The 72,089-nt window shown below is 45.5% G+C and overlaps 1 long non-coding RNA gene across 1 annotated transcript; it reads right to left on the bottom strand.

The window, feature by feature from the left end:
* Window positions 1-42,513: 42,513 nt before the first annotated feature.
* Window positions 42,514-50,225, bottom strand: LOC120979195. Its single transcript, XR_005774255.1, has 4 exons — window positions 50,103-50,225; window positions 49,691-49,750; window positions 47,285-47,445; window positions 42,514-42,841 (listed from the first exon to the last, which is right to left on the bottom strand). It is a non-coding gene; the product is annotated as an uncharacterized LOC120979195 (long non-coding RNA).
* Between the last annotated feature and the right edge of the window lie 21,864 nt (window positions 50,226-72,089).

Below are 72,089 nucleotides of genomic sequence, written 5' to 3'. Positions count from 1 at the left end.
CTATGACACCGGCTGACCTGCTACATGTGCACTTGGCAGCTGAAGGCATCTGTGTTGGTCCCATTCTTGATATGAATTGTATAGAGGTTTTATTTAGACACCATTATTTAGTCACTAGGCCACCAAGGCCCATATTTAGGCAACTGTATGAAAGCATTATTGAGTCCAGTATGGTGAGTGTTGGACTTTACCACCATGCAATTATTTTGGAGATCAGGCGGCCTCCCGCTGGCCACAAGCCACTGGGCATGCGCTGGGCATACCACCTGTGCACCCAATTCAGTGACACAGGGGCCCAGGGGAATGAGCCTAGGGCTGCATTACTAATGGGGCAGAGCTTAGCGATGTGATGGGTGGAGCTTACCTGTGGGGTGGGTTTAGTGGCATGAGGGGTGCCCTAGAAATGCCAAATGCACCTCTGAGTATGGCACAATTATTTGGGAATCATTTGGGCATCATTATTATAGACTATTTTAAGTACAGTATATAGGGCAGCACTAAAAAAAAGGGTGACATGCAGGGCATCATCAAGTGTAAATCCTGCTCGCTGACGCCCCTTGGAGGATTTTTAATGCGCCATATTGGTTATTCAGCTTTCCCAGAAGCAGAAATAACTCAGAAACAGAAGAAGACGCCGTTCGCGCTGTTCTATTTGCGGTAGGAAAGTGTTGGGCTATAGGGGTGCAGAGCAGAGAGCTGCCTGGTTTGTTTTCCTCCTCGGCAGCCCCTATATTTGACAGGTTAGTTGCCCTAGTAACAGAGTAATTACCCGAGCAGCGCCTCGTAGACTTTACACCGTGACCTCTCATGGCAGCAGCGCCGGTGTTACTCTAACCTCTGCCGGATACAATGTTGCAGATGTTCCTGAAGTTTCTCCCGACGTATTCACCAGGTGCAGAGAACACGGAGCTGTGCGCCATGTCTGCCAAAGGCGTCCTGTACCTTGCAGGGATCCTTTTTATATCCCTTTAGATTGGAAAGCATGGGCAAAAAAAAATGAAAAAATAACTTGACTGCTCCGGCCAGACGGGTGTCAGGAGGACAGTAGTTTGCATAGACTTTGATTGTAGCAGTAACATCTGTGCTTCCATTCCAGAGGATGGGGGAGTCTAGGAACAGGGGCGTAGCTAAAGGCTCATGGGCCCTGGTGCAAGAGCTCAGCTTGGGCCCCCGTCCCTCAGTGTTTTGTGACCAAGGGCAGGGAAGCATATAGCCTTCATATTGCCTGAGGCAAAAATTTAAACAGCATCCCCCCTCCCCTCCATTTTGACCTAACCCCTTCCCTCCAGCCAGAGGTGTAACTTGACCAGCATGCACTTTCTATAATACCAGTGTCTTCTAATGCAGCACAAGGGTCTTTGGGCCCCTCAGGCTCCTGGGCCCGGTAGCGACTGCTACCCCTGCACCCCCTATAGCTACACCCCTGTCTAGGAATCATGGGGATCCCAATGGTCCAGATCTGATAACTGTTTGGCGGTTTTTAGTTTCTTGTCCCTGACCATTCCCTGAGACCACAGCAAGGTCACAACAGTCCCAGCAAATCATCATATATACAATACACAGAGATAGATTTGGCTTTTCTGGAAACCTAAGCAATGGTAAGTCCAGGGGCCAATGTTGCACCACTAAACACCACCTCTTTGAACTGCAAAGTCCTGCCCCATCAGTGGACCCTGGTCCCTTCTGCCATTGCTGTACAGCTGGGAAGGGCCACCTTCTCCCCCGGGCCCGTGAGCAGCTGAACCAGCTGCCCAGGCAGTATGTCTGCCGCTGGTTTCGTTTTTTTTTTTTCGTTTTTTTTCAGCCAACCGCTTGTGACCTCTGGGGCTCCAAGCATTTAGTGTCCATGGTGGTAATGTCCGCCCCTGACAATACTCACGAGCCAACCGCTCGTGGCCCCCTGCAAAAAAATAATAATACAGAGGCAGACATACTGCCTGTTCAGCTGGTTCAGCTACTCAGGGGCCCGGTGGAGAAGGTGGCCTCTATGTGCAGCATAAAATATTCCCTTTAAATTTTATATGACCTAATACCGCCAGATGCTGCAGTATACCGCTGTTCCCAGTCATAGCAGTAAGACTGAAAGTATAACCCATGGATCAGTCTATAGAATAAGAGCAGCGTGAGCAGAGCTTCATCACGTCCTCCATATCCCAGGACTGATGGGCGGCCTGGGATCGCTGCATGCTGCAGTCAGACCTCTCCATGAGGCGCCGCGTTCTGCGCTCGTCATTGGGCTCCGTACGGAGGAAGCTGCTTGTTCTAATAAGGTTTCCGCCATGAGTCTGATGTTTGTTTAATAACTGCGCTGACACAAGGTCGCTCATCTCATAAATTATTGTGCAGATTAATCGTGTTACAGATAATGGGACACACAGGCTGAGTCACTGAGTTCTGTTCAATAAACTGCAACAAAATCGCAGCGGGCGAAGGAGCAGCGAGGGCGGCAAAAAACATTATCCCAGTGTATTGACCCTCGCAGAATGCAGTAACAGAATTTTAATGTGACATTGCTCCTTGATTTGTGTGTTTTGAGTTGTTTGTCTTTATAGCATCTTTCTGCGATACATTGTTGCCACTTTGTTATTCCATTTTACTTTATTACATTTTTTTATGACTATTTTTCCCCCATTAAAGGGGTTTTCTGTGACTTTTTTTATCAATATTAGGTCAGATGAAATCAACTTCCCCCACATCCCCATTAATCAGCTCTTTAAAGGGGCCACGAGTCGCAGTCTGAGCTGCAAGGAGCCGTAGTTCTAGGGACGGTCACTAGAAAATGTAGAGAGCTGTTCCTGGCAAACAGAAAGGGAATGGGAGGCGATGGTTGTGATTAGTGGAAAATTCAATTCGCTGCTAATCCGAATTTCCTTGTGCTTCGTGGTAACAAATCAATTTCCCCTAAAACGGCGGTAAAAAGAAAATTCATACTCAGCTCATCAAGAGACAGCAGCGGTCACCTTGATTGAAGATCCCGCGTGAAATCTTGTGTGCGGTGACCTATGACCTCATCACTCACTGTGATGGATCTTCAATTTTGCGAGCAAATGGATAAGGTGAGTATTTTTAATTCATTTTTAACAGATTAACCCCCGACAGCCCTCAATATTCATCTGGGATGCCGCGATCAGCAATGACCGCGGCATCAGAGGGGTTTAATGATGGGGGAGGGGGTGGCACCATTACCGTTCTCCGTTATTGGGCCCGCTACTCACAAAGAAATGCGCTTTGTGACAAAGCGATTCATCACGAAAGGGATTTTTTTTTGTGAAATTTGGTGAAGCACCCGAGAACTTCGCTCATCTCTAGCAGTGATGCCCTTTTGCATGCGGACTGTGATTTGGACCTGTTTGGATAGAAGGTCTTCCTCTTGTATCAAAGCAAGTGGCTTCAGCCTTGTGATTTCAGCCTGCAGCTCCAGGAAGATCAGCTCTGGAGCACAAGCTGCTGCTCTAAAAAGTTAAAATACAGTTCAGAGAAAAACAGAATAAATCGTGAATACATGGATGGGTTGTACTAAAAACTGCATACATAGGTTAATATGATAGGGGTTGTCCACTTGCTTTATATTAATGTCCTATGCTTAGGAAAGACCATTTAAATCTGATCAACAGGGAATAATACCCTGCACCCCCATCGATCAGCTGTTAAAGGGGTTGTCTCATCAGAGACAATGGGATATGCCCCGATTGTTTGATAGCTGCAGGTCCCACCGCTGAGACCCGCACCTAAATATCAAGAATGGAGTCGCGAAAGTGGTGGCACTGCACAGCCTCCCTCCATTCATTTTCTATAGAGCTGCCGGCTTGGCTATTTCTGTCGGGCCTGTAAAAGTGAATGGGAGCGGTAGCCGGTCATGCGCGGCGCGGTCTCATTCACTTCTATGGCGGGAGCGCTTGGTGGTGGCCGGACCGGAGTCCTCCAACCACCACCTTGCAGGGCTCCGTTCCCGATATAGCTGTGAGTCCCAGTGGTGGGACCCGCACCTATCAGACAATGGGGACATATCCTAGTGATACGCCCCCATTGGCTGAGATGAGACAATCCCTTTAAGGAGAAGCTTCAGTGCCGGAAATAGCCGCCATCACTAAAGCGCTCCATCAGTTGTGCAGTGAACAGAGCTGGTTACCATGCACTTTAATGGGAGCAGCACAGCAAAAATCAGCGTCGTCCACTACACAACGGACTGAGCTGTGTACTATCTGCAGTAATTTATAGTGCAGAAACTAGGATTGGCACGGCTGTGGTGCGTGGGATGTTGGATCCTGCCAATTACATATTGATGACCTATCCTGAGGATAGGCCATCAATTGTAAAAATCCTATAAAACCCCTTTAAGGCTACTGCAGGTTCCCACACAGTTTTCCCAGATGAAGATCTGTAAAGTGACAATGGAAGAAAATCTTTAACATTTTAATTCCAAAAGTAGAAGAGATAATGGTAATTTTTGCAAGGATTACCCGAGACTGCCACTTGCATTTCCATGATCTTCTACATCTATCGTTGTTAAATATAATTCTTCCTCTTGTTTTAAGTAATTTAATCGAAACAAAACATAAAACGACGAATGCATACTTAAATGTTCAGTGCGAGCCATTGTAGATAATAGAAACCCTTTATAATCATTGATTTATTAAAGGCAGACTCCGGCAATAATGCGAAGAGTATTTGTGATGAGACACAAAGAGAACTGTTTAATAAACCCAGAATTCACAAACTCAGTCACAAGTGGCAATTTATCAAAGGGAAAAACCTGCTCTCATCTTCTAGTGACAGTGTTTAAAAAAAAACTCGGAGCTATATACAGTTATACAGTTATATATTACATTATATATAACTTCTATAATGCTGCCCCTATGTACAAGAATATAACTACTATAATACTGCTCCTATGTACAAGAATATAACTACTATATTACTGCTCCTATGTACAAGAATATAACTACTATAATACTGCTCCTATGTACAAGAATATAACTACTATAATACTGCTCCAATATACAAGAATATAACTACTATAATACTGCTCCTATGTACAAGAATATAACTACTATAATACTGCCTCCTATGTACAGGAATATAACTACTATAATACTGCTCCTATGTACAAGAATATAACTACTATAATACTGCCTCCTATGTACAAGAATATAACTACTATAATACTGCTCATATGTACAAGAATATAACTACTATAATACTGCTCCTATGTACAAGAATATAACTACTATAATACTGCTCCTATGTACAAGAATATAACTACTATAATACTGCTTCCTATGTACAAGAATATAACTACTATAATACTGCCTCCTATGTACAAGAATATAACTACTATAATACTGCCTCCTATGTACAAGAATATAACTACTATAATACTGCTCCTATGTGCAAGAATATAACTACTATAATACTGCTTCCTATGTACAAGAATATAACTACTATAATACTGCTCCTATGTACAAGAATATAACTACTATAATACTGCTCATATGTACAAGAATATAACTACTATAATACTGCTCCTATGTACAAGAATATAACTACTATAATACTGCTCCTATGTACAAGAATATAACTACTATAATACTGCTTCCTATGTACAAGAATATAACTACTATAATACTGCCTCCTATGTACAAGAATATAACTACTATAATACTGCCTCCTATGTACAAGAATATAACTACTATAATACTGCTCCTATGTACAAGAATATAACTACTATAATACTGCTCCTATGTACAAGAATATAACTACTATAATACTGCTCCTATGTACAAGAATATAACTACTATAATACTGCTCCTATGTACAAGAATATAACTGCTATAATACTGCTCCTATGTACAAGAATATAACTACTATAATACTGCTCCTGTGTACAAGAATATAACTGCTATAATACTGCTCCTATGTACAAGAATATAACTACTATAATACTGCTCCTATGTACAAGAATATAACTACTATAATACTGCTCCTATATACAAGAATATAACTACTATGATACTGCCTCCTATGTACAAGAATATAACTACTGTAATACTGCTTCTATGTACAAGAATATAACTACTATAATACTGCTCCTGTGTACAAGAATATAACTACTATAATACTGCTCCTATGTACAAGAATATAACTACTATAATACTGCCTCCTATGTACAAGAATATAACTACTGTAATACTGCTCCTATGTACAAGAATATAACTACTATAATACTGCTCCTATGTACAAGAATATAACTACTATAATACTGCTCCTATGTACAAGAATATAACTACTATAATACTGCTCCTATGTACAAGAATATAACTACTATAATACTCCCTCCTATGTACAAGAATATAACTACTATAATACTGCCTCCTATGTACAAGAATATAACTACTATAATACTGCTCCTATGTACAAGAATATAACTACTATAATACTGCTCCTGTGTACAAGAATATAACTAATATAATACTGCTCCTGTGTACAAGAATATAACTGCTATAATACTGCCATTTATGTACAAGAATATAACTACTATAATACTGCCTGCTATGTACAAGAATATAACTACTATAATACTGCTCCTATGTACAAGAATATAACTACTATAATACTGCTCCTATGTACAATAATATAACTACTATAATACTGCTCCTATGTACAAGAATATAACTACTATAATACTGCCTCCTATGTACAAGAATATAACTACTATAATACTGCTCCTATGTACAAGAATATAACTACTATAATACTGCCTCCTATGTACAAGAATATAACTACTATAATACTGCTCCTATGTACAAGAATATAACTGCTATAATACTGCTCCTATGTGCAAGAATATAACTACTATAATACTGCCTCCTATGTACAATAATATAACTACTATAATACTGCTCTTATGTACAAGAATATAACTACTATAATACTGCTCCTATGTACAAGAATATAACTACTATAAAACTGCCTCCTATGTACAAGAATATAACTACTATAATACTGCTCCTATGTACAAGAATATAACTACTATAATACTGCTCCTATGTACAAGAATATAACTACTATAATACTGCTCCTATGTACAAGAATATAACTACTATAATACTGCCTCCTATGTACAAGAATATAACTACTATAATACTGCTCCTATGTACAAGAATATAACTACTATAATACTGCCTCCTATGTACAAGAATATAACTACTATAATACTGCTCCTATGTACAAGAATATAACTACTATAATACTGCCTCCTATGTACAAGAATATAACTAATATAATACTGCTCCTGTGTACAAGAATATAACTGCTATAATACTGCCATTTATGTACAAGAATATAACTACTATAATACTGCCTGCTATGTACAAGAATATAACTACTATAATACTGCTCCTGTGTACAAGAATATAACTAATATAATACTGCTCCTGTGTACAAGAATATAACTGCTATAATACTGCCATTTATGTACAAGAATATAACTACTATAATACTGCCTGCTATGTACAAGAATATAACTACTATAATACTGCTCCTATGTACAAGAATATAACTACTATAATACTGCTCCTATGTACAATAATATAACTACTATAATACTGCCTCCTATGTACAAGAATATAACTACTATAATACTGCTCCTATGTACAAGAATATAACTACTATAATACTGCCTCCTATGTACAAGAATATAACTACTATAATACTGCTCCTATGTACAAGAATATAACTGCTATAATACTGCTCCTATGTGCAAGAATATAACTGCTATAATACTGCCTCCTATGTACAATAATATAACTACTATAATACTGCTCTTATGTACAAGAATATAACTACTATAATACTGCTCCTATGTACAAGAATATAACTACTATAAAACTGCCTCCTATGTACAAGAATATAACTACTATAATACTGCCTCCTATGTACAAGAATATAACTACTATAATACTGCTCCTATGTACAAGAATATAACTACTATAATACTGCTCCTATGTACAAGAATATAACTACTATAATACTGCTCCTATGTGCAAGAATATAACTACTATAATACTGCTCCTTTTTACAAGAATATAACTGCTATAATACTGCTCCTATGTACAAGAATATAACTACTATAATACTGCTCCTATGTACAAGAATATAACTACTATAATACTGCTCCTATGTACAAGAATATAACTGCTATAATACTGCTCCTATGTACAAGACTATAACTACTATAATATTGTCTCCTATGTACAAGACTATAACTACTATAATACTGCTCCTATGTACAAGAATATAACTACTATAATACTGCTCCTATGTACAAGAATATAACTACTATAATGCTGCCCCTTTGGATAATAATATGGACCAGGGGGTAAGATTTACCTCAATTAGATGTTAAGAATCTCGTCTTCTCCTCTTTCGGTATTATACATGCACATAGTAAATGTCAGGAGATGAATATTTAGGACGCTGTAGAACATGCAGTTTGGAGAAGAATATCTGTTCAGACTTTAGCTTAGAATAAGTGAATGATGAGTCGGTGGAATAGGCCGTAGGTGAAACATCTTTAGTGTAATTACGTAGATCGAGTGTGAGCGCAGCGCTGCCATTTACGGCGGGGGAGCCGTTCCCGTTGTTTTCAGAGCTGCTTCTCTTCATTCTGTTTCCTCTGTTACTTACACAATTCCATATTTAAGAGCTAAATATTAATGATACTCGGGGAAGTTCCATCATCAGATTTGGAGGGATCTGTGCCATGGAGCAGAAAACGATTCCATATCTCTTAGCATCAACCAGATCACCTGAGACAGCTGAGAGCGGGTCTGTCAGGGTAGATAGACGTCTCTTAATGCTGCTATCTACCTGCTCATCACAAGGTAGCGAGTCCCCCTGTCCTTGTATTTATACTGCAGCACTTACATTCAGGACTAAAGGACTGATCCTCCTGTCTGAGTGTGTGACGTCTACCGAAAACTAATCGTAGTGCGATCTCAAGGCATCAGCTGGAGACAATGTAAAGTGCATGAATTTTGGGAAAGCAAAGTATTTTCGATCACATGTAGTACACATTCAAATACACCAAAAAAATTGAAATGACCCAACTCGAGTTTCACCAACATTGACCTGGGGAAGAGATGGCACCAAGAGGCACGATGTAAAGAAAACAAGCTAGCAATGTTCATGTATGCGTTGTATCTGTGTATATGCACGTATTGGGTGTACAGTATAGATATTTTTTATGCTTTTATGTTTTGGTTACTGTGATTTTAAATTTATTTTTATGCATTTGTGTATATGTATTGTGTAAGTATATCTGTTTATGTATCTATTGTGTGTATGTATCTTTATATATGTATGTAGATAGTATGTATTGTGTGCATATATTTATACAAGTATTTCATGTTTGTATCTGCATTATGCATTCTGTGTATACATTTTTACAAGTATGCATCCTGTCGCGCCCCCCCCCCCCCCCACGTCCGATCGTGTCCCAGGTTTATAGGAACGCTGAGTGGTGTGGTGCGGCCCAATAGTTTTCTGTGTGTGTCATGGTGCTGCAACCTGGATACCATCGCTCCCCAGGGTTAGACTCCGAAGTAATAAAGGGGAGATGTCACGGGGTTCCGAAGGTGCACTCGGTCCCCCATTGCCCGCAGAACTGTTGCTTAGCTTTTGGAATGAGGTTCTGTGTTTGACCTCATTCCCAGGGCGGCTTTACTAGCTGGGTGGCTCCTTGCTCCTAAGTCTGCCTTGAGCGCCGAGCTGATCACTCGGTGCTCGACTGGTTGGTCTGTCGGTCATGTGACGCTGGCCACGTCACATGACCCTCACTCCCCACTATAAATACAGGCAGCCTGCTGGCCACAGGTTGCCTGTTAATTTCTAGGTTCCTGGCTATTTGTTGGACTGCTGAATACTTACCTGATCCTGTTCCTTGACCATCCTTTTGCCTGATCCTCCTGTACTGCGCATCCGTCCTGGTATTGTGACCTCGGCTCCCACCTGACTACTCTCTTAGGACTCCTCTTGTACTTCTCTGCTCTCCTGGTATTTATGACCCCGGCTTCTCCTGACAATTCTCTGCTTGCTCCATTTGTACTTTGCAGCTTTCCTGGTATTGACTCGGTCCGTTCACGTCCTGTTGTTTGTCTGTCTGTCATCCCTGCACTTACTCCAAGTTAGGGATTGCCGTCCAGTTGTCCCCTGTCATTAGGACTCGCGAGGCAAGTAGGCAGGGCCAGGGGTAAGGGTGGAGCGCAGTGGTCACTTCCCTCCCCCCTGTGTGTGTGTGTACGCGACCGTTACAGGAGAGTAATGCGGGAGAAATAGTCGAGTCCAGACTTGAATAAACTTGCATCTTTTCAAGAAGTGGTGTTTCTCTTGGCTCCAGCAGGTTTTGCCATAAACTGGAAGGTAAACTTGAATATTCTGCTGTGCTAAACTTGGCTTTAGTCTGGTCTCTGGACTTTAGGACCATTCTGGTACCTTTTGGAGTGGGATGCCTTTGGCTGTTGACCCCCTCGCAATACTCTGTAAATCTGTAAAAAGTCAGGGTGATTCTCCTCTCCTTTCAACTCTAGACTAGACTGTACGCAGACTGAAAACTTCCTGCAGCCCCTGCCTTGGTAGGAAATAGTACTGGCCCACTTCTGCCCAAAAGGGGGAGAATGGAATGGTAAGTTCCATTCTATCTCTCTGCCACCTGCTGGTGAACCAGGCATATTACATGTAATACAACTAGGGGTGAGCAAACCGACTTCGCATACAACTTCGTTCCAATACTGTACGGATACCACAAGGTACCACTTGGAACTGAACCCGAGTTCCGGAAATGTTTTTTTACAGTACAAATTAATTTTGGAATATATTACCCGAAGTCTTTCGAGACTTCGCAAAGTAATAACTTCAGCTCAATACATTCTAGTACTGTATACTGGAAAAAAGTTTTATGCGAATCGACTTTGCATGTTTTATCCGAAGTCGATTTCTCATCCCTAAATAGAACAAATAATAGCTACATTGCAGAACAATTAATGCACAGTGTAAGAGGACCTGAGATAAATACACAGATGACATTATGGTTAGCCCATAAGAGGCAATAGCAGGGTGTAGAAATGGTAATACTACTCTGGGGTATTACATGTGTATCTGCATATATGTATTGTGTGTATGTATCTGTACTGTGGATATAAAAAGTCTACACACCCCTGTAAAAATGTCAGGTTTCTGTGATGTAAAAAAAATGAGACAAAGTGTGTTCAGAATTAAGCAATCACATTCAGAATCCTGTTAGATCGGAGTCGGCATACACCGGCCATCATGTAAAGTGCCTCTGATTAACCCCAAATAATGCTCAGCTGCTCTAGTTGGTCTTTCCTGAAATTTTCTTAGTCGCATCCCACAGCAGAAGCCGTGGTTCACAGAGAGCTTCCAAAGCATCAGAGGGATCTCATTGTTAGAACGTATCAGTCAGGAGAAGGGGACAAGAGAATTCCCAAGGCATTAGATCTACCATGGAGCACAGTGGAGACCGTCATCATCAAATGGAGGAAATATGGCCCAACAGTGACATTACCAAGAACTGGACGTCCCTCCAAAACTGATGAAAAGACAAGAAGAAAACTGGTCTGGGAGGCGACCAAGAGGCCTACAGCAACATTACAGGAGCTGCAGGAATATCTGGCAGGTACTGGCTGTGTGGTCCATGTGACAGAAATCTCCCGTATTCTTCATATGTCTGGGCTATGGGGCAGAGGGGCAAGACGAAAGCCTTTTCTTGCCAAGAAAAACATCCAAGCCAAGCTACATTCTGCAAAAACACATCTGAAGTCTCCCAAAAGTATGTGGGAAAAGGTGTTATGGTCTGATGAAACCAAGGTGGAACTTTTTGGCCATAATTCCAGAAGATATGTTTGGCGCAAAAACAACACTGCACGTCACCAGAAGAACCCCACCCCCACAGTGAAGCCTGGTGGTGGCAGCATCATGCCAAGGGGCTGTTCTTCTTCAGCTCGAACTGGGGCCTTAGTTAATCTAGAGGGAATTCTGAACAGTTCCAAATACCAGTCAATATTGGCCCAAAACCTTCAGGCTTCTGCTACTGAACATGAAGAGGAACTTCATCTTTCAGCATGACAACGACCCAAAGCATACATCCAAATCAACAGAGGAATGGCTTCACCGGAAGAAGATGAAAGTTTTGGAATGGCCCAGCCAGAGCCCAGACCTGAATCTGTAGGGTGATCTGAAGAGGGCTGTGCCCAGGAGATGCCCTCGTAATCTGACAGATTTGGAGTGTTTTTGCAAAGACGAGTAGGCAAATCTTGCCAAGTCAAAATGTTCCATGCTGATAGACTCATACCCAAAAAGACTGAGGGCTGGAATAAGATCAAAAGGTGCTTCAACAAAGTATTAGTTTAAGGGTGTGCACAGTTATGCAACCATATTATTTTATTTTTATATTTTTTTCTTCCCTCCACCTAAAAGATTTCAGATTGTTTTTCAATTGAGTTGTACAGTTTATAGGTCACATTAAAGGTGGAAAAAGTTCTGAAATGATTTATCTTTGTCTCATTTTTTTACATCACAGAAACCCGACATTTTAACAGGGGCGTGTAGACTTTTTATATCCACTGTGTATATGTATGTATTATGTGTATATACTGTATTTGTATTAGTATATATTCTGGGTATCTGTGTATATGTATGTATGTTGTGTACTGTGTACATATTTGTATAAGGTCTCATGCACATGACCATATGCCCTCCGAGATATACCGTCCATGAGCGGGCCATATGTCCCGGAGCGGCATACATTGTGTGCACAGGAGCGCACAGCATCATAGGTTACTATGATGCTGTGCGCAACGGGCCGCCCGCGGGACTATTGTTCTGCACTCATAATATCATACGAGTGCAGCATCATAGTAACCTATGATGCTGTGCGCTCCTGTGCACACGATGTATGCCGCTCCGGGACATATGGCCCGCACATGGACGGTATATCTCGGAGGGCATACGGTCGTGTGCATGAGCCCTAAGTATGTATTGTATATATCTGTGTATATGTATTTATTATGTGTATAAATTTGTATAAGTTGTATGCATTGTATGCATATATTGTGTACACATTTGCATAAGTATGAATTGTGTGCATGCCATGTTTGATACTGATCAAAATAATTTTCATAGTTGCCCTGATCCATTCCCGCCTCGATTACTGTAACTCCCTATTAATTGGCCTCCTCCTCACCAATCTATCCTGAACGCAGCAGCCGGGCTCATCAATCTGTCTAACTGCAACTCCGATGCCTCTGCCCTGTGCCAGTCACTACTCCGATGCCTCTGCCCTGTGCCAGTCACTACTCCGATGCCTCTTCCCTGTGCCAGTCACTACTCCGATGCCTCTGCCCTGTGCCAGTCACTACTCCGATGCCTCTGCCCTGTGCCAGTCACTACTCCGATGCCTCTGCCCTGTGCCAGTCACTACTCCGATGCCTCTGCCCTGTGCCAGTCACTACTCCGATGCCTCTGCCCTGTGCCAGTCACTACTCCGATGCCTCTGCCCTGTGCCAGTCACTACTCCGATGCCTCTGCCCTGTGCCAGTCACTACTCCGATGCCTCTGCCCTGTGCCAGTCACTACTCCGATGCCTCTGCCCTGTGCCAGGCACTGCACTGGTTGTCTATATAGTACATGATTCAATTGTATAAAACAAGCACTTTTTACCTATTGTGTCACCTTTTTGTTTTGCTGTGTTATTTATGACTCTATTTGTACTTGAACCCCCTGATTGTAAAGCGCTTCGAAATATGTTAGCGCTATATAAATACTGATTATTATTATGTATCTATATGTATGTATTGTGTATCTCCAATTACTGCGATTTATTTTTTAATCATGTTTTCATTTGTTTTGTGCTTCCAAAAACTAAATAGATTCATTGCCAATAGCGCACCCCACAGTTTCATCCATCCCCCCCCCCCCCCTCCCCCCCCCTCCCCCCCCCCTTCCCAGCTCCTGGGTGCCAGGCTGGAGATCTTTATCTACTTGATGCAGCTTCTCGATTTTAGAAGGCCCATCAGAATTAATTGTAGAATTATAGATTGGCACCAATCAGCGCAGGAACCGTTTTACTGCAGACGACAAGCAAAAAACAAAAATATTGATGATGTTCCGGCACGTCTTAACGCCAACTATTCTTCTCTGCCGCTGCCGATGTGCGCAGCATCATTCATTGCCACACAATAATTTTGCAATTTCCCAAACTCTCAATCCATGTGACTCCGGAGAGACAATCCGCAGGTAGATTAGCTGCTGCTTCTTTAATAGTATTTCATTGACTTTTCAATTACACAAGAAGCGAAGACCAGTGATAAAAGAGGAAGAGAAGGCGACAAAGTAACAATGCAACTATTATATCAAGAGAGGGGGAGCGCAGGAGGCGGCAGCGCCATTTATTAATACGAGACTGGAGAAAAAACAAAGGATAAAAAAACTGAAATAAGATTATTTCTGTACAGAAAACAACTAAATGTCCGCAGGTCAGGAGAGATGGATGGATAAACAAACAGAGAGATAGAAACATACATACAGTGGTGCTTGAAAGTTTGTAGCAATTGAGAATTTTTTATATTTCTACATAAATTTGACCTAAAACTACATTAGGTAAAAAAGTGGAGTAGACGGCTCTACTGCTCAGGCAAATGGTAGAGGTGCAAGGCTGCTTGGTCTGACTCACCCAGTCAGAAGCATAAAATAACAAGTAATAAGAGATAAGCAGGCACACTCTTAATTTGGGTACAAACGGTAATTTATTTATGGTCTGTTATAGTAGATAAAAGGGTAAAAATAATTAGGTGAAGGTAGGGGGTGTATAGAGTGATCACCAGTAGGTGAAAAGGTGATAGATGTCCTGGAGGAAGGTCCTACGAAAAATTGAGCGTGTATATAGGGTTGTGGTGAAAAAACCCGGGTATGGGTCTTGTTTAAAATCCTTCAAAAAAAGAGAGAATATATATATATATATATATGTATATATGTATATATAGACCAAGGAATGTGGGCAGCACCACTGTCTGAAAGGTACAGACGGAGTGCCAGCGGCTGAGTCGGCGATCCACCTCCAAACAATATACAATAAATGAACTCCGCAGCACATCCGAGTAGTGAAGAAGTAAAAGAAGCTTTAATCACCAAGCATGCGACGTTTCAATCCTCTCAATGGGATTTTTCTCAAGCAGTGACATTGTGGGCAGTGCACAGGACATATTTAAACACATTGACATAATTAAACAATCAATGAGTAAATTACAAGCATTTAAAGTGATATATTAAAAAACTGACAACAACAGTGTTATCATTACAAAATAGCATTTCATGAAATTACATACAGTGTTACAGTGCAAACGATACCTGTATCAAATCCAACGTACAGTGTACAGACAAAATACTTTACTAACAATCATGATTAATTCAGGTGTATGCCATTATAATAACCAAAAATGTGCAGGTGTACCTCAGTAGAATGATGAGTTAGATCACAGGAGTGTGCGATGGAGTCAGAACACATGGGTCACGGCGTCTCAGACCTGCCAATGCGCATGTCGCAGGACCTTCCTGGGGATTCCGATCACATGATCACCCATTCTGGTCATTCGATGTAGTGCGCATGTCGCAGGACCTGTGAGCATGTGATCACAGCATGTGATCACTCTTCCGGTCATGTGTTCAGGTAAATCATCAGGTCATGTGATTCAGTGTGTCACATGATCGGAATAAACAAACTTAAAGATTCAAGTGTTCAGTGGTATTCAAAACACATAGGAAAGCATGATTCCACAGCTATATTTCCAAAAATCATTATAGGGGACATATATATAACACCTATCCATTGGATCATGATGGGACCTATATATATACACCGCTTACTTTATTGCCATATACAATTTTATTTGTATTTTCCTTAGAAAGAAATGCCTTTATAACAAGATAGGTGGGATCATGTATCTGTGCACAGCGGGTTATACTGTCATGTCTTATGCATAGCATGACATATGATTGTTCACCGCACTGATGCACGGATATATTGATTTCCTAGACATTTCTTTCCCTTTTTTGAATTGTATGCGGGCATTTGATTATACACAGGTGGTGTTGGATTACCTGAGATGGTTTAGTTGCTATACCCATGTGCTCGGATTTACATTTGGACAGGCCTTTTGAGCCATCCGTCTCGAGGAGAAGATTGACATATTTTATGGATATATATTAATGTGCCCCCGGAATCTAGAGGATGATCCCGGGTCTGCCATGTTGGATTTCCAGGGATGGTATCCAACGGACAGGGGGGACTAGTCAGGTTGGGACTTTGTGATAACCACATAAGTCGCATATACTGAATTCCTCGTTTAGACTAGGGGGCTACTCAACAACTAATAAACTAAGTCCTTATATAGCAAGGAAAGCGGCGGTACTTCCGCACAGTACATATACTGTAGCTTTCCTGTACACAACAATGGTACTTCCAGTTGTATACAGTTATTTTTTCTCCCAGATTGATGGGTGACTCATAAATGGTACTGTCCATGTGATTCGCTGCGCCTGGGTCGGCAATGATCCTATACCGGGTGCCCACACTGCCATATGTACTCCGCTACTGCTTATGCCTGCATACATATTCTTATATTTGTAAGATGACATATTTCTTTATACTTTGCATATTTATAGCTTACTTTAGGTGTTATATATATGTCCCCTATAATGATTTTTGGAAATATAGCTGTGGAATCATGCTTTCCTATGTGTTTTGAATACCACTGAACACTTGAATCTTTAAGTTTGTTTATTCCGATCATGTGACACACTGAATCACATGACCTGATGATTTACCTGAACACATGACCGGAAGAGTGATCACATGCTGTGATCACATGCTCACAGGTCCTGCGACATGCGCACTACATCGAATGACCAGAGTGGGTGATCATGTGATCGGAATCCCCAGGAAGGTCCTGCGACATGCGCATTGGCATGTCTGAGACGCCGTGACCCATGTGTTCTGACTCCATCGCACACTCCTGTGATCTAACTCATCATTCTACTGAGGTACACCGGCACATTTTTGGTTATTATAATGGCATACACCTGAATTAATCATGATTGTTAGTAAAGTATTTTGTCTGTACACTGTACGTTAGATTTGATACAGGTATCGTTTGCACTGTAACACTGTATGTAATTTCATGAAATGCTATTTTGTAATGATAACACTGTTGTTGTCAGTTTTTTAATATATCACTTTAAATGCTTGTAATTTACTCATTGATTGTTTAATTATGTCAATGTGTTTAAATATGTACTGTGCACTGCCCACAATGTCACTGCTTGAGAAAAATCCCATTGAGAGGATTGAAACGTCGCATGCTTGGTGATTAAAGCTTCTTTTACTTCTTCACTACTCGGATGTGCTGCGGAGTTCATTTATTCTATATGTATATATATATAGTGTGCACAATGTCTTGTTTAGGATAGATGATAATATACGTGAGAAAACAATGGAAGAGGGGTAAAAACTTGTTAGGCTTGCTCGCAATGCTTCTCCTGCTCTGTAGAGAGAATTGGATTATCCGCCACTCTCTACAGAGCAGGAGAAGCATTGCGAGCAAGCCTAACAAGATTCCGCGATCACGTGACCACCTACGTCACTCCTCAGACGCGCGAACCACGCCCCCCGGCGTCCTAGGCAACACGAGGCTACGCCGCTGACTCTGGAGAGCAGGATCGGATCACTACAGCCGACTATCAGGAACCACCACCAGAGGACCAGAAGGATACAAGCCACAAGCGTCAAGAAGGGTAAGTGATCTCTGTAGCCAGAGACAGTGCGGGACGCCGCACTCAGGCACAGAACACCTCTGCCTTCGTACAGTATGTTATATGGATTCCAACCAATAACAACTATTACCCACATGTAATACTTGTATAGACGCACCATCCTCTGTTGCGCAGTACTCTGCATAAATTGCTACTTACCTGATACCCCATATACTGGTCCTACAAAGGGGCAATACAGGATAACATCCCCATTACAAGATCTTTGATAATAATCGATTCTATCCACCACACAGTGGTCACTTTATAAAAGACTGCAAGACAGTTTTATCATCCATATTTTTATGAAAGACTTTTTTTATTATCATTCTCAGTTTTATTTATTTTATATTTTTCCAAAATTTTATGAAGGACTATTTTTTCCAAGTTTTTACCCCTCTTCCATTGTTTTCTCACGTATATTATCATCTATCCTAAACAAGACATTGTGCACACTATATATATATATTCTCTCTTTTTTTGAAGGATTTTAAACAAGACCCATACCCGGGTTTTTTCACCACAACCCTATATACACGCTCAATTTTTCGTAGGACCTTCCTCCAGGACATCTATCACCTTTTCACCTACTGGTGATCACTCTATACACCCCCTACCTTCACCTAATTATTTTTACCCTTTTATCTACTATAACAGACCATAAATAAATTACCGTTTGTACCCAAATTAAGAGTGTGCCTGCTTATCTCTTAAAACTACATTAGGTTTTCAAACAAGTCCTAAAAGTAAATAAAGAATCAAACAAAAAAATAATGAGTCCACAAATCAGACTTGGTCATTTATTTATTAAGGACAATGATCCAATATCACAAGTCTCTGAGTGGCAAAAATGTGTGAACCTTCAAGATTATCAGATAATTCGAAGGTGAAAATAGAGGTAGGTGTTTCTAATCAATGGGGATGACAAGTGTGAGGAGGTGACTGATCTTCACAACACAGGTTTGTGAAAGTGTATGATGGCACAAACAAAGTCGATTTCTGAGGACCTCAGAAGAAGAGTTGTTGATGCTCATCAGGCTGGAAAAGGTTACAGAACCACATCTAAAGAGTTTGGACTCCACCAATCATACTGATCATGTACAAATGTAGGAAATTCAATACCACTATTACCTTCCCCAGAAGTGGTCAACGAACAAAGATCACACCAAGAGGAAGGCATGTAATAGTCAACAAGTAGGGTTGAGCGAACACCTGGAAGTTCGGGTTCGCTGGGTTCAGCCGAACTTCGCCGCATAGTTCGGGTTCAGGACCCAAACTTGACCCCGAACCCCATTGAAGTCAATGGGGACTCGAACTTTGGGGCACTAAAATGGCTCAAAAAAAGTCATAGAAAGGGCTGGAGGGCTGCAAAAGGAAGAAGAATAGGAGTAAGAGCAGGACAATTGCCCTGCAAACAAATGTGGATAGGGAAATGAATTAAAATAACAGAATAAAAAAAAAAGTAAAAAAATAAAAAGTAAAAAAATATTGATCTTGAACTAGGGGGCGGAGGTCAAAGTGGAGTAGGAGGTTGAGGAGGCGGTGCACGTGGTGGTGTAGGTGGAAGCGGTGGTGCAGGAGATAGCCAATACTATTTTTGTATTTATTTTAATTTTTTCATATAAATTTGGGAAGACCCCAAAACATTGTGAAATATAAAAAAGAAAACAAAGAGAAATTGCGCTGCAGTATAACAATGGCTGGGTGCGGCCGGTATACATGTCTGTTCTGCACAAGGTACGGACAAGTCCTGTGGGATCCATGCCTGGTTCATTTTAGTGAACGTGAGCTTGTCCACGTTGGCTGTGGACAGGCGGCTGCGCTTGTCTGTGATGACGCCTCCTGCCGTGCTAAACACACGTTCAGATAATACACTGGCTGCAGGGCAGGCCAGCACCTCCAAGGCGTAAAGGGCAAGCTCAGGCCATGTGCCCAATTTGGAGACCCAGAAGTTGAAGGGGGCAGACCCGTCAGTCAGTACGTGTAAGGGTGTGCACACATACTGCTCCACCATGTTGGTGAAATGCTGCCTCCTGCTAAGACGTTCCATATCAACTGGTGGTGCTGGTTGTTGTGGCGTGCTGACAAAGCTTTTCCACATTTTGGCCATGCTAACCCTGCCTTCTGAGGTGCTGGCGGTGCCCCAGCTGCGTTGGCGACCTCTTCCTCTGCCTTCGCCTTGTGCTTCCACTGTGCCCCCGCTGTCAGGTGGGAATGCCACCAGCAGCGCGTCTACCAGCGTGCGCTTGTACTCGCGCATCTTACGATCACGCTCCAGTTAGGGAATTAAGGACGGTACGTTGTCCTTGTAATGGGGATCCAGCAGCGTGGCCACCCATTAATCAGCACAAGTTAGAATGTGGGCGACTCGGCGGTCATTGCGGAGACACTGCAGCATGTAATCGCCCATGTGTGCCAGGCTGCCCAGAGGCAACGAAAAGCTGTCCTCTGTGGGAGGTGTATCGTCTGTGTCCTCTGTATCCCCCCAGCCATGCACCAGTGATGGCCATGAGCTGGTCTGGGTGCCACCCTGCTGTGAACATGGTTCTTCCTCCTCCATCTCCTCCTCCTCATCCTCCAGAACTGTGCCCTGGCTGGACAATTGTGTACCTTGGATTTGTGGGTGCAGGAACCTACCCTCGGAGTCACTTGGGAATAACTGTCCGGAAACCCTACGAAATGATCCCTCTTCCTCCTCCTCCTGTGCCACATCCTCTGCCATCATCCCCAGGAGCGTTTTTTCAAGGAGGCATAGAAGTGGGATAGTAACGCTGAGAACGGCGTTATCGGCACTGGCCATGTTGGTGGAGTACTCGAAACACCGCAACAAGGAACACAGGTCTTGCATGGAGGCCCAGTCATTGGTGGTGAAGTGGTGCTGTTCGGCAGTACGACTGACGCGAGCGTGCTGCAGCTGAAACTCCACTATGGCCTGCTGCTGCTCGCACAGTCTGTCCAGCATGTGCAAGGTGGAGTTCCACCTGGTGGGCACGTCGCATATGAGGCGGTGAGCGGGAAGGCCGAAGTTACGCTGTAGAGCAGACAGCCGAGCAGCAGCAGGGTGTGAACGCCGAAAGCGCGCACAGACGGCCCGCACTTTATGCAGCAGCTCTGACATGTCGGGGTCATTTTTAAGGAATCTCTGCACCACCAAATTCAGCACATGCGCCAGGCAAGGGATGTGCGTCAAACCGGCTAGTCCCAGAGCTGATATGAGATTTCGCCCATTATCGCACACCACCAGGCCGGGCTTGAGGCTGACTGGCACAAACCACTCATCGGTCTGTTGTTCAAGGCCCGTCCACAGCTCCTGTGCGGTGTGGGGTTTGTCCCCCAAACAGATGAGTTTTAAAACTGCCTGCTGTCGTTTACCCCTGGCTGTGCTGAAGTTGGTGGTGAAGGGGTTACGCTGACCGGATGAGGAGCCGGTAGAGGATGAGGAAGCGGAGTAGGAGGAGGAAGCAACAGGAGGCAAACTGAAGCGCCCTGCAATCCTCGGTGGTGGAAGGACATGTGCCAAACTGCTATCCGCCTCAGGCCCAGCCGCCACTGCATTTACCCAGTGTGCTGTTATATAACGGCCCTCACCGTGCTTACTGGTCCACGTATCCGTAGTCAGGTGCACCTTGCCACAGATGGCGTTGCGCAGTGCACACCTGATTTTGTCCCTCACTTGGTTGTGAATGGAAGGGATGGCTCTCCTGGAAAAGTAGTGGCGGTTGGGCACGACTTACTGTGGGACAGCCACTGTCATAAGGCCTTTAAAACTATCCGTCTCCACCAGACGGAATGACAGCATTTCAAAGGCCAGTAATTTAGAAATGCTGGCATTTAGGGCCAGGGATCGCGGGTGGGTAGGGGGGTACTTCCTCTTCCTCTCCAGCGTTTGGGGGATGGAGAGCTGAACGCTTCCGTGGTACATTAAGGAGATGCTTGGTGACCCAGGTGTTGGTGTTGCCTGCAGATCCTCTGTTTGTGGGGTGGCAGGTGGCACTGTCACTCCAGAGGTGGATGAAGAGGCCGAGACTGCAGCAGAAGAGGAAGCAGGAGGAGCCAGAGACCTGTCTTGGTTTTTGAGGTGTCTTCTCCACTGCAGCTCGTGCTTTGCACTTCAATGCCTGGTAATGCAGGTTGTGCTCAGGTTGAGAACGTTTATGCCTCGCTTCAGGCCCTGATTGCACAGCGTGCAAACCACTCGTGTCTTGTCGTCAGCACATTGTCTGAAGAACTGCCATGCCAGGGAACTCCTTGGAGCTGGCTTTGGTGTGCTCGGTCCCTTGCTGCGGTGGGCAGTAGCAGGTGTACTGTCTAGGGGACGGCCGCTCCGCTTTTGCACCCTGCTCCCTCTTCTGCTGTGCTGGTTACTCTGTGCGACCACCGCCTCTTCCTCCAAACTACATAGGTCACTCGCAGACCGTGATTCCATGTGAGGTCAAGGACCTCATCGTCCTCCACATCATCTTCCACCCAGTCTTCACCCCTGCCTTCCTTGTCGGTCTGCACACTTTCGAAAGCCGCAGCAGTTGGCACCTGTGTTCCGTCATCATCTGAGACGTGCTGCGATGGTCCTCCCATGTACTCATCTTGAAAGATAAGTGGTTGGGCATCGGTGCACTCAATCTCTTCCACTTCTGGGGCAGGTCTAGGTGGATGGCCCTGGGAAACCCTGCTAACAGAGTCATCAAAAAGCAGAAGAGACTGCTGCATGACTTGGGGCTCAGACTGCATGGCTGATTTGCAAGGAGGTGAGGTGAAAGACTGATGAACATCGGCTGCAGGTGCCAACTGTGGTCTTTCAGCAGGAGACTGGATGGAAGACAATGTGAAGGAACTGGATCCACTGTCAGCAACCCAATCTACTATCGCCTGTACTTGTTCAGGCCTCACCATTCGTAGAGCAGCATTAGGCCCGACCAAATACCGCTGCAGGTTCTGTCGCCTACTCGCACCTGAGGAAGGGGTTTCACTTGTGCATGTAGCTGGCACAGATCGACCACGTCCTCTCCCTGCAACAGGAGCTCCACCAGCAGCACCACGACCTGGGCCGGGTACCAAAAATCGTAAAGTTCGGTACGGACGCAAACTTTACAGTTTGGGTTCGCTCAACACTATCCACAAGGTTACGAAGGAGCCCAAGGTAAGCTCTAAGCAACTAAAGGCCTTTATCACATTAGCTAATGTTAATGTTCCACCATCAGGAGGACATTGAACAACAATGGTGTGCATGTCAGGACTGCAAGGAGAAAGCCGCTGCACTCCAAAAAGAACATTGCTGCCCATCTGCAGTTTGCTAAGGATCAGATGGGTATTGGGACAATGTTCTGTGGACGGATGAGACCAAAATAGAAGTTGTTGGTGTAAATGAAAAGCATTATATTTCGAGAAAGGAAAACCCTGCATCCAGTATAAAGATCGCGCCCCATCTGTGACACAAGGTGGTGGTAAGATCGTGGTTTGGGTCTCTTCTTCTGCATCTGGGTCAGGATGGCTTATCATCATTGCTGGAATAATGAATTCTGAATTATATCAGCAAACTGTAAAGGAAAAGGTCAGGACATCTGTCCGTGAGCTGAATCTCAAGAGAATGTGGGTCATGCAGCAAGACAACGACTCGAAGTCCTTCTACCAAAGAAAGGTTAAAGAAGAAGAAAGGCAAAGTTCTGCAAAGGCCGAGTCACGGTCCTGACCTTAATCCAATAGAAATGTTGTGAGAGGACCTGAAGTGAGCAGTTCATGGGAGGAAACCACCAACACAGCAGAGCCGGAGCTGTTCTGTACGGATGAATAGGCTTAAATTCCTTCAAGAAAATCTGCAAGACTTGTGCAAGGGTTCACATACTTTTGCCATTCACAGACCTGTGATACTGAGGCATTTACCTCAATAAATAAGTGACCAAATCTAATATTTTTGACTAATTTCTTTGATTTGGTTCTTTATCTACTTTTAGGACTTATGTGATAATCTGATGTAGTTTTTGATCAAATGTATGCAGAAATATAGAAAATTCCCAAACATCCAATCACCACTGTAGACAGACATTGTGCGCAGGTAGATAGATATGAGATGCTGGGGGTCAGTGACACTAGTGCCGGGCACCAGGGCCACAGGCACGGCACAATGCAGAACCAGGCTCCAACACAGGTCACCAAGTGGAATAAAACAAGTCAGACATGATTGCACAACCAGGGCAGGTCAAAGCAAACTGACACAGAACTCAGGAACATGTACAGCAGACTTAACAAAACCATTAGTCAAGCATAGGCAGACACACACACAGCAAGGGGAGGAGGAACCCTAGCAAAACAGCACTGAGGAGGGGCACCAGGGTACCCGGAGCAGGGGCAACAGGAACCGCCAGACCAGATAATCCTGCTGAGGATGGGGTTACACATCAAGAAACAAAACTCCCAGTATGCCAGCTTTGGCCTTTGCATAATGCCAGGAGTGTAGATGTGTCCTGGAGGATGGAACGAGATGTCATGAATGTATCCTTCTTTGCAACAAAGAGTTAATAATTGCAGCTGATCCTGGTCATTTAACCCTTTACAGGGTTTGACGGTGGTCAGGTCAACCTCTTGGCACCCCTGTAATGCAATTATGGGGAGCCAAGGGGTTGTCACGGTATCCTGGAGCCTAATAAAGGCTTCCAGACCTGATATCTTTGCATCCAAAAGCAGAGCCTAAGGCCCCTTTCACACGAGCGAGTTTTCCGTGCGGGTGCGATAAGTGACGTGAATGCATAGCACCCGCACTGAATCCTGACCCATTCATTTCAATGAGCGTTTTTTTTTTTTCACTCATCAGTTCTGCGTTGCATGCCCTGGCCCCATAGAAGTGAATGGGGCTTCAGTGAAAAACGCATTGCATCCAGAAGCAAGTGCGGGTGCGATGCGCTTTTCACTGATGGTTGCTAAGAGATGTATTGGTAAACCTTTAGGCCCCTTTCACACGGGCGAGTATTCCGCGCGGATGCGATGCGTGAGTTGAACGCATTGCACCCGCACTGAATACCGACCCATTCATTTCTATGGGGCTGGTCACATGAGCGGTGATTTTCACGCATCACTTGTGCGTTGCGTGAAAATCGCAGCATGCTCTATATTGTGCGTTTTGCATGCAACGCAGGCACCATAGAAGTGAATGGGGTTGCGTGAAAATCGCAAGCATCCGCAAGCAAGTGCGGATGCAGTGCGATTTTCACGCACGGTTGCTAGGAGACGATCGGGATGGGGACCCGATCATTATTATTTCCCCTTATAACATGGTTATAAGGGAAAATAGTAGCATTCTGAATACAGAATGCATAGTAAAATAGCGCTGGAGGGGTTAAAAAAATAAATAAAAAAATTTAACTCACCTTTATCCACTTGATCGTGCAGCCCGGCTTCTCTTCTGTCTTCATCTTAGCTGTGCGCAGGAAAAAGACCTGTGGTGACGTCACTCCGGTCATCACATGGTCCATCACATGATCTTTTACCATGGTGATGGATCATGTGATGGACCATGTGATGACCGGAGTGACGTCACCACAGGTCCTGTTCCTACAATCCGCAAAGAAGGAGACAGACGAGATGCCGGGCTGCGCGATCAAGTGGACTAAGGTGAGTTAAATTTTTATTTTATTTTTTAACCCCTCCAGCCCTATTGTATTCAGAATGCTATTATTTTCCCTTATAACCATGTTATAAGGGGAAATAATACAATCTACAGAACACCGATTCCAAGCCCGAACTTCTGTGAAGAAGTTCGGATTTGGATACCGAACATGCGCAATTTTTCTCACGCGAGTGCAAAACGCATTACAATGTTTTGCACTCGCGTCGGAAAAATCGCGCGTGTTCCCACAACGCACCCGCATATTTTCCCGCAACGCCCGTGTGAAAGAGGCCTTCGTTTTTTATCACGCACATGAAAAACTCATCAAAACGCATTGCACCTGCGTGGAAAAAAATGAACGACTGAACGCAATCGGAGACAAAACTGACTGAACTTGCTTGCAAAACGGTGCGAGTTTCACTGAACGCATCCGGAGTCAAGCTCGTGTGAAAGAAGCCTTATATCATCCGAACATTGCCTGGTTCAGTTCCTGACTGAGACAGAAAAATATGTAAAACAAATCAAAATAAAATGTTAAAAAATATAAAAAAATCCAAAAAACACAAACCCACATAAACCCATAAAGTACACAGAATTGCTGCCACTAGGTCCATAATGAGCCGAACTATAATTTTTTTTAATCTTTTTATCCGAAATGGTGAACGGCATCCACAAAAAAACAAAAACAATAGAAATTATGTTGTTGGGGCACCTCGCCTCCAAGATTTTTCTTTTATAAAAACTGGACAAAATATTGTACATACAGAATGGTAGCCAAAAATAAACTACCTCTCGGGCAGATCTATGAACAGGAAAATAAAAAAATATTTTTGTGCAAAAGTCAAAAGTGAATATATGAACAAAAATAAAAAAATATATATATTAATATTTTACAATATGTGAAAATTAATAAAAATAAATAGATGTAATTGCAATGACTAACTATCAAGTAGAATTCATGCAGCAATATAAATGGCACAAAACAATAAAGAAGGCAGAATTGAGTTTTTTCCATTCTCCCTAGAAAAGGTTAATAAAAGTTAATCAATAAATTACAACTACCCAAAGATAGTGAAATGAAAAATTTATAACTCGCTCTGCAAAAAAAATGCAAGCCTTCATGCAGCTTTATCTGCGGATATATTAAAAATGCTGCATCCTATCCTGCTTTGACCAAGATCTTTACACAGGTTTGTTACAATGTATCACTCCACACTGTGGTCATGATTAAGACGTACAGTCGAAACGTGTAGACCTTGCCTGTCTGGTCAGCCTATGAAGAAATAAAGAAACTGGATTTTACCCTGAGCCTGCTGCTGGATTTTTTCTACTGTTTTGATTGATTCCTGGTCCGGGATCCATGCACAGCGAAGGAGGACGGTGGGTGAGCGGAAATCCCTTTTTTTTATATTATTCCACACTCCAAAATAAAATGCAGTAAGATATAACCAGTGGCGTACCCGCAGTGGTGACTGCTATGGGGCGGGGGGGAGCAGAGGCCCTGCAGAAACTTGTTCTTGTCTTCCCTGCGTGAAAAAGTGCTTTTTCAATGTAACCACCACTAGAGGGAGCTGAATGTAAAGTGACTATTACAGCTCCCTTGGTAGTAGATGTATACATTCCTATGCACTGAGCTCCCTCTAGTGGAGGCTGCAGGCAGCTAGTTTTGTAACAGAGGCAGAACATTATCCCTGTACTTGTGCCAGTTTTCTAGTGTGAATATATTGAGAAATATGGAGTTCAGAATGAGCGACATAAAAGACAGATAAAGTAGGTGAGGTCAAAAGCAACTTTACTATTGCAATATGTATTTAATAAAAATTTGTTACACTTGATTTAAAAAATATATATTTTTCAGAAATCTGGGGCATTGTGCATGTTCTGCATTGCTTGAGAGTGACTGATGCATGTGAACTGGGAAAATAGGGGCAGGTGCCCATAATAACAGTTTTGTTATGGGAACCTATGAGATCTGTGTACGACCCTGGACACAGCTATTGTTGCAGTTTTTTATGACTTTTTCTGATGTGTTACTTTTTTCCTGCTTGCTCTGAGCGATTTTGCATCTGGCTCGCTGTCACCTGTCACAGTGAGGATGTCAGTGACGTCCCGGCGATCATACACTGCACATATTAATCTGTGACTATGACCTTTCCAGCTTGTCTCAAGGCTAATTAACTGAATGTGCGAGTGAGTTTAACGTGAACTTCTATTCACAAGCAGCAAATCCATCACACCTACTTATGGCATCTGTGCCAGGAAATTTCCCAACAGAGCCGCCACTGACTTCCTGGCATGAAGCGCCGAGGTCCTGCTTGTGCCTGAGTGTTGTCCTAAACTTGATTTGACAGGGATGTTAATTAAAAGGTGATGCTTGGTTTACAGGCGTCTCCCTGGGGACGCATTCACACCATCAGCATCCTAAATGCTGCGCCTCCAAATCAGCACAAAATCCACACAACAAATTACACATAGATTTTGCTGGCAACAACTCACATCTGGTCTATAGACTTAACTTATACTAAATTACCAGCTGTACATAAATAGTTATATACAGAAGATACCCAGGTTATACCAGCATGGTCAATATTACTATATACAAGAAGAATGGTGAGTGCAGCTCTGGAGAATAATACAGGATATATCTCAGGATCAGTACAGGATAAGTAATGTATGTACACAGTGACTACACCAGCAGAATAGTGAGTGCAGCTCTGGAGTATAATACAGGATGTAACTCAGGATCAGTACAGGATAAGTAATGTATGTACACAGTGACTGCACCAGCAGAATAGTGAGTGCAGCTCTGGAGGATAATACAGGATGTAACTCAGGATCAGTACAGGATAAGTAATGTATGTACACAGTGACTGCACCAGCAGAATAGTGAGTGCAGCTCTGGAGTATAATGCAGGATGTAACTCAAGATCAGTACAGGATAAGTAATGTAATGTATGTACACAGTGACTGCACCAGCAGAATAGTGAGTGCAGCTCTGGAGTATAATACAGGATGTAACTCAGGATCAGTACAGGATAAGTAATGTATGTACACAGTGACTCCACCAGCAGAATAGTGAGTGCAGCTCTGGAGTATATTACAGGATGTATCTCAGGATCAGTACAGGATAAGTAATGTATGTACACAGTGACTGCACCAGCAGAATAGTGAGTGCAGCTCTGGAGTATAATACAGGATGTAACTCAGGATCAGTACAGGATAAGTAATGTATGTACACAGTGACTGCACCAGCAGAATAGTGAGTGCAGCTCTGGAGTATAATACAGGATGTAACTCAGGATCAGTACAGGATAAGTAATGTATGTACACAGTGACTGCACCAGCAGAATAGTGAGTGCAGCTCTGGAGTATAATGCAGGATGTAACTCAGGATCAGTACAGGATAAGTAATGTAATGTATGTACACAGTGACTGCACCAGCAGAATAGTGAGTGCAGCTCTGGAGTATAATACAGGATGTAACTCATGATCAGTACAGAATAAGTAATGTATGTACACAGTGACTGCACCAGCAGAATAGTGAGTTCAGCTCTGGAGTATAAAGCAGGATGTAAATGTACACAGTGGAGAATACATTTTTATTTATTTTTTTGTTCTTATTTTATAAAAACTGTTTTGACCTGAATAAAAAACCCTCAAATCCTTATTTTCGGACTCCCTGAATGTATCGCTCTTCTTTATAAGGGGTGTTATGCTTGTGCTGTGTACAGGAGGGGCACTGTGATGTCTGTCTGTGGGGGACATCCTGATAAAACAGTTTTCGGGGGGCAGTCTTCTAGACCTGTTTATGGGGGCGCTCTGCTGGTGCTGCTTATGGGAGAACTCTGTATCAATGATTACTAGGGGGCGCTCTGCTGGTACTGTTTTTGGGGTCATTTGTGGGCAAGAAAAAAAAAAAGGTCAAATCTCCTTGAAGTGGGTTTTAATTAGGCGGCTATGTTTTAACCCCTTATGTAACGCTGACCATCCTGGAGCCTCATTATAACCTGTGGCCGTTTTCTGCGTTTATCCAGGACAATTATGCGTCCTGCCAATTAGTGAGTGGAGATAAAGGCGACTTCCACGGGGACTGAGCTGGTAATTAGCATTTGGTGTCCTGAAGTTTGCAGATATTCTGGACACGTCATGTAGATAACTGCAGACAGTAAAGAGGGGGATGGGGCGGAATCATTAATAGGTTTCCTTACGGGGTGGACAATGTTAATTGCTGGTAGAGGACAGGACCGATGACCCGTCTGCTCACCTCACATACGTTTTGGGCAATAAGCCCCTATCCACAGGCCTGTGCTGCAGGATGAAGAGCCCCCGCGTTGGCGCAGCATCACCCACGAGTCACGGTAAAATCACCATATGACCTAAAAAAAAAAGCACGCAAGGGCACGGCTATCACAAAAAACATGGAAAACCGTTAAGGATGGAGTGATCTTGCAAGTTTACCATTACTTGGGGTGGCGGCTTGTCGCTGTGGGTGGACCCTACTCTTAGGCCTCTTGCACATGAACGTTGTGTGCCCGTGGCCGTATTGCGGCCCGTGTGCACCCCGCATCACGGATGTGGACCCATTAACTTGAATGGGTCCGCAATCACAGAGATGCGGAACGGAAGCACGGATCAGAACCCCACGGAAGCACTACGGAGTGCTTCCATGGTGTTTCTGTCTGTGCCTCCGCACCGCAAAAACATAGAACTTGTTCTATGTTTTTGCGGTGCGGACGGATCACGGACCCATTCAAGTCTATGCACGGGACGGATGCACAATGTTCGTATGCAAGAGGTCTTAACAGTAGAATGGGTTGAAGTTTTTGGACACCCACATCAATATATTGATCTAACTGAGCAAATACTTTGCTGCTCTTGAGTGATATCATGTCTTATACTCCAGTCACAGCCAAATCTGCATTCACAATTTAGCTCAGAATCCATCAGAGTTGTATTGAAACACATGGCCCTGAGGCTGGGTTCACACTTGAGCGTTTTACAGCGCGTTCAAACGCGCTGTAAAACGCTCAACACATGAAAACCAATGCTTCCCTATGGCCCTGGTTCTCACTTGAGTGTTTTACAGCGCGTTTGAACGCGCTGAAAAACGCCCTACGCTCAAACAAGTTCTTGAGCTTCTTTGGGGCGTTTTGACGCGCGTTTGTGGCCATAGGACACTGCAGTCAATCACATAAACGCGCGTCAAACGCGCGTTTACTATTGCAAAAAACGTGCATAAAAACGTGCGACAGAAACGCGCATTAAACGCGCATATCAAATACGCTCCGGTCTGAACCCAGCCTAACAGCTTAGATGAAATCCCATAACGCACTTCTTTCTGGAGCGGAAAATGCACTATACGCCATATAAGACGGTGTCACGCCCTCCCCTCCCCCCCCCCCAGGTTCCAGCCCTTATCCTTTACGTTTCGCCTTCGTCCTGCAGATTTCGTTCTTCTCTGAAAAGCTGCTTTGCTCCAAATAATAAAACATCAAAAACCAGATGAGAATTTTCAAGAAAAAAAAACCCAGGCTGAGCCCATGGCCTCTGGCGGTTAAGAATGCGGCAAGGTCCTTCGACGCCACCCCGATCCCCCCCCCCCGAGGGCCCCGGAATGAGTTGCCTTTGATCTATTCAATTAAAGGAGGGGGCATAATGCATTCGCAGCTTGTCCTAGTAATGAGCGAGGCTGCGAAAAACTGGGGTAAAATAGAAACATATTCAGGGCCGGCAGGTCCTCGCCTGTTCTGAATTTTCCAGTTTAGGTCTCATGGTGAATGCAGACTCACGTCCGTCCCTGTCCCCGGTGGGACGCACACGCTGTCCTTCCTCTCTCACAGAAAATCTCCCAGGAAGCCAGTTAAAGGAACACTCCGGAAAACGTATACACTGTGTTATGTCCAGAAAATCTAAAGGTGCATCTTTAAGGGCTCCTTTTGTGGTTCCATTCCGTGCATTGGGGATCGCAATTTGCGGTCCCCAATGCGCGGGCAACGTCCGTGCGGCGGCCGGGACAGATCCAGACCCATTCAACTTGAAAGGGTCTGTGATCCGTCCGTTCCGCAAAAAGATAGAACAAGTTCTATTTTTTGCGGAACGGAAGCACGGATTGGAACCCCACGGAAGCACTCCGTAGTGCATGGTGAATGGGTCCACATCCGTGATGCGGAATGCACACGGCCGATGCCCCGTGTATTGCGGAACTGCCGTATGCGGCCCACAATATGGCCACGGGAGCACAACGGCCGTGTGCAAGAGGCCTAAGGCCTCATGCACATGACCGTTCAGTTCTCTGCCGTCTGCAAATTGCGGATCCGCAAAACACTGAAGCCGCCCGTGTGACTTCTGCAATTTACGGAACAGGCGGCCCATTGTAGAAATACCTATTCTTGTCCGCAAAACGGACAAGAATAGGACATGTTATTTTTTTTTTTGCGGGGCCATGGAACGGAGCAACGGATGCGGACAGCACACGAAGTGCTGTCCACATCTTTTGCGGTCCCATTAAAGTAAATGGGTCCGCACCAGAGCAGCAAAAACTGCGGTTCAGATGCGGACCAGAACAACGGTCGTGTGCATGAGGCCTAAGTCTGAGTTCACATGAGCGTTCAGGACAGATTCGGCACATAACTGAGCCAAATGGACCCCACGGCCCCCATAGACTATAATCGGGTCCGTTAGGTTTCCGCTCGGAGGGAGATTTTTGAAGCGGAGACAAAATTCGTGCACGCAGGAGAATGGAGAGGCTGAACGCTAATGTGATCTCAGTCTAACGGCTCATGCACACGAACGTGTTTTCATTCCGTGTACGTTCTTTTTTTTTGCGGACCCATTCATTTCAACGAATTCTGTGTGTATTCCGTTTCCGTATTATTGTCCGCATTACGGACAAGGGTAGTACGGTTCTATTAGGGGCCAGCTGTTCCGTTCTGCAAAATGCGGAATGCACACTGACTTCATCCGTGTTTTTTTGAGGATCCGTTTTTTGCGGACCGCAAAATACATACGGTCGTGTGCATGATCCCAAAGATGCATTTTCCGCAACAGAAAGTCAGTTCCATTTATTTGAAAGGGGTGGAAAGAACATGGATTTCTACAAGCCCCATTCAGGCATTTATAGATCATACAAGTGTATTACTGTAGTGCAGCGGCGGCATGAAGTGCACAGCATCATAGCAACCAATGACGCTGTGCGCTCCTGCTGTCAGCAGGAATCCAGGCCGGAATACCACGGACCGTTCACAGCCGCGGAACACGGACGTGTGCATTCGGCCTAAGTCACAGAAAAATCTGCAGCTAAAACTCCAGAGTGTGAAAGCGGCTTAATACATTGTATTATGTCCAAGAAAAAATGATACATTGTGTTATTTCAAAAAATTCTGATACACTGATAAATAAAACTATACACTGTGTTATATCCAAGAAAAAATGACACAATGGGGGAGATTTATCAAACTGGTGTAAAGTAGAACTGCATGATTTTCCTAGTCTACGACGTAAAGTCATGGTTTTATTAAAGACACGGAGGCTTCTATTGCTATCCCTTTCTTTACTGTCCACCAATAGCAGCAAAGAATACATTTTACAAAATTAATCAAGAACATGTAACCATGGTAACAAGGTCCCTCCCCTGACAGCCCCCTATAATAGGCAGCTCCTCCTCTGGACCTTCCTCTTTCTTTGTAATTCCGGCCTTGGTGTCAGATTCTCAAACAGGAACCAGGAACCGAATCCCGAACTGGAACGTACAACTGGAGGAAAAACCGCCTCAGCACCAGCAAAACTGCACGATGGGGCCAACCTGGCCCAACTTGTGGAAAAGCGAACCAAAGACGTAGTAAGTCGCAATCGGTAGGAACTTCAACCTGAAAAGGAGAAAGAACAGAGAATATAGGGAAATAAATAGAGCGTAAACCCCAGACTCGCTGGGCAATCAAAATCATCTAGATGCATGAAGAATAAATAACACTAATAAATAAATAATACAAATATAAAGGTATATTATAATAAACAAGGGAGGGAAAGGGTGGGCAATACTCGCCTCCGTGTCTTTAATAAAACCATGACTTTACGTCATAGACTAGGAAAATCATGCAGTTTTACATCAAGACACGGAGGCTCCTATTGCAAGTTCAAAGCTGTTCAATTATGGCTGAAAAAACATGCGGAGGAGGACGAAAATAAAATTCCCTGAATGTCGTTACCCTAGACCAATCAGCTAGGCGTAAGATGTCCTCCAAACGAGCTAAAGAAGTAGCAGCTGCACTTCTCACCGAATGCGCGGTGAAAATAGAAGTATCCACTCCCGCCAGGGACATAACCCACTTCATCCAACGAGCTAAAGTTGGGCTGGAGACTGGGCCTAAAGGATGGCGAATGGAAAGAAAAAGCTGAGGAACCGTAGAAGACCGATGAGGCCTGGTCCGCGATTCGTACTCCCGTAAACAGGCAACCGGACAAAGAGCCGGCGCAGACGGGAAACTGGGATATGATACCGATCTGATGTTGGTCTTAGTGCGTCTGGAAATGTTGAAGGAGACGCCTTCAGGAGTAAAGGATCTGGCATCATGATCAAGAGCCCGGACGTCAGAGACCCGTTTGCACGAAATAAGACAAAAGAGAGTCACCAACTTGGCCGACAACTGCCGCAAAGATAGGTCCGGATTATTGGGCCATGAAGAAAAGAACGCCAATATGGAAGAAACATCCCAAGTCGTAGTAAAACGAGGATGGGGAGGACGAGCCAGGCGAGACCTACGCAATAAACGACAAACCGAAGGATGCTGCCCGGCAGGGGTACCATCAAAACTCTGATGCATGGAAGAAATGGCAGATCTAAAGAGGTTAATCGTCCGATAAGCCTTACCTGCCTCAAATAAGGAAGTGAGGAACTGTAACAGGTGTCTCACAGGTGCCGAAACAGGATCCAGGTCCCGTTCCAGGCACCAGCCAGACCAAGTTCTCCAGGCTGCCCTATAAGATTTTCTGGTGCCGGGAGCCCATGCATTGTCCAGGAGGCGTCTAGTTGCGTCCGAAATACCCTCGACTTCTCCAGGCGTCCTGAGATCCGGCAAGCCAACCACTGAAGAGATCCGTCCAGCAGGAGCGGGTGGTGTTGCCCCTGCGGATTGCTGAGAAGCTGTACTTGACTCGGCAGAAGAGGAGGCACGTCCACGACGAGTTCCAGAAGAGCCAGGAACCAGGCCTGAGCCCCCCAGAATGGGACCACCACTACCACATCAGCTGACTGGCGACGTGTTTGAAGTAGCATCCTCGGGATCATAGCGAAAGGTGGAAATGCATAGAGAAGCGACTCGGACCAGTCCTGCAGGAAAGCGTCCACTGCTTCCGCCTCCAGATCCGGGCGCCAGCTGAAGAAGCGAGGGAGCTGAGTGTTGAGTCGCGAGGCAAACAGGTCTATGACGAGAGGACCCCAAACGAGTGATATTGCGGAGAAGATCGTCGGATCCAGGTTCCAATCGCTGCCGTCCAAGAAGTATCGGGAACTCCAATCCGCCCGACTGTTGTGGAAGCCCGGAATGTACTCCGCCTGGACCATGATATCCTTGGATAGGCAGTAAGACCAGAATTCCTTCGCCAAACGTGCTAGAGTCGCAGAGTGGGTTCCGCCCAGACGGTTGACGTAACGTATGGCAGAGACATTGTCCATACGAAGTCTGATGCACGCGTGGGCAATCCCATTGGTGAAACTCCGAATGGCAAAAGAGCCGGCCAGAAGCTCCAAGGCATTGATGTGAAGAAGTGTTTCGTCCTCTGACCAACGGCCGCCTGTAGAGATCCCGTCGCAGTGAGCCCCCCAGCCCTGGAGGCTCGCATCCGACTCCACGGTGAATTCAGGCTGGAAACCGAAAATCGCTCTGCCGTTCCACGCTTCCAGATTGTTGATCTTCCGAATCCAGGACCACCGTATATGCAAACGCAGCCCCGGAACGAAGGTGTGCTATCTTCAGACGCTGAAGTGCACGGTAATGCAATGGTGCCAGGAAAACGGCTTGAATAGAGGAGGCCAACAGGCCGATGATACGGGCTAGCTGGCGCAGCGACAGGTGGGGAGCCGACAGAGCATGTCGGAGTTCCTTGCGTATAGAGTGTAGCTTCGTCGTCAGGAGGCTGAGTGACTCTGCAATCGAGTCCACGGTGAATCCCAAAAACTCAATTCGTTGTGACGGGGCTCAGGCATGACTTCTCCAGATTGAGGAGGAAGCCGAGGCGAGAGAGGAGATCCGAAGTCCAATGAAGGTGTTCCAGCAAGGTTCTAGACTGATGCATGAGGAAGATATCGTCCAGATTTATAATCAGCCGCACTCCCCAACTGCGTAGCCATGACATGGCGGGACGCATCAGTTTGGTGAAACACCAAGGAGCCGACGACAGGCCGAAGGGAAGGCATGTGAAACGCCAGACTTCCCCTCTCCAGCGGGAGCGCAGGAGATCCCTGGATGGCGCTGAAACTGGAACCGTCAAGTAGGCGTCTTTGAGGTCCAGTTTCACCATCCAATCCCCAGGAAGGAGAAGATCCCGGAGCAGGTGACCCGCCTCCCTCTTGAAGTGGCGATAACGAACTACTGAATTCAGAACCCGAAGATTTATGACCGGGCGCATCTGACCACCTTTCTTCTGCACTAAGAAAATATTGCTGAGGACTCCCTCGGGGAGAGGGGGAGGCCCTCTCGATCGCTCGCATGCAAAATAGAGACATCAGTTCCTCGTCTACGAGTGCACCGTGGGGTCGCGACAGTAGAATAGGCGGTGGAGGGGGAACTAGGTCTGGGAAGTCTACCAGCTCGATGTGGCACCCTTTTACCGTGGCCAAGACCCAGGGGTCTGATGTGATGGCTGACCAAGCATGGAAAAAATGATGGAGTCTGCCTCCGATGTAATGTTCCGAAAAAACCCTGTCTAGGGGAGGACTTACCGTAGGGTCTCCTGGAGTTGGGATTTCCTCTGAACGACCTGGAGCGCCACTGGCCGCCTCTGGCTGGGAAGAAGGGTGATGGGTTCCTCTGCTCCTGGAATGGAGGTCTTTGGTTGAAGGAGCCTCTGCCCGCGCTACGGGCGTGGAAACTGGAACGGCCGGACAGGCAGCCCCTGCTACTGCTGGGCCTAGTGGAGACCCGTCCCTGAAAAACTTTCCTCATAGAGGACTGGGCCTTATCGAGGGCCGTAAAGCGTAGAGCGGAATCCAACCTTTTACGGGGGTTCCAGCTGGATTTGGAGAGGAACTGCGTGACTTTGGGGTCAACGACCGAAGTCTCGCACACTCTATTGGGAACTAAAGGTCTAGGGCATTCCGCCCTGAGCTTACTACGTGCAGTGGCGTAGGGATCGCCATAGCAACCATAGCAGTGGCTATGGGGCCCTACACCACTGGGGGCCCGTCCGGACCGCATTCATTTTTTTTATTTTATTTTTTTATTAACACACACAGACAGCGGCGTAACTACCAGGAAAGCAGCTGCTTCGGGGACAGTTTATTTTCAAGTTAGTTAAATATCGATTCTTGTCTTAATGTTCAGGGCCCCTTCGCTAATGTGATCTAATCTTACTGTCTCCTAAAGTCTCCTGATGTGTCTGGGATTCGAACCCACAACCTCCAATGCATCAGTGGCAAAGCATTTACCCTCACAGCCATAAAGGAGGCATTGCAACTGATTGAAAAAATATGAGACTTCTACTGTTATAGCTGGCTAAGTGTACATCTATACACATGACAGCTGCCCCAACACACCCAGCACTGCTATATCTCTATATGACAGCTGTCCCAGCACACTCAGCTCTGCTATATCTCTATATATGAGCATATGAGCAGCTGTCATGTGTATAGATGTAGACTTAGCCAGCTATAACAGTAGAAGTCTCATATTTTTTCAGTCAGCAGTCAAGGCATCTCTTATGGTCTTGTGGTTAGATGCTTTGCCTCTGATACAGAAGGTCGTGGGTTCGAATCCCAGCAGAAACTTTTCTGAAATACAAGCACTGACTCCATATATGGACATACAGGGCGGGACACAGGAAGAGGCTGCATCGCATCGCTGACATGGAGGTAAGTAGAAGTGTTTATTTTATTTTTTTAATACCCGACTGTTACTGCCATGGGGGGAGCGGGGGGCACTTGATACTGGCACATGGGGGAGGGAAGTTGGCACCTGATACTGGCACCTGGGGGGGGGGGGGAGTTGGCACCTGATACTGGCACATGGGGGGGGAGAGGCACCTGATATGGTGGATGGCACTGTTTAGGGGAGGGGGATCTGTGGATGGCACTGTTTAGGGGAGGGGATCTGTGGATGGCACTGTTTAGGGGAGGGGGATCTGTGGATGGCACTATTTAGGGGAGGGGGATCTGTGGATGGCACTATTTAGGGGAGGGGGATCTGTGGATGGCACTGTTTAGGGGAGGGGGATCTGTGGATGGCACTGTTTAGGGGAGGGGGATCTGTGGATGGCACTATTTAGGGGAGGGGGATCTGTGGATGGCACTATTTAGGGGAGGGGGATCTGTGGATGGCACTGTTTAGGGGAGGGGGATCTGTGGATGGCACTGTTTAGGGGAGGGGGATCTGTGGATGGCACTCTTTAGGGGAGGGGGATCTGTGGATGGCACTGTTTAGGGGAGGGGGATCTGTGGATGGCACTATTTAGGGGAGGGGGATCTGTGGATGGCACTATTTAGGGGAGGGGGATCTGTTGATGGCACTATTTAGGGGAGGGGGATCTGTGGATGGCACTATTTAGGGGAGGGGGGTCTGTTGATGGCACTATTTAGGGGAGGGGGATCTGTGGATGGCACAGGGGGGGGGGCATACATTTTTTTTGCTATGGGGCCCATGCATTTCTAGCTACGCCCCTGACTACGTGCCTACTTACTAAGGGGGCGACGTACCCAGTGCTCTAGGTATTTACCCACGTGATCGGCCGGAAGCCACTCCGCCGATCTTGGGTGATGGAGGGCATCTGGATCAAACATAGGCTCACCCGCTGGATCTACCAGGGGGGTGGCTACGTAAGTGACGGAGGAAGAAGCACCGTCCTTGACCAGCGTAGTGGAAGGAGTTGGGCAGGCCGGGGCCGAATGTTGTTAAGTGGTTCCCTCCTCCTCCGAATCATGTTGTGCATCCGCAAAAGCCTCCTCGTCTGAGCCCCTTTCGGAGCCAGGCTCACTGTCATGTTGCGCTCTAGCGCATTTCCATAGCCGCGCCCGTTCTGCCTGGCGTGGTAAGGCTCTCTTACGTGAACTTAGCACATTTTCAGGGGTGGCAGTATGCGCACCGGTCATTTTCTCCTGTAATACAGGAGGATCTAGATTGGTAGGCTGCGGAGCAATAGTAATGGGGGCGGCATGTAAATTCCCCCTAGGAGGGTGAGCAGACAAGGCCTGAGAAATGCTCTGGGATAGGATGGTAGACATAGAGCCCATGGCTGCCATGATGGCACTAGAGACAGAGTGCTGGAGCGCTAGCGCCTAATCATCACTCCCGGTGTGCAGGGTGCCCTCAGGGGATGAGGGGGGGCTGTTTGTATTGGGAGGGGGGTCAGACCGAGGCATAACTACTAATAGACAGCCCAAGGGGAAACCAAAAACAGGGCCAAAGTATCAAATATAGGGGCCGGAGGTCTAATAAACAACCAAGGGAAACAAATGGAGGGAAGAGGAAAACCTATATAGGGTTAATCACCCTAGATGGCGCAGCAGCAGCAGAGGGGATATCGAGCTCACCGAGTGAGAAGCCGGGGAAAATGGCGCAAGATCTCGGGTAATGGCGCCAGAATAGGCACGCAAGATGACCGCCGAGATCTCGTGAGTGGCGGCCGGATGAGAGGAGAAAGATGGCCGCCGAGATCTCGCGGCCGACCAGGAAAATGAAAGGAGAACCAGCGCAGAGAGACGGGGGATAAAGGACGACCAGAAAAAGCAGATAAGAGGGCGGGAAACGGGCAGCAGGGGTAGCGGGGGCTATAGGGTGGTAACAAAAGGAAACCAGGCAAAGGACCAACAATAATGCAGAATAAGAATCAGAGGCCCCAGAGAGGTATCATACAGAGGTTACTTATCGGGTGGCAGCAGCAAAGAAAGAGGAAGGTCCAGAGGAGGAGCTGCCTGTTATAGGGGCTGTCTGGGGAGGGACCTGGTTACTATGGTTACTTGTTCTTGATTCATTTTGTAAAATGTATTCTTTGCTGCTATTGGTGGACAGTAAAGAAAGCGATAGCAATAGGAGCCTCCGTGTCTTGATGTAAAACTGGTTTAGTTAGGCTACATGCACACAACCGTTGTGTGTTTTGCGGTCCGCAAATCGCGGATCCACAAAACAAAGATGGCGTCCGTGCACGTTCCGCAATTTGCCTTTAATATAACTGCCTATTCTTGTCCACAAAGCGCAGACAAGAATAGGACATGTTATTATTTTTTTTTGCGGGGCCACGGAACGGAGCAACGGATGCGGACAGCACACGGAGTGCTGTCCGCATCTTTTGCGGCCCCATTGAAGTGATTGGGTCCGCATCCGAGACGCCAAAACTGCGGCTCGGATGCGGACCAAAACAACGACCGTGTGCATGAGGCCTTAACCATACCAACCAATTAGATTCCACTTTTTATTTTGGACAGCTCCTTTGAAAAATGAAAGGTGGAATCTGATTGGTTGCTATGGGTAACTTAGCCAGTTCTACTGTACATCAGTTTGATAAATGACCCCCATTGTGCTATTTCCAGAAAAAAACATACATTGCGTTATTCCCAAAAAATCTAATGCATTGTCCAAAAAAATAAAACAATACATTGTTTTGTCCAAAAAAAAATATGTCTAGTGCACATCCTAGGGGGGTGGGGCATGACACAATCTAATGGGATTCCTATGTCATGCTCCGCCCACTTACTGGGTACTGGGCATAACACAGTCATGGAAATTGAATACTTCCGAATTCCATTTGCCGACACAACTAGTGTTGAGTGAATCGAAGTCCACAAAGTGGACTTCAATCCGAATTTCAGGGAAAATTTGATTCGCCGCAAAGTCGAATTTCCTCGTGCTTCGTGGTAACAAATCGTTTTTCCCAGAATGGCGGTAAAAAATTAAAAATAAATCATACTTACCTCATCTGTTTCAGCGTGAAGAGCCGGGTGCCACCATCTTGATTGAAGATCCTGTGCAAAATCCTGGACACAGGGAACTATGACATCACCATGCCAGCCGATGTGATGACGTCATCACGGGCTGGGCGAGATTTCGCACAAGATCTTCAATCAAGATGGTGGCGGCAAATGGACGAGGGTAAGTATGATTTTATATTTTTTTATTTTATTTTACACTGTAATATCAATGTTAGATCTGAGGGGGGCAATGATGGGGAACAGCGCAATCGCCGCACCCTGTCATTGCACCCACTACTTACAAAGAAATGCACTTCGTAACGTAATAATTCATCACAAAGCAAAAAAAATTGTAAAATTCGACGAAACAGCCAAATCGAATTTTCCAGTACTTCGCTCATCTCTAGCCAGGACCTCAGCTCGGTGATACCGCCGGAAAATGGTAACTTTCTGCGCCGATTACTTTGCCATCAGACTCAGCGTCGCTCCTCTAACCTATTCCTGAATGTTCCCATCAACATAATATATTCACTTGTCATCAACTTTTTGGCAGCGGCTCCCTCCAAGGTTCTGCTCCTGCCAAGGAGGTGACGTTTCTGCCGGGTGCCTTAATAACATGGAATTAGCGCGGTGATTGCCAAAAAAACGTTCCGGCTGGGTTTTGTGCTGATGCAAGCTCCGGGCCGGCTGACATTTGCTGGGTAAGGAGCTGGAGCGGCGCTGACCTTTCTGCTTCATCTCTGAGGCCTCGTAGTCCTAGTGGCTTCTTGTATTGCTGAAATTTCAGTGTCGCGCCCCCAGCCGCACCTGGTTCACCCCTTCAGCCTTCTCTATTAACAATGGCCCTGACGTCTCTGCCGTCACATACGGTGCTGCGCAGGAAGGCGTCTGACAACATTTCATTTTCCTTTCTTTCTCCTGTAAGTGTTTTTTTCCCTATTCTCCAGTCACAGCACAAGCTGCTTTATATTCTGGAAGCCTTGTCTCATACGACATAGATACATATGAATATCGACCTGCAGCCCGACTTATACTAATCAGTAACTTTGTAACTATTTTACTTCTATCATTGCTGGAACCTGTCATACCAGACACATGGGCTCGCGCAGCGGAATGTAATGATACCTTTCGCTTAGTGATCTGTTGCTTTATTCTGGAGCAAAAAGTTTTAATTCATATGCAAATGAACGTCGTAGTCGCAGCATGTCGCATGTTGCAGTGCGACACCGTAGACTGCCATTATAAAAATTGTCGCGCGACATTGGTGCAACAAAATGTTGCGCGACTAATGTTGCAGTGTAGTTGTGCCCTATCTGTCGCGCAACTTATTGTCGCGTAGACCTAGCCTTAATCTCACAGCGACTAGTTTGGTTAAAGGGGTGGTTCACCTGGGTCAGCATACTCCTGGGATTAGCTGATGGAGGCGGCGTCACACATGGCCGCCATCGAAATCAATCGTCCCCCAGAGCTAATAGGTGACCCTGGACTCTGGCTAACCTAATTAGGAGCCTTGAATTTTATTACTATTATATGCCCTAACATAGTGATTTCCAACGTGGGGTTCTCCAGTTATTGCAACACTACAACCCCCTGTCAGAGCATGCTGGGAGTTGTAGTTTTGCAACATGTGGGTAGGGGTATTCCAAAGAGTCCAGCCCTCTATAGCAGCTCTTATATGGCACAACCTCCAGCAATCGTTGCTGTCATGAAATCTTAAATCTGCTCAATGAGGCAAAACCAAATTAGGAAAATGTTCACACTCATCATTTCTGCAAAGTGATGCAGAAAATTAATCATTTCTTAATCTCATGAACCAATTTTGGTGAAAATAACCCCATTTTCATTTTTTGTTTTTTATTCTGCTATTTCAGCATCGACCATGCTAATGTAAATTTGGGTTTTGCAATAATTTTTTCCCTGTCTGGAGTCTCGTTTAAAACTTTTGAACACATTCCATACAAAAATATATACCATATATTTTTTTTACCATTACCCCATGATCTAACAAAACATGAAGAAATCTGTCCAAGAATTTACAAAAATAGATGTTTTTTTTTTATTCGGGATCTTCCTCGTATTCATCCAGCCGCAGGTTTCTCTGATGTGAGATGTTGCTTGGCAACTGTCTCCGTAGCGCAGCTGAAAATTCTGCCCCTCTGTGGCGTCGTGCACCAACATGCGTTAGCTGAAATATGGTTGATGCCATCTACAAAAGGGCAGGAGGGCAGAAAAGATAGATGGGCGACTTTAAAGCTCTGAGAAAAACAAGGAAATGGAAAAGGTTCGAAATCTATACAATAATTTATAGAATTATTTAAAAACAACTTAAAAACATGAGAAATAATACCACATTACATAAAATAATGCACTAATAAAAATGCAAATATAAAATAATAAATAATTTAAAAAAAATAGCAAAAAAGATAATACATAAAATAATTGATAAACAATTCAAGGCAAGAATAAATAAAATATAAATAAATACTATTAAAGTAAATATAATTTTAAACATTTTACAATCAACAATATAACAGATAATCGACAATTCTTCCTGAGCCTTAGGGATCATTCACACGAAGGTGTGCTGCCCGTTGCCGTATTGCGGATCCGCAATACATGGGCACCGTTCCATATGCATTCCGCATCATGGATGCGGACCCATTCACTCCAATGGGTCTGCAAATCCGGAGATGCGGAATTGAAGCACGGAACGGAACACTACGGAGTGCTTCCTGGTGTTCTGTTCCGTGCCTCTGCACCGCAAAAAGATAGAACGTGCTTTATCTTTTTGCGGAACAGAGGGATCGTACACCCATTCAAGTGAATGGGTCCACGGTCCCATGCGGCTGGGCCACGGTCGGTGCCCATGCATTGCGGACCGCAATTTGCAGTCCACAGCACGGGCACGGGCTTCACACGGTCATGTGAACGAGCCCTTAAAGGGGCACATTCATCTTATAGAATGAAGGTACAACACTAGGATATGCCATTTCGTAATCAGTGGGGGTCTGACGTTTGAAACTCTCTGTGATTGTTTTACTTGTATGTTATGAAGGATACCACATTTGATTTAGCCGACCATCGACTCTGTAGTCAGATTTATACCATAGTCACATCCAGATCTGCATTCACAATTCTGCTTCTTTTTTTTTTTTTTTTGGTTTGCAACTTACATCTCTCTGCTGCCCCCTGCTGGAGCAATGAATATAGCATGCATTGTGATTGAGAGTTCAAACGGTATGTACAAGTCAGATGAGAAATATAGAAACAACTACTCCCATGATGAAGTAGCCAAATGATAAAAATGGAAACAACCACTCCCATGATGCACTCGTCATTTGAGGAAAGTAGAAACAACAACTCCCATAATGCACTAGTAAGATGAAGAAAATTTGAACAACAACCCCCATAATGTGTTGGTCAGATGAGGAAAATAGAGACAACTACTACTCTCAGGATGCACCAGAGCATTATAGGAATCCAGATAAGGGAGCAGCCCCTTCATTATGGAGACCACCTGTTTAGCACAGACCTGTTCTTGGATCTATGCTCATCATTATCGTCTGATGATTTCATTTCACGACCCGTTACATTTCAAAGCCACTTGAAACGCGTGGAGTCAGCCACCTACAAGGCGACGCACTGTGCCGCCATGTGCTGCTCTTATCCGGCCTCCAGTGCGATTTCTGTGATATTTCCAAATACTAAACCAATTACTCCTGCTGCAATCCCGCCTGATCACAGGGTGAACCCTGATCTACAGCGCCCCCCCCCCCCCCCCCCCCCGGAACGTTACGCAATCGGCTGTTATTTATCTCTGCCCCCTCTGTCAGCGAGACGAGCTCACAACCCAGGCAGCGGCTTAATTGTATCTTCAAACTCTGAGGGGAATCTTGCTTTGGAAACAGAAGATGTTTGATGACGTCCCGAGGGGCCCCATTTGCTGGAGATTTCTATGGGTAGGAAGTGTTTGATTCCTCTTGGTTCAGACCCCGGTATTTGCCTCATAGGAGGCGCATTAGGCTCTCACAGGCGATCAAGGCTTGAAATGGAAGCAAGAAGATTATACTAGACTCTGCTATATTATTATGATCATTTATTAATAACCTGATATATTCTGCAGCTGCGAACATCTGGGCACAGAGAAGCAAAGGGGCACTATAGGAAATACTGATACATTGTAACGCAAAAGGAGCAGGGGGCTGTGGGCTGCCGATTTTGGGAAGATCAGTCCATTCTTAGATTATTGGTCACTGCTGATATATAGAGAGAGCAAAAGGGCATTTGCCCCATGACCTCTGACCTCAAGGGGCCTCTACATCCTCTGTGTCAGGGTATATAATAGACCTGATAGTGAATCCTCTGTGCCATAATCAATAATAAAAAATCTCCTATTACTTTGTGTATACAGCTCCTAGGCAGACCTATGTGACTCCATGGTAATAGACTACAAACAAACCCAGTGTAGTCTGATCCTGCAGCCCTGTGTTACTCTATATATAACAGGCCTGGTAGTGAATCCTGAGTCCCATGATCCATAATATAAATCTCCTATTACTTTGTGTATATAGCTCCTAGGCAGACCTATGTGTCTCCATGGTAACAGACTACAAACAAACCCAGTGTAGTCTGATCCTGCAGCCCTGTGTTACTCTATATATAACAGGCCTGGTAGTGAATCCTGAGTCCCATGATCAATAATATAAATCTCCTATTACTTTGTGTATATAGCTCCTAGGCAGACCTATGTGTCTCCATGGTAACAGACTACAAACAAACCCAGTGTAGTCTGATCCTGCAGCCCTGTGTTACTTTATATATAACAGGCCTGGTAGTGAATCCTGAGTCCCATGATCCATAATATAAATCTCCTATGTGTCTCCATGGTAACAAACTACAAACCAAGCCTGTGTAGTCTGTTCCTGCAGTCAAGTGTTATGTTCTTGCCTCTTCGGTATTAGAGTACACTACAGACCTGGTAGTCAATCCCATCTGTGCCATAATCGATCAGCCAAATGCTAAACTAGTCCTGAGTAAATATCTTTTGCCACTGCGTATATGCAGCTCCTGTGCAGAACCATATGTCTCCATGGTTACAGACTACAAACAAATCCCTGTGTAGTCTGATCCTGCAGTAACGAGTCCTCTGAATCAGAGAATATAATAGACCTGGTCATGAATCCTCTGTGCCAGGATCAGTTTGTCAAATACTAAACTAGTCTTGAATACAAATCTACTGCTTTGTGTATAAAATCCTGTGTCTCCATGGTAACAGACTACAAACAAACCCTGTGTAGTCTGATCCTGCAGCCCTGTGTTACTCTATATATAACAGACCTGGTAGTGAATCCTGAGTCCCATGATCAATAATAAAAATCTCCTATTACTTTGTGTATACAGCTCCTAGGCAGACCTATGCATTTCCATAGTTACAGACTACAAACAAACCCTACGTAGTCTGGTCCTGCAGTCATGTGTTACGTTCTTCCACTTGCTTTTTCTGTATTAGAGTACATGAAAGACCTGTCAGTGAATCCCGTCTGTGCAACAATCGATCTGCCAAATGCTAAACTAGTCTTGAGTAAATACAGTATCTTTTACAACCTTGTGTATACAGCCCCTGTGCAGAACCATATGTCTCCATGGTTACAGACTACAAACAAACCCCTGTGTAGTCTGATCCTGCAGTAACAAGTCCTCTGAATCAGAGAATATAACAGACCTGGTCATGAATCCTCTGTGCCAGGATCAGTTTGTCAAATACTAAACTAGTCTTGAATTTAAATCTACTGCTTTGTGTATAACATCCTATGTGTCTCCATGGTAACAGACTACAAACAAACCCTGTGTAGTCAGATCCTGCAGTAATGAGTCCTCTGAATCAGAGAATATAACAGACCTGGTCATGAATCCTCTGTGCCAGGATCAGTTTTTTCAAATACTAAACTAGTCTTGAATTTAAATCTACTGCTTTGTGTATACAATCCTATGTGTCTCCATGGTAACAGACTGCAAACAAACCCTGTGTAGACTGATCCTGCAGCCCTGTATTACTCTATATATAACAGACCTGGTAGTGAATCCTGAGTCCCATGATCAATAATAAAAATCTACTATTACTTTGTGTATACAGCTCCTAGGCAGACCTATGTGTCTCCATGGTAACAGACTACAAACAAAGCCTGTGTAGTCTGTTCCTGCAGTCAAGTGTTATGTTCTTGCCTCTTCTGTATTAGAGTACATGAAAGACCTGTCAGTGAATCCCGTCTGTGCCATAATCGATCTGCCAAATGCTAAACTAGTCCTGAGTAAATATCTTTTACAACCTTGTGTATACAGCCCCTAGTCTGATCCTGCAGTAACAAGTCCTCTGAATCAGAGAATATAATAGACCTGGTCATGAATCCTCTGTGCCAGGATAGGTTTGTCAAATACTAAACTAGTCTTGAATATAAATCTACTGCTTTGTGTATACAATCCTATGTGTCTCCATGGTAACAGACTGCAAACAAACCCTGTGTAGTCTGATCCTGCAGCCCTGTGTTACTCTGTATGTAACAGACCTGGTCGTGAATGTTCTGTGCTATGGTCAATTTGCCAAACGCTAAACTAGTCTTAATTTCAATTCTTCTACCGCTTTGTGTACACAGCTCCTATGGAAATCTATACGTCTCTATGGTTACAGACTGCAAATAAACCCAGTGTAGTCAGATCCTGTGGTCCTGTGTTACTCTCTTCAAATTTCCTCCTCTATGACAACCAGCCCCTCTCCTGTGTCAGTTGGACATGCACAGAACTCTGGGTGCGACTGAGCAAGAATGTTTCCATTCACTGAAAGCAAGCAGAACTTGGCGAGGAACTGAAAGACAAAGTACAGTAGAAGTTGGCTAAACTTTACTTACATAAAAATGTTTCAAAAATGAAGTAATCAGGCTCAGGCCATGCCTATTGCAAAGTTAGGGTCATATTCACATGAAAGTAACCTCCAGGTGGTGCTAGAGAGAGGATCTGTCCTATACACATATACACTGCTCAAAAAAATAAAGGGAACACTTAAACAACACAATGTAACTCCAAGTCAATCACACTTCTGTGAAATCAAACTGTCCACTTAGGAAGCAACACCGAGTGACAATCAATTTCACATTCTGTTGTGCAAATGGGATAGACAACAGGTGGAAATTATAGGCAATTAGCAAGACACCCCCAATAAAGGAGTGGTTCTGCAGGTGGTGACCACAGACCACTTCTCAGTTCCTATGCTTCTTGGCTGATGTGTTGGTCACTTTTGAATGCTGGCGGTGCTTTCACTCTAGTGGTAGCATGAGACGGAGTCTACAACCCACACAAGTGGCTCAGGTAGTGCAGCTTATCCAGGATGGCACATCAATGCGAGCTGTGGCAAGAAGGTTTGCTGTGTCTGTCAGCGTAGTGTCCAGAGCATGGAGGCGCTACCAGGAGACAGGCCAGTACATAAGGAGACGTGGAGGAGGCCGTAGGAGGGCAACAACCCAGCAGCAGGACCGCTACCTCCGCCTTTGTGCAAGGAGGAACAGGAGGAGCACTGCCAGAGCCCTGCAAAATGACCTCCAGCAGGCCACAAATGTGCATGTGTCTGCTCAAACGGTCAGAAACAGACTCCATGAGGGTGATATGAGGGCCCGACGTCCACAGGTGGGGGTTGTGCTTACAGCCCAACACCGTGCAGGACGTTTTGCATTTGTCAGAGAACACCAAGATTGGCAAATTCGCCACTGGCGCCCTGTGCTCTTCACACTGAGCACATGTGACAGACGTGACAGAGTCTGGAGGCGCCGTGGAGAATGTTCTGCTGCCTTCAACATCCTCCAGCATGACCGGTTTGGCATTGGGTCAGTAATGGTGTGGGGTGGCATTTCTTTGGAGGGCCGCACAGCCCTCCATGTGCTCGCCAGAGGTAGCCTGACTGCCATTAGGTACCGAGATGAGATCCTCAGACCCCTTGTGAGACCATATTCTGGTGTGGTTGGCCCTGGGTTCCTCCTAATGCAAGACAATGCTAGACCTCATGTGGCTGGAGTGTGTCAGCAGTTCCTGCAAGACAAAGGCATTGATGCTATGGACTGGCCCGCCCGTTCCCCAGACCTGAATACAATTGAGCACATCTGGGACATCATGTCTCGCTCTATCCACCAACGTCATGTTGCACCACAGACTGTCCAGGAGTTGGCAGATGCTTTAGTCCAGGTCTGGGAGGAGATCCCTCAGGAGACAGTCCGCCACCTCATCAGGAGCATGCACAGGCGTTGTAGGGAGGTCATACAGGCACGTGGAGGCCACACACACTACTGAGCCTCATTTTGACTTGTTTTAAGGACATTACATCAAAGTTGGATCAGCCTGTAGTGTGTTTTTCCACTTTAATTTTGAGTGTGACTCCAAATCCAGACCTCCATGGGTTGAAAAATTTGATTTCCATTTTTTTATTTTTGTGTGATTTTGTTGTCAGCACATTCAACTATGTAAAGAACAAAGTATTTCAGAAGAATATTTAATTAATTCAGATCTAGGATGTGTTATTTTTGTGTTCCCTTTATTTTTTTGAGCAGTGTATATAGCATGAAAGCGGAGGCCGCCTTAGGCACACATGCAGCTCCTGCAAGGGTTGCAACCCAGCTTTCTTAGGATCCTAAAAGGCAAAATTATGCAGTTCTATATTTTTTTTTACAACTGACCGATTTGTCATTCAGAACTACAGGAAAGCTTGGTGACAACCGTCCGGCGAGTCGGATGTATGTATGTTCATGGCACCACACGTGTCAGTCATGATGGGTCCCATAGTCTCATGTTCCTGTATCTGAGGTACTTGACTCTGCAGGTCTCGTATAATTGGCATTAACCCCGTGCTGATCGTATCCCTTCCGCCCTGGACACTGAATTCCGGAACTGGCAAGTGAACGGCTCCGAAGGCAGCGACATTCTGCGCCAGACACGAAATGGGATTTTGCCTTTGCAAAGTCTCCAGCGCACGAGGCCGGGTAAAATATGAGGCTCGTTTCATGCAGCCGCCATCTGGCTCCATCAGCTTTTATCGCGGTATAATGTGAGACTACAGCTGGACTCACTTGTAGGAGCAGGGATTAGACCGGCACCTATCGACATCTCCGCTCTTCCTCATCACTGAGCTGTAATTAAACTGCAAAAGTTATTCTGAACAGCAGCACATTGAATAACAGGGGAGGGGGGAAAAAGCCATAAAAGATAATAAAGCATCTACACAGGACGTGCGAACGGCTGCGGGGAAGGGATCCGCATGGGTTATTGGTCCACGGAGTCACAGGACACAAATGCGAAAGAAAGTACAAGAAATGTGTGAAAGTGACCCCAGGGTGTGGTGGTGGTGGGGGGGGGGGGACATGTTGCTTTACGATTTGATACTCATCCCATCAACATGTTTTGGGAAAGAAAGACGCGTTTTGTGATTTGGGATATTTCGTGTGTTGCAAAGTTTTCCAAATAAAAAAGGATAAAACTCACTGCTCCTGCAACGCAGCAGCCACAGAGATCTGGATACTGAAGATGACCCTTCACATCACTAAAGGTCGGACTGCTGCTATCCAGAAAATATATGAGGAGAAAAAATAATGCAATAATTAAATTGCTGTTTACATACAGAGTGGAAGTTGAATCACCGTGTACATACATTACATTACCTATCCTCTACTGATCCTGAGTTACATCCTGTATTATACTCCAGAGCTGCACTCACTATTCTGCTGGTGCAGTCACTGTGTACATACATTACCTATCCTCTACTGATCCTGAGTTACATCCTGTATTATACTCCAGAGCTGCACTCACTATTCTGCTGGTGCAGTCACTGTGTACATACATTACCTATCCTGTACTGATCCTGAGTCACATCCTGTATTATACTCCGGAGCTGCACTCACTATTCTGCTGGTACAGTCACTGTGTACATACATTACATTACTTATCCTGTACTGATCCTGAGTTACATCCTGTATTATACTCCAGAGCTGCACTCACTATTCTGCTGGTGCAGTCACTGAATACATTACATTAATTTTCTTGTACTGATTCTGAGTTATATCCTGTATTATACTACAGAGCTGCACTCCATATTCTGCTGGTGTAGTCACTGTGTACATACATTACTTACCCTGTACTGATCCTGAGTTACATCCTGTATTATACTCCAGAGCTGCACTCACTACAGGGAGTGCAGAATTATTAGGCAAATGAGTATTTTGACCTCATCATCCTCTTTATGCATGTTGTCTTACTCCAAGCTGTATAGGCTCGAAAGCCTACTACCAATTAAGCATATTAGGTGATGTGCATCTCTGTAATGAGAAGGGGTGTGGTCTAATGACATCAACACCCTATATTAGGTGTGCATAATTATTAGGCAACTTCCTTTCCTTTGGCAAAATGGGTCAAAAGAAGGACTTGACAGGCTCAGAAAAGTCAAAAATAGTGAGATATCTTGCAGAGGGATGCAGCACTCTTAAAATTGCAAAGCTTCTGAAGCGTGATCATCGAACAATCAAGCGTTTCATTCAAAATAGTCAACAGCAAGAAGCGTGTGGAAAAACCAAGGCGCAAAATAACTGCCCATGAACTGAGAAAAGTCAAGCGTGCAGCTGCCAAGATGCCACTTGCCACCAGTTTGGCCATATTTCAGAGCTGCAACATCACTGGAGTGCCCAAAAGCACAAGGTGTGCAATACTCAGAGACATGGCCAAGGTAAGAAAGGCTGAAAGACGACCACCACTGAACAAGACACACAAGCTGAAACGTCAAGACTGGGCCAAGAAATATCTCAAGACTGATTTTTCTAAGGTTTTATGGTCTGATGAAATGAGAGTGAGTCTTGATGGGCCAGATGGATGGGCCCGTGGCTGGATTGGTAAAGGGCAGAGAGCTCCAGTCCGACTCAGACGCCAGCAAGGTGGAGGTGGAGTACTGGTTTGGGCTGGTATCATCAAAGATGAGCTTGTGGGGCCTTTTCGGGTTGAGGATGGAGTCAAGCTCAACTCCCAGTCCTACTGCCAGTTTCTGGAAGACACCTTCTTCAAGCAGTGGTACAGGAAGAAGTCTGCATCCTTCAAGAAAACATGATTTTCATGCAGGACAATGCTCCATCACACGCGTCCAAGTACTCCACAGCGTGGCTGGCAAGAAAGGGTATAAAAGAAGAAAATCTAATGACATGGCCTCCTTGTTCACCTGATCTGAACCCCATTGAGAACCTGTGGTCCATCATCAAATGTGAGATTTACAAGGAGGAAAAACAGTACACCTCTCTGAACAGTGTCTGGGAGGCTGTGGTTGCTGCTGCACGCAGGGGCGTACCTAGAGCATTTGGCACCCGGGCGAACCCTTTGTTTGGCACCCCCCCCCTTAATTACACCCCCTCCCTCCCCACCTTAATTACACCCCCTCCCTTAATTACACCCCCCCCCTTAATTACACCCCCTCTCTTCTCCCCTTAATTACACGTCACCTCCTCCCTTAATTACACCCCCTCCCTCCCCACCTTAATTACACCCCTTCCCTTAATTACACCCCCCCTTAATTACACCCCCTCCCTCCCCACCTTAATTACAAACCCCTCCCTTAATTACACACACACATCCCTTAATTACACCCCCCCCCTTAATTACAAACCCTTACTTAATTACACACACACACACCCCTTAATTACACAATTATTTACTCACATTTTGATGATGCCTCAGGCTCCGTTAGACCGCTGGTAATGGATCCTTCCGCTTCATTAAAAGATCCGTGAAGGCGGCGCGGCATCAGCGTTGTGATGTCATGTTGCGCGCCGCCGCAATAATCCTTCCACAGAAGCCGGCGCCTGGCGGAGTCGCGTCGCGGTGCAGCAGTGGATGGAGGGGTGACTCCGTCATGGCACCCCCCTTGTGAGTGGCACCCGGGGCGGGCCGCCCCCCCTGCCCCCCCCTTGGCACGCCACTGGCTGCACGCAATGTTGATGGTGAACAGATCAAAACACTGACAGAATCCATGGATGGCAGGCTTTTGAGTGTCCTTGCAAAGAAAGGTGGCTATATTGGTCACTGATTTGTTTTTGTTTTGTTTTTGAATGTCAGAAATGTATATTTGTGAATGTTGAGATGTTATATTGGTTTCACTGGTAAAAATAAATAATTGAAATGGGTATATATTTGTTTTTTGTTAAGTTGCCTAATAATTATGCACAGTAATAGTCACCTGCACACACAGATATCCCCCTAAAATAGCTAAAACTAAAAACAAACTAAAAACTACTTCCAAAAATATTCAGCTTTGATATTAATGAGTTTTTTGGGTTCATTGAGAACATGGTTGTTGTTCAATAATAAAATTAATCCTCAAAAATACAACTTGCCTAATAATTCTGCACTCCCTGTATTCTGCTGGTGCAGTCACTGTGTACATTACATTACTTATCCTGTACTGATCCTGAGTTACATCCTGTATTATACTCCAGAGCTGCACTCACTATTCTGCTGGTGCAGTCACTGTGTACATACATTACTTCTCCTGCACTGATCCTGAGTTACATCCTGTATTATACTCCAGAGCTGCACTCACTATTCTGCTGGTGGAGTCACTGTGTACATACATTACTTATCCTGTACTGATCCTGAGTTACATCCTGTATTATACTCCAGAGCTGCACTCACTATTCTGCTGGTGCAGTCACTGTGTACATACATTACTTATCCTGTACTGATCCTGAGTTACATCCTGTATTATACTCCAGAGCTGCACTCACTATTCTGCTGGTGGAGTCACTGTGTACATACATTACTTATCCTGTACTGATCCTGAGTTACATCCTGTATTATACTCCAGAGCTGCACTCACTATTCTGCTGGTGCAGTCACTGTGTATATACATTACATTACTTATCCTGTACTGATCCTGAGTTACATCCTGTATTATACTCCAGAGCTGCACTCACTATTCTGCTGGTGCAGTCACTGTGTACATACATTACCTATCCTGTACTGATCCTGAGTTACATCCTGTATTATACTCCAGAGCTGCACTCACTATTCTGCTGGTGCAGTCACTGTGTACATACATTACTTATCCTGTACTGATCCTGAGTTACATCCTGTATTATACTCCAGAGCTGCACTCACTATTCTGCTGGTGCAGTCACTGTGTACATACATTACTTATCCTGTACTGATCCGGAGTTACATCCTGTATTATACTCCAGAGCTGCACTCACTATTCTGCTGGTGGAGTCACTGTGCACATACATTACTTATCCTGTACTGATCCTGAGTTACATCCTGTATTATACTCCAGAGCTGCACTCACTATTCTGCTGGTGGAGTTATATGTGTACATCCTGAGTATAATAAAGGATATAACTCAGGATCAGTACGGGGTAAGTAAAGTAATTTATGTAGACAGTGACTCCACCAGCAGAATAGTGAGTGCAGCTCTGGAGTATAATACAGATTAAGTAATGCCATGTATGTACACCATGACTCCACTCATAGAGTGTATGAGAATGAGTTTTCCCCTTTCAGGCTTCCTATAGACATTCATTTTGATGATCCCTATCATGATGAAAGTGTTAATTTCATGGATTGTCAGTAAGGATACAATGTTACATGCGCCCTTAGAATAAAAACCGCATGGAGCGGGCCTCTGGTGTTCATAGGAGCTGGGCCAGTGATAGGACGTCATCCACATGGCTCCCCTTTAGCGTGAAGCAGGAAGGTGTGAGCTTGGTCTCTGCCTCCTGAATGGCAGATCTGCTACCCTCCCCTCATCAGAGAGCAGAACAGAGACATCCAGAAATGAACATCTGTTTGGCTAACAATATATCCATAAAAGTGTCACCTTGTATAAAGTCAATCTGTTCCCCGTCTGAAGCGTCATTAATCGTTAAACTGAGGTGAGTAAAATTTAGGATCCCCTGGTGAGCAGTTATCAAAGCACAAAGAGGTCATGGCGCCCACATGAGGTCCGCTATGTTATACCCTCAGTACTGGGCTCGGGTCTTGTGCAATAATCACATTGAAAAGGTGCAGCAATACAGATGAGTGAATGGATTCTAAACTAATCAAATTCATCATGAATTTCACAAAAATTAATCTGCAAAATGAATCCAAAGTTTTGGCGATTCCGCTTCTAATGAACTGCGTAAAATGGCGCCCGCCATTTAAGTTTTAAAATTCAGTACACAAGGGAGGGAAACTGCAGGCAAGATGAAGGCGGAGGATCACATGACCCCGACTAGCGGGCTCGCTCACTACACTTTGCTGGCAGCCTGACAGCCATTACATTGCTTATCCTGTACTGATCCTGAGTTACATCCTGTATTATACTCCAGAGCTGCACTCACTATTCTGCTGGTGCAGTCACTGTGTACATACATTACTTATCCTGTACTGATCCTGAGTTACATCCTGTATTATACTCCAGAGCTGCACTCACTATTCTGCTGGTGCAGTCACTGTGTACATACATTATATTACTTATCCTGCACTGATCCTGAGTTACATCCTGTATTATACTCCAGAGCTGCACTCACTATTCTGCTGGTGCAGTCACTGTGTACATACATTACATTACTTATCCTGTACTGATCCTGAGTTTTACATCAAGACACGGAGGCGAGTATTGCTTTCTCCTTCTTTACTGAACCACCAATAGCAGCAAAGAGAAAAAATTTACATACAAGGAACCATAGCAACCAAGGTCCCTCCCCACTGGCCCCTATAATAGGCCGCACTTCCTCTGTAACTTCCTCTTTCTTTGCTGCTGCCAAGCTAAGTACATCATTTATTCTCTGCTGTTTTTAGCTATTGTGTTGTTATCTCTTGTAGTTTTGAGCTGCGTACATAGGGTGACTAACCCTGTTTGCTGCTCAGCGCTCCGCTTGCGTTTGCGTCTTGCTTTGCAGGTGGGGGGTTTATGTACCTCTGCGCTTATCCTCGCGCTTTGGGGATATTCATGCGGCCGCATTAAGGCTCTCCCTCCTTTCCACCCCCCAACCGGGTTCTTTTCATTCTGGGCTTGCATTTGTCCAGAAATCTGAATGCCCAGCTTGATGAGTTACAGCTTAGGACACAGGCGTTCTCTAGGTTCAAGTCCTGACAACCAGCCTTGTACTCCACTTGTGTCCAGAACTTCCCCTAGCTCATTCCTCATATTACTCTGCTGGAGGTATTTTAGTATGGCCGTTCGCCTCATTGCTTCCCCACCCCCCAGATGCATTCCTACCTGCGCTGGCGCCACACCCTCTATTTCGGCGGCGCCATTCCCGGCGTTTCCTTCCATCTCGATGGCCCTCTGTGACCGCCGGCCGCGAGATCTCGCGAGATCTCGGCGGCCATCTTGTAAGCCCTCTGCGATCGGCCGGCCGCGAGATCTCGCGAGATCTCGGCGGCCATCTTGGAAGCCCTCTGCGATCGGCCGGCCGCGAGATCTCGGCGGCCATCTTGGTGAGGTCGATCGCATTGCGCGGGCTTCCGGGGGCGGTCCTTCCACAGTTCCGGCTTCCGGTCACTTGTTCCGACTCCCTGCACGGTCGGCGGCTCCTGCGCTCCTGCTCCTCGGCTCCTAACGCTTCAGGTGACATCAGACCTGGTCCCCTGGGTTATTCTTGCCCCAACGCTGCCCCAGTTAGGCATTTAGGCTAACTTTGTTAGGCAGTCACCTCAGACATGTCTGCCCCTACCCCACCTCCTACTGCCAGTCGCCCCCCATCCTCTCCGGTGGGACGTCACCCCACTGACACTGATGCGCAGGCACTTGCCCTGCAACGATCAGTTTCTGACGCGATTGTGGCAGCCATGGGCTCCATGTCGTCGGTGTTGTCACAGACTATTGTTCAGGCTATGTCCGCACGTCCTGCTAGTGCTCCCTTGCTAGACCCCATTGCCGTACCGCAGCCTACCTCTATTGAACCCCCTGTATTACAGGGGAATTTGACTGGTGCGCACCTTGCCACCCCAGAAGCCGTGCTTAGATCACGGAAAAGGGCCTCTTCCCGCCAGGCAGAACGGGCGCGGACATGGAAATGCGCTAGAGCGCAATTACCGGACCTGTCTGACTCGGAACGAGCTTCAGACGAGGAGGAGTTAGCGGATTGGGATTACGGCGCAGATGAGGATCTCACCCCCCCAGGTCAGGGACCTTCGGCCTCCGCTGCGGCGGCCTCCTCTGCCAAGGAGGTGGCGTCGACTTCCGCTGCTACCCGTTCTGAGGTTGTGTTGGATGATTTGGGCGAACCGATGTTCGACCCCGAGTCGCTTCATCACCCTCGTTCGGCGGAATGGCTCCCCTCCCCTCATGTGGGAGCGTATTTGGAGCATTGGGTGCGTCACTCGCTCAGCCGCGAGTCACGCAATAAGCTTAGGTCCGAGTGTCCCCGGCCAGTGGTCCCCAATAAGGTGTGTGACACCCCGTTGGTGGACCCCAAGATGTCGCAGTTTCTAGCTAAAACGGGTTGGAACCCAAAAAAGGGCCTAGATTCAGCGCTCCGCAGCTGCCAGGACAAGATTTTAGACGTCTTTGGTCCATTGACCAGGATTTTGGAGATGGCTGAGGCGGCTAGGCTTGAGGGTACCCCGATTGACCCTATGGAATTGAGGGGTTGGGCCCAGAGGGCCATATGCCTTACTGGCAACGCTAATACGGCCGTTGCAATTGAGAGGCGCAAGGCTATCTTGTTCAAGATAGACCCCAAATTGGCCAATTTGGCGCTCACTGAGGCAGGGAAGGACGCCCAGGGCCTCTTCTTCGGCGAGTCCTTCATCAAGGACATGAGCCGGTTCGTGGGCACTTTTACAGCGCTAGACAAGGCCCAAGCATCCATGCGTAGGGTCTTCCAGGGAAGGGCCTCTCATCGGGCCGGCAGTGGTAGGGGCCGCATGTCCGGCCGTGCAAATTTCCAGGCCCGTGGAGCATACAGAGGTCCAGGTGGACATCGTCCTCAGTTCCAGGACCAAGGCAACGCAGCTCCGTTCTTCGCCACAAGAGGACATCAATGGCGTTCTCGCTCCTTCCGGGGCAACCCGAACATTCGCAGACCATTGGGTAAGTGCTCCCCGGTTTGGGGATTTCTATGCTAGCGCATAAGCTATTAATTCAGTGTTATAGCAATTGACTCATATCCAGTATTTCTGTGTTCTTACCCCCCTTTTTTCAGCCTCTTACATTTCTATGTTGCCTTGGCCAGGGAGCGGACTCCCGATTTGTTCCCACGCTTGAAGCCGTATTGCCACGGTCCCATGGGTACTTACCAGGGATGGGATTTCACATAGACCTCAGGAGGTCCCCTTATCTAATTCCTTCCCCTCCGCTAGTGCACCCGGTAGCACGGTTCGTGCATCGGTGGACGCAGAATTGCAGTCCATCTGACAGAGGTTGTCCCTAGAGCCGGCACACCCGGCATGGGCGGGGGGGATCAGCTTTATCTCCCTCGTGCAGAAGGAAGATGGGCGGATGTGACAGGGCATCAACCTTCACATTTTGAAGGCGGTAATTTCTTACCATCTCTTCGAAATGAAGGGGATCCAGCGGGGTCGCTGAAACGTCCAGGGCAGACCTATTGTCTGATCTCGGTTGCCCCCTCAACTGGGATAAATTCTGCCTTACTCCGACCCAAAGGTTGGAATCCTTTGGATTTACCCTCAGGGTCCCTCAGTCTGCCGGCGGCGAAGTGGCGGAGGTTTCCGCTAGGGGTTGCAACATGCGCTCCTCATCTCCCGTTTCGCCACTTAGCCCGCATTTCGGTCCGGTTGGTCTCATCATGGCAGGTTGTTTTCCCATGCCCCACTGCATTATCGGGCGCTCCTGCGACCGAAGATCGCCCTTCTTCGGTACGGTGCCTCCTTGCGGACGCAGTGTTTCCGGGTTCGGGAGGAGTTGAGTTGGGGGATAGTCAGCCTAGAGACATAGATCGTGACTGTGGTCTGTGGGTCTCTACCGGAGTTGGCTATCTAATCGGATGCGAACCTCCAGGGCGGGGGTACCCAGGGCTACGGGCTCTCCACTGGGGTCCCTGGTTGGCGGATGTAGCCCTCCTACACATCTGGTGTTGGAGCTCCTGACGAGGTGTTCACGACAACTTCAGGTTTATGGGTCCGAGGTCCGTCGTTCGCTTCGCTTTTCGGCTCTACAGTCATCGCATCCGGTTCTTCAGCGGACGTGCGGACCCGAAGGCTATGTCGACGGACGCAGTCCTCCAGGACGGGTCTGTGTCCCGACTATACAGGTTTTATCCATTTTCATTGACCCAGAGGACACTTACACAGGTTCTCCGCCTTCGGGGGGCCCAGGTTATAGTGGTTCTGTTCTAGGGGTCCCAGGTCTGTTTCCCTTCATTTTTGTAGATTAGGAAGAAGACCCCGGTCCTTCTTCGAGCCGGTTGGATCTCCCACACAACCCTCGGGGGCTGCGCCATTCCCTTTAGCCTCGACGGATCCCTGCTGTGGCGCTTTCACATTTAGGCAGTTTTCAGCTTTTTTCCTGGCGTTATTTTGTTATTATATGACTAGCATTGTCTTATGTCCTTCCCAGTTTTATTCTTCCCTGATCTTTTTTTCCAGGGCGTTCCTTTGGGGAATACGTGTCCAGGACCCTGGCACATTGGTATTCGGCCAGTTTTTCATTTATTTTTCCTATTGTCATCTTTCCGGAGGGGGTTTTTTCCCCTACGTTAGCACGCTGGCTTTTAGGGGTCAGGTCTTGGCGGGTGTAGACACGTCTATCTTCAGGGCCCCTTCTGCGTATAGGACCTCTGTCACCGTTTGGGCGGTTTTGGGGGGCTAGATTTGGGGATGTTATACGTCTTCCTGATGGGTCCGAGGTTTCCAAGTTCAGATAGTACTGCTTTCGGCCTCCATCTGAATTGTTCACTGCAATCTTAGACGGGCTTTGAACTTGCAATACGAAGCCTCCGTGTCTTGATGTAAAACTTAATGATTTTCCTATTTCATGACGTAAAGTCATAGTTTTATTAAAGACACGGAGGCGAGTATTGCCCACCCTATTCCCTCCCTTGGGGTTTTGTCTCGCGGTTTTTGTTACAGGGTTCATGCATCATTACCTCTATGTATTATTAACCTTAAGTTATTTTGTTTTAGGTATTGATTGTCCTAATGTTTGTTTCATTGCCATTGTTTGCATGTTATTTAGCCATTTATATTGTCTTCTGACATTTTACACTTGTTGAGTCAGTTGCGTAGATGGCTCCCGTACATGCTGTCCTGACACGTTGGTTTCACCTAGGCCTATGGTCTGTTTTATTTTTCAGGATGAAGCTATTTCCGCTATCGGTGGCCGTATTATCGGTTGAGGTCTTCTGCAGTTTAGCCAGGTTGGCTAGTTGGTTGCGCTAAATGGGCGTTGGATGTTCCGTTCCAGTTTAAAGTTCGGCGTTTTCGTGTGGATGTTCGGGATGTCAGCATCAGTTTTCAAAGAAAGAGGAAGTTACAGAGGAAGTGCGGCCTATTATAGGGGCCAGTGGGGAGGGACCTTGGTTGCTATGGTTCCTTGTATGTAAATTTTTTCTCTTTGCTGCTATTGGTGGTTCAGTAAAGAAGGAGAATGCAATACTCGCCTCCGTGTCTTTAATAAAACTATGACTTTACGTCATGAAATAGGAAAATCATTAAGTTACATCCTGTATTATACTCCAGAGCTGCACTCACTATTCTGCTGGTGCATTTACTGTGTACATACATGACATTACTTTTATTGTGTACTGATCCTGACTTCCATTGTGTATTGTACTCCAGAGCTGTACTCACTATTCTGCTGGTGGAGTCCTTGAATAAATACAATGTTCAGTTGTTCTATAAACGATTAGTAAAGCAAAGAATTTACAAAGTTATGCCTCAGGCCTCATGCACACGACCGTTGTTTTGGTCCGGATCCGAGCTGCTGTTTTGGCGGCTCGGATGCGGACCAATTCACTTAAACGGGGCCGCAAAGGATGCGGACAGCACTCCGTGTGCTGTCTGCATCCGTTGCTCCGGTCCGCCACCCCGCTAAAAAAATATAACATGTCCTATTTTTGTCCGCGCTTTGCGGACAAGAATAGGCATATATTAACGGCCGCCCGTTCCGTTCCGCAAATTGCGGAAGGCACACGGGCAGCTTCCGTTTTTTGCAGATCCACGGTTTGCCCACCGCAAAAAACGGCATGGTTGTGTGCTTGAGGCCTCATTCACACGTCAGTGTTCGGTCAGTGATTTCCATTGGTGATTTTGAACCAAATCCAGGTGCGACTCTAATCACAGAACAGGTGCAGATCTTTCCCTTATTCCTTATCTCTGTGGAGGCTCACAATCACTAATGAAAATCACTGACCAAACACTGACGTGTGCATGAGGCTTTACTCAGCAATGAAATGCTGCAAATTGCTGCAAAACTGGATTTTCCCTGTAAGGCCTCTTTCACACGGGCGAGTTTTCCACGCTGGTGCAATGTGTGAGGTGAACGCATTGCACCCGCACTGAATCCGGACCCATTCATTTCTATGGGGCTGTGCACATGAGCGGTGATTTTTCACGCATCACTTGTGCGTTTTGTGAAAATCGAAGCATGTTCTATATTGTGCGTTTTTCACGCAATGCAGGCCCCATAGAAGTGAATGGGGCTGCGTGAAAATCGCAAGCATCCGCAAGCAAGTGCGGATGCGGTGCGATTTTCACGCATGGTTGCTAGGAGAAGATCGGGATGGGGACCTGATCATTATTATTTTCCCTTATAACATGGTTATAATACAGAATACATAGTACAATAGGGCTGGAGGGGTTAAATAAAAAAATTTAACTCACCTTAATCCACTTGTTCGCGCAGCCCGGCTTCTCTTCTTTCTTCTTCTTTGAGGAAAAGGACCTGTGGTGACGTCACTGCGCTCATCACATGGTCCGTCACATGACCCATCACCATGCTGATGGATCATGTGACAGACCATGTGATGAGCGCATTGACGTCACCACAGGTCCTTTTCCTCAAAGAAGAAGAAAGAAGAGAAGCCGGTGTCCCGTGAGATTTCCCTACCCTTGTCACTTCCTGTTGCGACGCGGCCACACCGGACATGATGTGAAGAAGGTGTGCCGCGCCGTGCAGGCGCACGATGACGGGGTAGGGAAATTTCACAGCAGAGTTAGCTGGACACCGGCCGACACTGCGCATGCGTCGGGAGCCTCACCAGCGGTTAAGATGTGGAAAAATTACGAGCCAGTGTGCAGGCGCTGTGATCGGATGGATGTTCTCAGCTGCGCAGCGCTGCACACCTCCTTCACATCATGTCCGGTGCGGCCGCGTCACAGCAGGAAGTGACAAGGGTAGGGAAATCTAACGGAACACCGGGCTGCGTGAACAAGTGGATGAGGTGAGTTTCATTTTTTATTTATTTTTTAACCCCTCCATCCCGATTTTACTAAGCATTCTGTATTATAACCATGTTATAAGGGAAAATTATAAAATCTACAGAACACCTAACCCAAACCAAAAATCGTGCATTTTTCCGCAATTCACCCGCATCTGTTCCCGCAACGCCCGTGTGAACCCAGCCTAAGACGGAAGAAATGTGACATCCTGGCCGAGAACGCAGGCGCCTCTATCAGACCTGATCTCTGCAGAGGTCAATATATGGGATTTAATTCATCTTAAGTCAAGATACAAGAAAGGTTCACATGTGTCCGGAATTACCATCCCCTCCCCCCACAGATCAGACGCCAAGAAAGCTCCATTTCCCGGTATCTCTCTTCCTTCGCATGGCGGCTGTTATCAGCCCCGACCAGTCTATTTCCCGGGCATGAAAGGAGCAGGATCCCTGGGTAGATTCTGATCTCAGGGTGTCAGACAGTTACAAATGACGCGTCCCGGCCCTGACAGCGCCCGGCTCAGTAACTGATGAGTCTTCTCTCCGGAGAGCTGCGCCCCTCTATTTAATAAATAGGAAGAAGACGCTGAATCTGGATCAACAGGAGAGGAACAAATCCACCGCTCGGTTTCTGTTATAGTGACAAGATATGACAGATTTTCTGAGCCCAATGTCAGCTTCATTCAAGGGATGCAAGTCAAGACATGACAGGACAAAGGGCAACACCAAAACACGGTGCTACATCCCTCTGCTGGCCCTCTGTGGCCCCTCAGATTATTTCTCAGTCTTTATATTCACCTTTCGAGGGTTGTCTTCTTTTCAGTGGTTAAAGTGCAACCATTACAGTCTGCAGGAATACAGTACAGACCAAAAGTTTGGACACACCTTCTCATTCAAAGAGTTTTCTTTATTTTCATGACTATGAAGGCATCAAAACTATGAATTAACACATGTGGAATTATATACATAACAAACAAGTGTGAAACAACTGAAAATATGTCATATTCTAGGTTCTTCAAAGTAGCCACCTTTTGCTTTGATTACTGCTTTGCACACTCTTGGCATTCTCTTGATGAGCTTCAAGAGGTAGTCCCCTGAAATGGTCTTCCAACAGTCTTGAAGGAGTTCCCAGAGATGCTTAGCACTTGTTGGCCCCTTTGCCTTCACTCTGCGGTCCAGCTCACCCCAAACCATCTTGATTGGGTTCAGGTCCGGTGACTGTGGAGGCCAGGTCATCTGGCGCAGCACCCCATCAATCTCCTTCATGGTCAAATAGCCCTTACTTTCAAAGTTTTCCCAATTTTTCGGCTGACTGACTGACCTTCATTTCTTAAAGTAATGATGGCCGCTCGTTTTTCTTTACTTAGCTGCTTTTTTCTTGCCATAATACAAATTCTAACAGTCTATTCAGTAGGACTATCAGCTGTGTATCCACCTGACTTCTCCTCAACGCAACTGATGGTCCCAACCCCATTTATAAGGCAAGAAATCCCACTTATTAAACCTGACAGGGCACACCTGTGAAGTGAAGACCATTTCAGGGGACTACCTCTTGAAGCTCATCAAGAGAATGCCAAGAGTGTGCAAAGCAGTAATCAAAGCAAAAGGTGGCTACTTTGAAGAACCTAGAATATGACATATTTTCAGTTGTTTCACACTTGTTTGTTATGTATATAATTCCACATGTGTTAATTCATAGTTTTGATGCCTTCATAGTCATGAAAATAAAGAAAACTCTTTGAATGAGAAGGTGTGTCCAAACTTTTGGTCTGCACTGTACATTAGGGCTGGTGTCGGGGGTGGGGGGGGGGGGGGGAAGAGCTGGCCATGTTGGTTTTTTATTATTCCAACTCCACATGCATGCTCAGCTCAGCTGAGATTGCATATGTGTATGGAAGGGTCAGGAAGAATAGCTGTTAGATGAATGAGCTAATGTGTATGGCCAGCCTTCATCTAGGCAGCAGGCTGCTCCTGTGATCCAAAAGGAATTTTCCTGCTTTATATACAAAGTTTACTTATTCCATAATGAAAAAGATTCCATGCTTGCTGTCAGTGAATGGATTTTTTATTTTTTTTTACAACCGTTTGTATAAACCTTAGGCTAGGTTCACTCCTGTGGTGGAGGTTCAGGCAGGAGCCTCCAGTGCAGATTTAGGCATAAAAATGAACAGTCCTATCCTTGTCCATAATGCGGACAATAAAAGGACATGCAGATATACAGACACGGAATGCACACTGTGTCATTCCCGTTTTTTGCGGCCCTGTTGAAGTGAATGGTTCTTCATATGGGCCGCAAAACAAAAGCTGGAATGGACACGGAAAAAAATTACGTTTGTGTGCATGAGCCTTAGGCCTAGTTCACACGAACGTATGGCTTTTATAGTTTTTTGCGGTCCGTTTTTCACGGATCAGTTGTTCCGTTTTTGTGTTTCCGTTTCCTTTCCGTTTTTCCGTTCCATTTTTCCGTATGCCATGTACAGTATACAGTAATTACATAGAAAAAATTGGGCTGGCCATAACATTTTCAATAGATGATTCAGCAAAAACGGAACGGATACGGAATACATACAGATGCATTTCCATATGTGTTCCGTTTTTTTTGCGGACCCATTGACTTGAATGGAGCCACGGAACGTGATTTGCGGGCAATAATAGGACATGTTCTATCTTTAAACGGAAATACAGAAACGGAATGCATGCGGAGTACATCCCGTTTCTTTTGAGGAACCATTGAAATGAATGGTTCCGTATACAGATTACAAAAAATGCGAGCCTCTGCCAACCGCGGCAGCCAATGGCTGCACGATTTTGCAGTAAAGTCATTCAGCCATTGCTACTGTGGGTAGGCATTGGGCCATACCCCGATGAATACCCAGTGCGGCCAGTGGCTGCTGCCCGCACTGTAGGGCCATACCATAATGAAGTTTTCTGGGGGATGCTCATGACTGTCATGGTGCTGACCAGAGGAGGGGTGTAGCCCGCACCACTACACATGACATCGGGTTAGCAGAGAATTGGATTTATTATTTTTGGGGACAGCAGGTTTGTGGCACTACTGTCGGGGGCACAGGAGACCCCCTGGATAGTGAGGTACCTGGTATCACAGGTGATGGGTTCGGCCGCCCGGCTCCTAACCGTCGGCTTCCGCAGTTTTTTTTGTTCTTAAATGTTGTTAGCATCTTAAATGCTCCTTTAATATGACAAAGCGCTCGTTATCGGCAGACGCCGCGTTCTGTACGCGGCTGAATTATTTATTCCAGACACAGAACGATTCATCTGCTTTCTGAACTGAACATTTTTCTTTCTATATTTTTTCTTTCCCAGAAATAACTTGAATTCCTCCGGCCCCAAATCTCCTGTTGAGATCAATCTGGCTGGAAGGGAAGAAGGAAAAAATTTAATTACCTTTAATCCGACCGGAATGTAAAAAATGTTTCTAAAGAGGCCAAAGGTTATAAAAAAAAAGAAACAATGTAATTCTGAATGTAACAACCAAGGGGCTGGAGGTAATACCAGGCGGCTGATGGATGCTACAGCGTGGGCGTCCGTGTTACTGGCCTCTGAGCGCGTGGCCTCAAATGTGACCTTCAGAAAGTCTTACGGAACGGAAAAATGGGGTTCCCCTCTGAATGCTGCCGGCAAGGTGATTGCAAAAGTTTTCACACTTTCACACCAAAGAGCTGCAAATGTGAAAAGCCTTCCTCCGGGATTAGCCTCACACATTGCACAATGTCACCTCTCCTGACAGGCGCCTGTTCCGGGGCATCTATACTCGTCACTCTGTTTTATGCTGTTCCTCTGTTATTCCTACTAGAAGTTAGGAGTGAATGTCAGCAGTCTGCAATGAGGGTCCATCTGGGAGTTACCAGTGGCAGCACTGGTTGGATAGCTTCGTGCCGGTGGTCCCAGCCGTCCTAAATGTATTACTAATGAAGGACTATAGGGTATTTTAGGATTTGGGGGGGGGGGGGGGGGGGGGTATATTCTGCCGCGATTGCACAATATATCCGGCTGTAGCTCCCATTAGAGGCGCTGACATTATTTCCAGATTAAACTTTGTTTGAAGTCTTTGAACAACTCAAAGATTGAGTCCAAGTGACCTTTATCTGGGCTCGCCGGATCGGCAGATCATACAAAGACGCTCCGTGACCCCCGAGCCATACCCCCTCCAAGAGCTTCTAACATGAGCCCAATGAAAGACACTAAACAAACAGAGCGCTGTCCCTTAAGAAAAGTGACATTACGTCTCTGTCAGTATTAATCTCCCCCCTGTTCAGGGGAGCAGCCAGCATTTATTTCTCCTTAAAGGGCCGGTACAGTCTTGTGTAACTAAAGCTTATTCCTGCTGCTAGGATGAAAAGTTCAGCAATTTTCTAATAGACTTTGGGAGGAAGTTATTAATGGCTGCACACAGATTTCACACACGCCTTCTGCCCATTTTCCACCACTTTGGTCTCTTTCGGACGTGGCTTAGTGCAGGGGGTCAGGCTTCCCACTATAATTTACGCCTGAAACTGGGGTAGATTTGATCTTCAAAGATGCGGCAAGTTTATGAAGCGTCTGGCACCTAAATTTGTCGCACCTTACACCAGCGCAGTGTGGATTAATGCCTGCGTATCTAATTTCCTCACCTTTTGCAAGATCTCTGCTTGTTGTCAGTGAATTTTCACAGCGGATGGTTTGTTACCAGGGGTATAGATAGGGAAGGGCTGACTAAGAGTACTTTCACACTTGCGTTTTTCTTTTCCGGCATAGAGTTCCGTCCTAGGGGCTCAAATCTGGAAAAGAACTGATCAGTTTTATCCCCATGCATTCTGAATGGAGAGCGATCCGTTCAGGATGCATCAGGATGTCTTCAGTTCAGTCTTTTTGACTGATCAGGCTTTTCAGAAAACCGTAGCATGTTGTATATTTACCTCCGGCCAAAAATCCGGAACACTTTGACTGAACGCCGGATCCGCCCTTTTTCCCATTGACTTGCATTAACGCCGGATCCGGCGCCGTGTGTCCCGTCAAACCGGATCCGTCTTTTGCATGTTAAACCCGAAAAATTTGAAAAAAAAGTTAAAGTCCATAAATGGCGGATCCGTTTTTTCCAATGCATTTTTTCATTGTGATCAAAATCCTGATCAGCATTCAAATGTAATCAGTTTTCACACTTTTTCCGGATCCGGCGGGCAGTTCCGGTGTCGGAATTGAACGCCAGATTCAAACAACGCTAGTGTGAAAGTAGCCTAAGGCCTCTTTCACACGATCGTATGGCTTTTTCAGTGTTTTGCAGTCCGTTTTTCACGGATCCGTTGTTCCGTTTTTTTGTTTCCGTTTCTGTTCCGTTTTTCCGTATGGCATATACAGTATACAGTAATTACATAGAAAAAATTGGGCTGGGCATAAAAATTTTCAATAGATGGTTCCGCAAAAATAGAACGGATACGGAAGACATATGGATGCATTTCCGTATGTGTTCCTTTTTTTTTGCGGACCCATTGACTTGAATAGAGCCACGGAACGTTATTTGCAGGCAATAATAGGACATGGTCTATCTTTCAACGGAACGGAAAAACCGAAATACGGAAACAGAGTTAATAGGGAGTACATTCCGTTTTTTTTTGCGGAAGCATTGAAATGAATGGTTCTGTATACAGACTGTATACGGAATGCAAAAAACGGTCCGTAAATGGAGAAAAAAAAATGGTCGTGTGAAAGAGGCCTAAGTATGTATCCTGGGGGCAGATCACTTTGGCGGGGGCAGGCACTAGGGCTGGCCAATGGTTCTTTCCACTGGATAAGAGCTCATGCACACAAACGTATTTTCTTTCCGCTTCCGTTCCGATATTTTTGCAGACCGTATGCGGAACCATTCACTTCAATGGGTCAGCAAAAACAACAGAAGGTATTTCATGTGTATTCCATTTCCGTATTTCCGTTCCACAAAAAAGTAGTGCATGTCCTGTTATTGTCCGCAAATCACGGTCCGAGGCCCTATTCAAGTCAATGGGTCCTCCAAAAATATGGAACGCACACGGAAAACATCCGTATGTCATCCGTATTTTGCGGATCCACACTGTAGAAATGCTATGCCCAGCCCATATTGCTCATGTGTTTGGTGATTAATAAGTTACTGTTTCCGTTTCTGATCCGCAAAAAACGGATTGCATACGGATATGTTTTGTGGAATAACGGAACGGAAGAGCACTTAAATCAGAGAGAAAAAAAAACCTTAGACACGGAACAATGGATCCGTAAAAAAACGGACCGCAAAACAACAACGGTCGTGTGCATGAGACCTAAAAAGAACTGATATATTGTAGAAAAAAAAACAAAAAAAAAAAACAAACATTCCACGTATCCCCCAGGATCATCTACCATGAATGTCCACCATATGAGCCTATAAAATTATAAATAAAAAAATTTAAGTAAAAAAAATATAAACTAATATAAGCCCCTGATTGTTGATCCAGAGGAAGGCAAAGAAACCCCTGTGAGGTAGAAGCCAATTTTCCCTACTAGGTTACAGTAAAGTTTCTACAATGTGGCAGTTCGCTCCTGTTGTTTCCAGGGCTGTAAAAAAAACAAAAAAAAATTGAACTTATAAGGGGCAGGGCCCCCACTGCCAAGGGCCCACATAAACAAGGAGCAGAACCTGGTAGTCTCCATGTTAGCATTGCCAGCAACTGTGTCAGGCAACACCCCCTTGTGCCAGTTCGAGGGATGAAAATAAAACTAGTCATGTGACAACTAAGCTCCACCCACAGTGAGTGGGGTTTATAAGCTTGCTATTAGAAGTCATGCATCATGGGATAAAATTATGATACACAAATATTAGGTATTATATATATTTTCACAACATGGATTCATTGCCACCTGATCAGAGTAATGATGGAGTTTACCTTTAAGGCTGGGTTCACTCGGGCGTTGCGGGAAAATGTGCGGGTGCGTTGCGGGAACACCCGCGATTTTTCCGCGCGAGTGCAAAACATTGTAATGCGTTTTGCACTCGCGTGAGAAAAATCGCGCATGTTTGGTACCCAAACCCGAACTTCTTCACAGAAGTTCGGGCTTGGGATCGGTGTTCTGTAGATTGTATTATTTCCCCTATAACATGGTTATAAGGGAAAATAATAGCATTCTGAATACAGAATGCATAGTAAACTAGCGCTGGAGGGGTTAAAAATAAAAAATTAACTCACCTTAGTCCACTTGATCGCGGCCCGGCATCTCCTTCTGTCTCTTTTGCTGAACAGGACCTGTGGTGAACATTAATTACAGATAAAGGACCTGTGGTGACGTCACTCCGGTCATCACATGATCCATCACCATGGTAAAAGATCATGTGATGACCGGAGTGACGTTACCAAAGGTCCTTTACCTGTACTTAATGCTCACCACAGGTCCTATTCAGCAAAGGAGACAGAAGGAGATGCCGGGCCGCGATCAAGTGGACTAAGGTGAGTTAAAAAAAAATTTTTATTTTTTTTTAACCCCTCCAGTCCTATTGTACTATGCATGCTGTATTCAGAATGCTATTATTTTCCCTTATAACCATGTTATAAGGGAAAATAATAATGATCGGGTCTCCATCCCAATCGTCTCCTAGCAACCGTGCGTGAAAATCGCACCGCATCCGCACTTGCTTGCGATTTTCACGCAGCCCCATTCACTTCTATGGGGCCTGCGTTGCGTGAAAAATGCAGAATATAGAGCATGCTGTGATTTTCACGCAACGCACAAGTGATACCTGAAAATCACCGCTCATGTGAACAGCCCCATAGAAATGAATGGGTCCGGATTCAGTGCGGGTGCAATGCGTTCACCTCACGCATCGCATCCGCGCGGAATACTCGCCCGTGTGAAAGGGGCCTAAGAGTTTATTATAGGTTCCAGGAGATGAAGTCTATAATAAATCCGCCCTTGGTTACCTGAAGAAGGACCCACCATCATGATGAGAAGACGCTCATACAATGTATTATAAGAACCAGGCACATCATACTACATGACAAACTCAGCTCTGCTACATCGGTATATGTTTAACGGCCAAATATTATTGCAAAGAGCTAAACCAACCTCTGTGAAGACTGGAACTGCATCAATGATGATGTGTAGAGCCCGGAGTCATCAGTAATAGGTAATATATCCCTCATTATGGCGGATGCGGAGTCTCGCTGGGGTTTTGCAGCCACTTTGCGCCCGAGTCACCCCAATCTGGGGTCTCTTTACGGAAATGCATTGTTCCCCAGAGTAGGATCCGTTATAAGGCGGGATGGAGATTCTATATATTTGCTTTTACGTGCGGATCGGAGAAAATAGGTCAGATGGATTTCCCAAAGCACATTGAAAATCAATGAATTGCTAAGCCGTCATAATGAGCTTTGTAATACGGTGGCGGGATCTGAGCAATTCTACGGAGGCTCTTGTAGAAAAAGAGTTCCCCAGCCCCCCATCTCCAGAGAACAATATGGAGGGGGTGGGCAAAATCTGGACCGAAGAGCTCGACCCTGACATTCCTGGGGCCCTTATCAGGTTCAAACTGCGAAAGGGAAATGGTTAAAAGCCCATTCTGAGTTGAGGATGCCCTCTCCAGCTGTAGGAGGTCCTCTCCATGGCACACATGCCATGATCCTATATGGACAGTTTGTGCCAATGGAGCTATGGGATATGTTAAGCCACGCCTCTTTTGACATAGCCCTTCCCATTAAAACCTAGAAAAAGGGGACTATTTCCCTGGTGAGTTAAGCGATTCTTAATAAAAAATCTCCTACAGCTCCAATGCACATGGATGTCTCCTTGGTAACAGACAACAAACCCCGGGTAGTCAGGTCCGGCAGTCATGCTTCCTCCTTCTTAATCTACATATTGTAGGTTGGCAAGAAACAGAGGACATGTGGCAGGGAATAGGTCTGCAGTATCCGACTACAAAGGGTTGGATTGTTGTCTGTTACCATGGAAACACACAGGACTGTATAGGAGCTGAAGACCCAAAACTCTAAGGCCTCTTTCACACGGGCGAGATTTCCGCGCGGATGCGATGCGTGAGTTGAACGCATTGCACCCGCACTGAATCCCGACCCATTAATTTCTATGGGGCTGTGCACAAGAGCGGTGATTTTCACGCATCACTTGTGCGTTGCGTCAAAAATCGCAGCATGTTCTATATTGTGCGTTTTCCACGCAACGCAGGCCCCATAGAAGTGAATGGGGCTGCGTGAAAATCTCAAGCAAGTGCGGATGCGGTGCGATTTTCACGCACGGTTGCTAGGAGACGATCGGGATGGGGACCCGATCATTATTATTCCCCCTTATAACATGGTTATAAGGGAAAATAATAGCATTCTGAATACAGAATGCATAGTAAAATAGGGCTGGAGGGGTTAAAAAAATAAATAATAATTTAACTCACCTTAATCCACTTGCTCGCGCAGCCGGCATCTCTTCTTTCTTCTTCTTTGCTGTGTGCAGGAAAAGGACCCGTGGTGAAGCCACTGCGGTTATCACATGGTCCGTCACATGATCCATCTCCATGGTAAAAAAAAAAGATCATGTGATGGACCATGTGATGAGCGCAGTGACTTCATCAAAGGTCCTATTCCTCAAAGAAGAAGACAGAAGAGAAGCCGGGCTGCGCGAGCAAGTGGATTAAGGTGAGTTAAATATATATATTTTTTTTAACCCCTCCAGCGCTATTGTACTATGCATTCTGTATTAAGAATGCTATTATTTTCCCTTATAACCATGTTATAAGGGAAAATAATAAAATCTACAAAACACCTTTTGTGAAGAAGTTCGGGTTCGGGTCTTGGCACCAAACATGCCGATTTTTCTCACACGCGTGCAAAACGCATTACAATGTTTTGCACTTGCGCGTAAAATCGCGCATTTTCCCGCAACGCACCCGCATCTTATCCGTGCCAAAAACATGACGTGTGAAAGAGGCCTAAGAAATTATTAATGGAGACCATTAGCAAAGTCAATTACATTTTCAATTTGATTAGAAGAATAAAAAGAAATAATAAATACATTTGTAATGAAGATGGAAAGGTGCCGCCCAACTGATGACACCCAAAAGTTATCAAAATCCCAGATGTCCTGCCAATGATTCAGCTGGTGACAAGTCTGAGAA

The sequence above is a fragment of the Bufo bufo genome, chromosome 9, assembly GCF_905171765.1.
Source record: "Bufo bufo chromosome 9, aBufBuf1.1, whole genome shotgun sequence".
In the NCBI taxonomy this organism is placed as follows: Eukaryota; Metazoa; Chordata; class Amphibia; order Anura; family Bufonidae; genus Bufo; species Bufo bufo.
The sequence above is the reverse complement of the archived record's forward strand: the minus strand, read 5'-3'. Positions and strand labels throughout refer to the sequence as shown.